A 72,089-nucleotide genomic window follows, 5' to 3' on the forward strand; every position below is an offset into this window, starting at 1 on the left:
ACCAAGGGATGATCCAAAGACAAGTCAGGATGTAGTCCAAAGTCTGGCAACAGGTAAACAATTCCAAGCAAAGGTACAAAGGGTATTCGAAGGAGTCCGAGGTAGAGTTCCGTGATCAAGGTAACAGTGGAGCAATACGTAACGCCAAACAGAGTCTGAAGACAGCTGAGAAGCAATGAGTGTTCTGTCTCTCAGACCTTTATACTGTGCGTTTCTGGGTCATGTGATGTCTCTGGGTCATGTGACGTCCACCAAGGTCACGTGAGGAACGCCACTCTGGATCACGTGATCGGCGTGGAGACGAAACACCGCCCCTTCTGCTATACGTTCTCCAAGGCAATTGCCAATGCAGAAAGGGTTGCAATCGAGCCCGTACACCATAGCTGGTACGGAGTTTCCGGTCCTTCACCGAATCACTTGAGCCTCGAACCGTGGGAGGAGATGTTGGGGAAATGTGAGCAGTGTCCTGGTGTGTAGCGGACTGGTGTGCAGAGGATCGTCTAACAAGTATTAACAATGAAGATAAACTTATTTTTTTGAAAGAAACTCATTCAGTTTTATATTACAGATGGATGGGAGAAACCTATACACCAGGAGATTGGTGGAAACCGATTCTGCAAGCAAAGAGAAAAAAATCGAGGGACCCAGCCAGATGCCCAGTTGTGGTTACTTCTTTTCATAGGTTTTCTTACAAAACTCCCCCATCCTTGTGTTCCAAGAAAGAATATAACGCCCCCATTGACTATCTGATTTCAAATGAACAAACTAAGAGTCTGAGCACTCTATAATGAAATGCATGACAAAGATTGAAAGGACTGGCCTAAGAATCAAAGGGCCCATAAAACTTGCTGCAAAGCAGCCTAAAGGAAAAAATAAAGTATGGACTAAATTGAGGAAGTCTGTGGACTTGGAATAAGGAGAATAAAGTATTGGGTTGAAGATGTATCCATAGGAGACAAATGGAAAAAAAGGGAAGAATTAAGAATTTGCATGGGGAAGAGAACGGGAAACATGGAAGTGTCATGGGGTGGGAGGAAGGAACAAGTATGCAGTAAAAATCACATGTGGAAAAATTAAGAAATGGGCTGGTGGGTTCCCTCAAGGAATGATTTCTCTCGATTCTCATAGTGGTGGCCAAAATTGCTGGTTGTGTATAATTAGCTTATACTTAATTGAGTAATAGAGGTGGGATTCAGATAGAAACACATAAAGGTATTCTTTAAGGATACACATATGATCAAAATTACTGTTGATATTGTAGAAATGTTTTTATAATACCTCCCATGTTGAGACAAATCACCACACTGATGGGGTCGACTGGGACAGGGATGCATAGGTACAATAAATATGGGGGAGGGTGGACATTGGGTGTAGTGGTCATGTATTGAATAGGTGTCTAAATACAGACCAGAGGGCGGAGTGTAGTGAAGGTCCTAGACCACCTTCAAACTGAATACAGTTAACATGCCTGGATGATCAATGGTTCCAGTATTGCAGGAATCAGAATTAGAGTGCTTTCTGAAGACAAAAGGTATATATAGGTCAACATATATTTGTTGGGGTCAGAATGTCCCACGCAGTGTAGGGTGTCTCAGGTATTACACACACATCATGAATATCTAAACATATAGTATGGAGACTGCATAGAAAAAGAGTTATGTACAAAAGTAGATTGGTTCGCCTTTTGGTAGCATGGCCGAGTCTCTAGGCTAAGCAAGTTCAGATACATTATAAGATGGATGCAGAATACAAAATGTTGTCTTGCAAGCAGGTGTTAGAAGGGCTGACTCATTTTGATCTGGAATATTCTTTGGCAGCAGTTCACTGTAGACAAGTATGTTGGTGGGGTATATTTAGAATTTCTTGACAGGAAATGTAGACAGTGATGGATGGTAGACGAGCTAAAAGCCTGGGAAAGCTACCAATTAGAGCAAGCAGCTGCTTAGTTGGCAACAAATAAGATTAACTCATGATGTTTCCCACAGTATAGCCTGCCAAGTGAAGATGGCAGGTCTCGGCAATCAGATATTGGCTGCTTTTATCAGGCGATAAAGGATTTATAATGAGTTTCAGCTGAAATGCAAGCATATCAGATTATGTGTCAGTCAAACTATGCATGCCAAAATGAGGTAATGTGGGCTTGGTGAGTGACAGTTAAGCTAACCAATCACAGGCACGTTGGGGTTTATTTCTGGTTGAAGAGATCAATCAGAGTTGTATTGTGCAATTATATGTAATGTTGCATCAGTGTGAAAGGTGTATTAAAAAATTATTTTGGGTGCTTGGTGCTGCTGTTTCTGATATCTTGTGAACATGCATTAAAGCTGACTTTTGAAGAAAGGCGTCCGTTTCCAGCCTCTGTCTCTGTTCTGTCTCCAATGCCTGGGTCCACAGGTGTCGAAGTTCATGGACGGAATGCAGAGGGTCCTCCTTTTCACATGGCAGAGGGGCTCACTTTCGAAATACATTAATTGTACCTTTGCCTTTCCCAGAGATAGCCTCTCCTCATGTGGCCAGGGAACAGCAGCCACTACCTGATCCTGACCCTTGGGGTGAATATTTGAATGAAGACCACATGAGGGGAGGCAACCCTCATGGGGGGAGGTTGGTGTCATCGGATGAGACATTGTATCTCACTTGCCCCCTTAGAGTCTACCCATCCATTGCTTGTACCTTAATGGCATATTGTGGTAAACCCTTTCCCCCCTTCAAAGGTGGGATGCCGGGGCACTTCACAGCACGTGCTGCACACTGTGGGGAAGGGCAGCAGACAAAGTAAAAGTGATTAAGAATGGTCACTGACTAACTGGACATCAGAAGCATGGCAGAGGCTGAAGCTTGAGATAAAATGTAAGTCAAAGACCCACAATTGTGAATCGTGAACTGTGTAAGAAATTCTTGAGAGGGGAGTATACCAGCTAAAGTCAGTTGTGTGAAAGGAATTGTGAGAAATAATTCATACCCTTGGGATTGTGAATCAAGTGAACTGTATGAGAAAGTCCTGGCAGGGGAGTATACCAGGCAAAAGAAACCTAAGGAGAACCCATACCCTTGGGATTGTGTATAAAGTGAACTGTGTGAGAAAATCCTGGCAGGGGAGTGTACCAGGCAAAGCCAATTGTGTGAAACACATGTTAAGGAAGACCCATACCTTTAGGATTGTGAATCAAGTGAACTGTTTGAGAAAGTTCTGTCCCCTTCCTTATTGGAGGGGACAGAACCCACGTGTCCAGCCAGGTTAAAACCTTGGGAGTGTATTTTGACTGCCACCTTGATTTTTAAGAGGCATGTCTCTTATGTGACCTCTAATTGCTCATATATGACACAGCTCTTATGGCAAATTAGGTCTTATTTGTCAGAAGACACAGGGCTCTGTTAGCTGCAGAAACCATTAATTCCAGGCTTGACGTTTGCAATGGCCTGCTGGCCGACACTACACGGTCAAATGTCAGGAAATTGCCAGTTGCCCAGAACAGGGACGTTAGAGCCATTTGTACCATCAGACGATGTGATCATGTCTCAGACACCCAGAGAAAACTTAATTGGCTGCCGATACAGCAAAGGATGCTTTTAAAAACATCCTGCATAGTCTACAAATGTCTTGCTGGGAATGCTTCTGGTTATCTCAAGTCCCGTATTAGCAGACTGCCACACAGTCTGGCACTGCAGTCTAATAATAGGGATTTACTCTTGCAACCTCAGACCAGACTTAATAGTTTGGGAGATCTGAGTTTCAACGCCTGGGGTCCAGGAGCCTGGAACATTCTACCCCTATCAATCAGACGACTGTTTTTGTTGGCATAGTTTAAAAAATCCCTCAAAACCCAACTGTTTGATGGTGAAGGTATCTAACGCCATCCCTACCTGCTTCTCACGTTGACACGGCCTCAACACCTCTTACTGCACCTTTTTATGTCTTTTATGTTTGTTTGTTATGTCAGCACCTTGAGGCCCGTGGGTGAGTCAGCGCTTTATAACAATTCAATACAATAGAATAGGAGAGTATAACAGGCAAAGCCAATTATGTGAAAAAATCTAAAGGAAGACGTATACCCTTTGATTACATTTTGGAACTAATGCTTTTGCTGGAAAGAAACCTGGGGAAGGAATACATTACCAGGACGTGTGAACACCATCCCAGTCGAAGTCTTCTTGTTGGAATCTTATATTATGTTGAACTTGAACATTTGTGCACTTTTCAAGCCAAAGACATTACCCTTAGCACCTTGAGTTACGTTTAGTATGTGAAGGCTAAAATAGAATTTCGGACAGAGAATGTTTTGCTTTGGACATCCTGACATTGGACAGACCCATAGTTTTTGTTGAGGTAGGGAAATACCTCTTAGAGCAGGGACAGCAAGGTATTTTCTAACCCTTATATTATTTGAATTATTTGTGAACTTTTACAAAGCAAAACTCATCCCCTCCTTAACATATGGAGTTGAACCAATTCCGACCATCCCAGACAAAATTTGTCCAAGACTCGAAGATTACTTCTGGCGACTAGTCTTGGGTGTTCCCACTTCAACACCAATAGCATCTGTTCACCGAGAACTGAGTTTGTGCTCACTTCAAGCAACGGTTCTGCGAAACATGTTGATGCTATATAGGAAGCTACTTTTACCAACTAGACCAGAAATCTTCAACATAATTAACGAGGAGCTCATGAGTGGAAATAACAGACTATTGATGACTTGGTCAAATAAAAATAAGGTGAAACTAAAGCAGATTGGCTGCTCTGAAGAGTACCTTGTATTGAATAAATCTAAAATCAGGTAAAAACTTGCAGAATGGGACTGGATTTGAACCATTGACACTGCATCTGCAAACAAACTGACAACTAGTCTACCGACAAACTCAAACAGGTTAAACCAGCTTCCAGAGTACATAATGAAATTTCCAAGTCGGACACATAGAACTACCTTCTTGAGAGGTGCCTCAACTTACTTACGACAAATGAAATTATGGCAATCAGAGGGAAATCGACTTCAAATAAATGTCGATATTGTGATAAACTGGACCAGGTGGAAACGCTGAAACACATACTACTATTGTGCTCAGGTCTTAATGAAACGAGAATCATATACTTGGGCCACCATTTTTCAGAATTTCGGGTCTATGATGAAGATTTTTGGTGGAACCGCTTAATGCGTGGAGATAAAACCTCACTTGTCATAGCAGTGGCATCCTTCTTTCAAAACATCTCCCTTGGACAGAGTGATGAGTGCAAAAAACAACATTGAAGTATGGAACCAAAGAGCTGGTCAAACGACAATAAGACAGACATAAAATCGAAAGTTAGATTAGATTAGATTAGATATTTTAACCAAGCTTTTGAAAGAATAGAATGTAGGATTTTCTTGTGTTGTTTTTATCTAGTAAAAAATGTAAAACAATTGAAACAAGTAAATTAAAAAATAATAATAATAATAAAGTCTGTAACAATCAACATGACTCCTATGTGTCATCATCACATTCCTGGTTCATCACAAAGCACACGATTATTCCACTGATGTACTAGATTCACCATTACCGTTTCTGACCACAGCAACCATTGTTTCTAATCTGCAAGTTGCTCCTCCCCTTCAACCCCGCCTACGTAAGGAGGTGTGATAAATACAATAATAGGATATGTTGTTTTTTGGAACCCTAAGAATATTAACACATTTAACAGAATAGATATGGACGAGTTTGATAACATGGATGCCTTAAAAAGAAATGTGTTATTCTCCACTTCAATTATTAGCTTTTTCATAAGGGGCAAACGTGATGGCACTCAGAGGAGGCAGGCAATGGATAGGGCAATACATACTCATGTGTTTGATTGTATGGTACAAGCTATGAAAAGAGATATGACGAGAGCTATCAGACATATAAAAACTTGTTAGAAATCTCCATTGACGGAAGTCCAGTTAATCAAAATCACTCCACAAAGATATAAACATTGGTTAGAACAATGTATATGCACTGTGATGTGCTGTTAAAGATTCAGATTGCAAAACAAGATGGGAACATCTGGACACTAATTAACAACCTGGAGCACCTGCAGTTGACATTACAGATTAATCACATTCTGGAAGCCACTTGGGTGCAGCTCTTTATTAAGCTGCATGCAGGGATTCATTCATCCCACAGTTCAGAGTATATAAATATTGGCACTCAGTGGGCTCTTGATATTGATTATGAAGATCTACTCTCTACAATCAAGAGGGCCAGTAACTCATGAGCTCCAGGTCTAAACAATGGGCCTCATTACGAGGCTTGCGCTCCCGTAATGAAGGGTGCCGGTATGGGACCGGCACCGTTCATTACGGAATGCGCTATTACGAGGTTCCCTTGAGGGACCCGGAACAGTCGTCTGGTAAAACCAGACGTCCTTTCCGGGTCCCGCGAGGGGACCAAGGAGCTAATAATGGGCCTGTTATTAACAGGCCTGTTATTAGTTCAATCCCCATTCCCATTGAGCCCTATGGGGGCTCAAATGGGGATGGGTTTTTCCAATGAGGACTTACCGGGTCCTCCATGGTTGGAATAGCCCGGTAAGTCCTCATTGGAGGAACCCAGTACTGGAACCCGGTATGGAGTTCCTCCATACTCGTAATGAGGCCCAATGTATTGAACTAAATTTTAATATAAGGTCCTCAACTATGGGCTACTATATTACAAATTGTATTCACAAATATCAATGAACTTAGAGAGACACCTGTCTCTTGGAAATCGTCCCATGTGGTCCCAATTTTTAAAAAGGGAAACCATGCTGACCCGCTCATCTATAGGCCCATAACATTATTTGATGTGGATAGTTATATCTTCACGTCACTGCTCCTAAGAGAGTTAGAGGAGTGGGCAATTTCATTAGGACATCAAAATAAATACAAGTCAGGGTTTAGTAGACATATTGTCCCTACACTAAATGGGAGAATCTTGAACCTTTTGCAGTACAAGCCCTCCGATAATAATTATCCTACAAATTCTTGTGAATTTCAGAGACTTTAGTTCGGATGCCAACTTGGTGAATCAGAAATGGCATTGGGAAAAGCTCTCAAACTAGTGTACACCCACTAGTTTATTAAGCGTACTTGTTGATTTACACTCAGATACTAGTATTAGAGTGTAACTGAATTTTCAGGGGATTCTAATCGATAGTAGCAGCAGACTAAGGGGTATCTGGCTTGGCTGTATATGATCGCCCTGCTTATTTAACATCTATGTTTGACATAGGGGAACATCTAGAAACTTTCTCTCTCTCTCCTTCTCGTCTAGGTAAACAGTGCCTATGCTAGCTTGCAGACACTGACAATGGCCTCTTAATGGACCATAGAGAAATTGATTTACAGAGATTACTTGATGTTCTTAATGATTATGCCATAATGAATGATCTAAACATAAACAAACCTAAAACCAAGATAACAAGGCTGTTTTATATTTGGAAGACTATTGACATCCACTGGATTCTTGATAAAAACCATCTTAGAAGTAACAGACAGCTTTATTTATCTTGGTATACTGATTTTTAGCTGCCCAAATACAATGATCTTGGAATACTGATTTTTAGCTGTGCAAATAAAATGGCTTTGTCTGCTTTTCTTTGAGCCAAAAATGATATTGTAGGGATTTAAATGAGGAAAGGCCATGTTAGTTACGGAAGATATTTTATTTTTCCTGCTATTTAATATTATAAAGCAAAGGCAATGCGAAAGATACTCTACAGTCTAGAGAACTTCTTTTGGCTGGATTGGAATAATATGGATTTGTTGGAAGCCAGCTCATGACGAGTTGTACTACAATTCCGCAATAGGCGGCCCTTAGCTGCTGTATGATACAAGCTCAGGCGATTCTCCTCGATTAATATGTATTTCCCCAAATAAATGTATCCCCTCATTGCGATTTCTTATTAGTGGACTGGCAGGATTTGTACTTTAAAAACAGGAGTGAGTATTCAAATAGATGGTGCATGGAGTGTGATGCACTATTGAGAAGCCTGGAATGCTTCAAGGAACATTTAGTGCAGACACCTGATAAAGATAAGCAACAAGTCTGGGAGTCAGATTGGCTAAACACGTATGTTGTGCTATCTAAATGTAATCTTTTCTGGGATTTTGCCCAGAAAGATCAAAAGTGGGGCATACTACTGTTTGTGCCCTCCCCATCTTTCTCATGCAAAAGAGTAAAACCGACACACTCCAGACGGGGAATGAGGCAAAGAGAGCAGGCTGCGAGAGTTCAAGGCAAGGTTTATATAAGTAAATGGCATTCAAAGATCTCTGTTGCCTCTGAGAGCGCTCTGGTCAAAATTAATGTTACAATACATTTCATAGAACAAATGACGCAACTAACATAGGGTACTACGTTGGTCTCGGATTGGACAGTCCACATAGTGCCCATGGTGTGGGTGGCATCTCTTCCTCCGGGTTGGTTGCTTGGTTGGCGGGAGGATGGACATCAGGCATCTGTGCTCTGAATGGGTGAAGGTCAGGTCACTGTGAAGCAGGGTGGTCACTAGCTAAGCTATCATAACATATTCTCAAAAATGTATACACTAAATAACAATTGTTCAAAGTCTTTGAATAACTCATCATGTCTCTATAAAAGTCACACGTATATCTATACTATCAATTACATCGGATTATAAAAGCTTTAGGTTAAGGGTCTTGACCACCATAATAACACTGGTTGTAGTTAGGGCCTGCGTTCATAAGAATCTCTGGTATGTGACATTTGTAAGTGGTAGACAATGACATAATGCAGCAGGGGTATAATGTTAGTTGGGGATCTGTTGGGTGGGCATCATGGCTTGGTCAGTGGTCTGGCACATGAAAGGAATAACTTGCAGGGGCACAGGGTCACAATGACAGTATGTTTCCACTGGTGAGGGTGCGGGGGCAAGGACACGTTTGTGGAGATGAACGAGCTATGTGCTTAGCTCATGCTGGTTCACATGCAGGACAGTGATTTCAGAGGAAGAGTGATGTGTTACATTTATTATGTGTTGCAAGTACCTCCGGCTTCGGCGTGAGAATGGAGCCGCAGAGTTTTCCAATTACAGTGGGAAAGATGGTGGGGGCCATGTGTCCTGCGTGTCTGGCCGTTGCAAGAAAGGGAAGTGAAGCATTTTGTACTATCGCAGTGAGGCCTAGTCACCAAGATGGAGTCGAAAGGCGGGTACAAAAATGGATGCCCAGTGTCCTGCACAGTGGTCCCATCTACGCAAATGTTAACCAAAGTCAACATCGCATAAGGGCGATGGGCGAACCCATCACTGGAGGCACTTGGTCCGAGTCTTGGACTGAGGAGTAAAGGATGCGAGGGGCCTGATGGCCCCTTGCTCCCACACATTCCCCCCTTTCATTACATCTAAAGTAATGAATTATGACACTTTATTACTTTCATTCTCCCTTCGGTAGTACTCAGCTTCAGCAACTTCTTCTTCCCAGGTTGGGGTACCCTTTATTGGCATCCATGCTCTGCATATACTTCTCAAGCTATTCCCTCTTCTTGCATATTCGTCTGGAGTGCATGTTAAGTATATGCCACCATCCCCATCCAGATCTACCCATGCCTCCTTATACCATTGCAATTCTGTTGGTTCCTTGATTGTGGTGTGGTATAAATTATCAACCCTGTCCCCATATTGCCTTTAGATGGTAGTCATCCTGTATTTTGGAGTGTTCTGTTCCCCTGTTTGTATTTGTGCATCTATTATAGTTGCTAACATTGTCGGTCGGCCCATTGTTACCATCATCATAGTTGAGGTTGGCATACTTTTTGCACAGTACCGGAGGACTAATTGGCACACGCAAAAGAATAGTAACACAAAGACAATGACCGGAACGAGTATTTTCATCATCATATTTACCCATGATGGTATCCAGCTGAACATGTTGTCGAACCATGTACTTGCTTATGCTCCGCCCTCTGTTCTCATCCTCTCTCCTAAGTTGTGAGCTGCTGTTATCACATGTGAGAGTGTCCCGTTATCTGCATCTTCAGATGGCACGAATGTGCAACAAACTCCCCCAATTTTTCGGCAAACACCACCGTCCATCGCCGTGAGGAGGTCTAGAAAATATTGGTTTTGCATTGTCATTAGGCGTAAGGCACGGAGCTCTATTTTTATAACGTTGAATCCTTCTTTAGTGTCGTTGGCCAGTTGGATTAGCTCCCAGTGCACTATTTGTAACCATTTGGCATTTGCTCGTGCTTGGAGCCCCAGCGTTAGGAGCGATGCAAAAAATGTCTCTGCAGATGAGAACAGCTTGTACTTTTGGGGGATCTCAGCAAGCAGTTTTGATGATTCAGACGAAATATAGTTGGATGATAATTTTGTTTGCATCTCGTGTTCTGACAACAGTTCGTAAAATGGAGGTTCTGTTTTTACTTGTTGGTGTGCTGCTGATGGCTCAGCCGATTGCCCTGCTGCCGATTTGCCAGCCGACTCTCCTGCTGCTCCTTGGATATGACTTTCAGGTATTACCATCAGGGCCGTATGGAGGGTGGCTAAGGTGCAAGTACCCTTCCAGGATGCAGGTAGAGGCAGGTAGACTTGTTTGCCGCAAATCCAGTACATGTCCATGAGGGTTGCGGTCCTTTCTTCATATCAGGTATTATTAGTGTCTTGTTGCATCTCCTTGCTTCACCTATGTTCACTTTTCCTTCCCCATGGAAGCATAGTTTGTGCTGTATTTCTTTTTGTATTTTTATAGGCTTTTCCAGTGCTGTGATCCATGTTAGCTTAGTGACGTGCTGTGACCAGATAGGGCCGCACACTTCCTTTATCCATTGGAACGTGTCCTCAGATAGTCCCCGGAGTGCTTCTGCTTTGCATTCGATAGTTTCATTGTGCCATTTGTTTTCTGCATACCTCGTCCCTTTTATGACAAGAAATGGCTCTCTGAGGCAAATCATTCCTTGACGCCGGCTTGTGCATGTTCTCTCACTCTCCAACCTCTCTATAGATACCGTGTGTGCCTGGAAGGTGCTTTTTATCCGACACATAACTAAGTGAATCAAACATTGAGCCTCCGACAAGGGCACTTCCTCTGGTACCAACATTTTGGGTGTCCGTGATGCATGTGGTATGAGTGAACAGACATAGCAGCTTTCATTTGTTGCTTGCTTTGCCGTAGCACTCATGTCCGAGTACCATTTGTTAGATTGATCAGGGTGGTGGGGGTCTTCTATTTCATCTAACCCCAGGTCATGATAAATGTCGTATCTCTTCCTTCCTGCCCCCCTTTTTTCTCTCCTTTTCCTCCCTCCTTATAGCTTCTCACTTTTTGGTAATGTATTGGGAACATTCTAGCCCAGGCAGTATCATTGCTGTTGAATATGGCATGTGTATATTCGTTAGTAGCAGCAGCGTAATATGAGGTAGGTTGTATGGTTGTCTGTGCATGCATACTTGTGTTGGCTAAGTTACTCGGCCAATAATAGTCGCCATCATATTCATTTGATTCATAATCATCACTCATATTTATTCCAGGATGTAACAAGGAGACAATTGTTGGATCAGCAGGGGCGTGCTCTGAAGGTTATGTTACATTTATATCGTTAATACTAATGATATATGTTTCTCCCCATATTGTCTTTACTCCAGTACATATTAGGCTTGAACCTTCTTGTATCAGCTTAGCCCCGCTCCCCCCCTTGTGCATGTCATTAACCAGAGACAAGAGACTGTAGTACCAAGCCATGAAGAACAACATCACAGAAAGCAAAACAGCAGCGTATTTCAAGACACATTCAACGTTGCTAAACTTATTAGCCCTAATGTCATCCCTATTGCTATCTAACATTAATGTGTTCTCCTCGAATGTACTTCGTTGGGCCATTTTGCCACCTGGAGGGACGATACAAATTTGTTAAGTCACCAGAATATGTGTATTATTTATATATCTACACTTCATATTTACTCATTGCTTTTGTCACAGTTGCTGCACTTATTATTATGCATTTTTCTGTCATCCGCTTCACTTATATCCTCTCTTTTTTTTATTGTGCATTCTTGTAGCAAGAAAAAGATATAGTGATGAAAAGAGGATGAAAGGAAAAAAGATAGAGACGTAGGGTGAGGCAAATCAGAGGACACATCATTTTCTTTGCTCCTTACAACTTTCTTTTTATTTGATCAGTTTGTCATTGCTGCTCAACCTAACTTGTAGTACCACTTGCGCGTTCCTGTTCGCTCTGAGGGAGTGTACTATCGCGTGCCCTCCTCACATCTGAGAGCTGCACCCAATATTTCAGTCCCTTTACCTTCACTGCAGTGGGCGCACTATAAATCACTTCATAGGGGCCATGAAACCTTGGTGAATTCCATCTCGTGATAAAAAATCCTCACATATACCTGTGCTCCTGGCATCAGTGGCCCAGTTGGGCTGTCTGTAGCTGGTGTGGTAGTATCAGTTGCCACATTTTCAGTAAAAGGCTGTGCTATTTGTCGCGCTATGCTGCGTACTGCGCACGTCAGCTGGGTCAAGTATTCCTTAAATTCTTCCCCCAGCACTGTGGCAGCTCTGTGTGCATCTGATACTCTCCTAATTGGGGAGAGTGGTCTGTGTATTCGCCTCCGAGTTACTATTTCATGGGGGCTCAAATGGTGGTCCTTACATGGTTGCGTTCTGAGTTGGAACAGTGCTAGGGGTAAGCAATATACCCAGTTTTTCTTCAATGTATTGCACAATTTCGATAACTTACTCTTGAGCAGGCCGTTGATCTTTTCCACCACTCCATTAGCCATCATATGATAAATGGAACACAGTTTGTGCTTCACCCCCAAGAGTGACATCACTTCCTTGAAGAGGTCATTCACAAAGTGTGTGCCATTGTCTGACCATATCACATCACATATTCCCCACCAGGAAAACACTTCTTGTACTAGAAACTTCGCCGCACACTTGGCGTCTGGGTGGGGGCATGGACCCGCCTCCACCCACCTTGAAAAAGGACATACTACCACAATTAGATACCTTACCCGATTACATCTCTCTCCGATATCTGCATAGTCTATATGGAGTTCCCTGAATGGCCCTGCCGGTTGTGGCAAGGTACCTCGCAATGTCCTCAATGTCATTCCTGAATTGTATGTTTGATATGTTGTACAATCTATGATAAATTTGGACAAATGTTCCTGTAGGTTGGGGACAAAACAATGTTCCTGGATGTCTTCGGCGATGTGTTGTTTCACTACATGGGCTGGAAAGTGCAGCTGTTGGAATGCTAGCTCTAGTAATTCTACCAGCATCACTACCTTCCCCGTTGTCTCCTGTCTCCAAATGAGGTCTGTGGCCGATTGTTTACATCCCTGCTTGCTCCATAATTCTTGCTCCTCCGGAGGTGCTCTCCTCTGAAGCTCTATTAGCTGTGCTATGGGCATGTTACTATAGGCTTCTTCTAGTGGCTCTGCAGTAGCTGCTTTTACAATGCATTCGGTCGCTGCTGTTATATTGAAATACGAGGCCTCCTTCGCTGCTCCGTCGGCTGCTGCGTTTCCCAATGAGATTGCATCTGTGTTGTTGGTATGGGCTTGGCATTTCACCACTGCCACCACTGATGGCTCTGCCAACGCCTCTATTAATTCATTCAATAGTGTGGCGTGCTGTACTGGTGAGCCATCTGCTTGTCTGAACCCTCTTTTTTGCCAGCATGATAGTCCTGAATGGACGGTGGTGGTTGCATATGCCGAATCTGAATTTATAGTCACTGTGCATACTTTGGCTGTACTTAATGCTTCAATTAATGCAGTTAGTTCAGCCGCTTGTGCGGAGTGATGGGACGGGAGACGCTTTTGGACTATTGTTTAATAGCTATCTTACTCCATTCGTACTACTGCCATCCCTACATGCTTCTTTCCTGTTTCTGGATTTATTGATGCTGAACCATCTATGAAATATATTTCTCCTTCCTTCACAGTGTTTTCACTCGCTTTGGGAATATCATCACCCTCCCCCTCATAAGTTGCACAGTCGTGTTCCTGCATGTCCTCCATTGTACATGGCTCTGTAATGAATGTTGCTGGGTTTACTGTTTTACACCTGACAACATGCACGTTGGGACTTGAAATTATTATCTCATATGCGGTTGCTCTCTTTGTTGTCAGTGTTGATTTTGACCGCTCAAGAATCGTGAACAATGAATGCTCTGCATACAATGTTACTGAACATCCCATTACAATCGTGGCACTTTTTTCAATGGCGAAGGCCGCAGCTGCGAGGGCCTGTTCGCATGCAAAGTGGCCTTGCATCACTGCATCCAGTGTTCCACTGTAGTAGGCCAATGGTTTATGGCCTAATGATGTTATTTGTGTCAACACTGCCGTCATCAATGTTCCATTGCAGTGTGAGAACAAGAAAAATTCCCTCTCATAATCTGGGTTCACGAGGACTGGAGCCTCAGCGATAAGGTCTTTCAATCTGAAATACTGAGCCATCATGTCATGTGTCCATTTTATTGGGGCTCTACTTTTTTGTGCTTCTTTTAATGCTCGCAATAATGGACGTGTGTATGCTGCATAATCAAGGATCCATGCTCGGCAATAGTTACATATGCCAAGAAATGTGTGCATGTCCTTCACGGTCTTTGGTATTATTATGTTACGTATAGCAGCTGCCCTATCAGGGAGTGTTTGTTTGCCAACTTTCGATATCAACTGTCCGAGGTATACAACTTCGGCAAGGCAATATTGCAGCTTCCCTTTATCAACCTTGTATCCTTTGGTGGCTAACACGTTTAACAGTGTTATAGAATCTTCTCTACACTTTTCTTCTGTCTTGCTACAGACGAGTAGATCATCTACGTATTGTATAATGGTGCTCTCTACATCTATATTTCCAATGTCTTCATGTAGTACCCTGTTAAAAATACTTGGGCTTTCGCAGTATCCCTGTGGGAGTCTGCGATGTTTGTATCTGTTATTTCCCAGTGTGAATGCTGTGATGTACTGCGATCCTGGGTCAAGTGGTATGGAGAAGAAGGCATTCTTCAAGTCAAACACAGTAAAACTTGTAGATTCTTTGGGTATGCTGCACAGCATTGATGCGGTGTTAGGCACTAGCGGGAACTCTTTTTGAATGACGTCATTAAGTGGGCAGAGATCTTGGATCAACCTCCACGCCCCTCCTTTCGCTTTTTTGATCGGGAAGATGGCTGTGTTACACGGGGAGTTTGATGGTACTATGATACCTTGGTTCAGGAGTGCATTTATTGTCTCTCTAATCCCTTCCTCTGCCTCTCTGGATATTGGGTACTGTTTCACTCTTGGCGGTATGGCACCTGGTTTAAGTTTTATCTTTATTGGTGTTACTTCATGTAATCACCCTACATCATGGGGGTCTGTAGTCCAAATCTCTGATACTACTTTTGCCATGTCTTCCTCAAATATTGTTGGTGGGGCATTAACACTAGCCATAAGTGGGTTGTGTACCTCTCTGTACTGGATCATGATGTCACATGGTATGCTTATTTCCATTATTATCTCTCCATCATCTTCATTGTCAGTGAATAATTATTCATTAGTTAGGTCTCTTAACATTACGTTTGGATCTATGCATAACACAGTTTTCCAGTCGCACCCATGCGTGTCCAAGCCTTTGACCACAATACGTTTGCTGATGTTACCTGAACTGCCTCGATGTCTATGGACATTATTGTGCCTGGCACGACATCCATATTTACAATTGGGCGGAATATAAAGTCTAATGTTGTCCTCCATTCTTTTCTCGTTATCTCAAGTACTACTCGGGATAACACTTTGATGCCATAGATAAACATGTCTATGTCAATGGGTATCCTTCACACTACAACTTCATTCATCATCGTACTAATCATTAACATTGCTCTCACTGGGCATACTCCTGGGGTGGAACACACTATTCCCCGCTCGGTAAACGAAATGGTCATGTTCAATTTACAAATCTCTACCCAGCAAGTTGATTGGCACGTCTTCGTGGTACAGTAAGGGTGCGCGCACTGTTTTTCCCCCCACCGTTATATCAAGATCTTTTGTGTAAGGAACTTTTAAATAGCCCCAGAGGACACCTTTCCTGCCTGAGAGCGGAAACCGCCCTTCCATAAGACATGATTTTTCTGCTCCTGAGTCTACCATAAAGATAAACTGCTTGTTTCCTATCTCTGTCCCCACTAGTAGTTCCTCTTCTGCACGTAGGGTGGTGGATAGGACTGGATACGCAAGTGCTCCCTGTGGGCTGTCCTAATCTGCGTACCTTTCTTGACCTGGCACTGAGAAAACATTATCTCCAACTACTGTTGCGCCACAGAATGGTGCAGGTGCACCATGTGCGGCTGTTCCAAAACTGTTGCTGCTGGCATTTCCTACATTGTTTTGTCTTGCCATGAGCTGTGATGCACTGTGATGTGGTTGTGAGGGTGGTTGTCTTTGTTGCATTTGGGGTTCTTTATAACACTGGTCCTGTGGTCTTCCCCCTCCCATTGGTAATCCATAGGGGCTACCTGGGTGTGGGCATCCCCATACCTGTTCATTGTCCATGGGTGGTTGCCCTTGGAACTACTCTGAGGGCTGCATTTTGCAATGCCTTGAATAGTCTCCCCATCACCCACAGTTCCAACATGACCCTTGTTGTCCTCCTCTCATCCCTTGGCCAACAAATCCCCTATTCCCCATGCCTCCGAACCCCCCTCTCTGGCCATGGTATACACCTCGTCCTCTTGCTGGCTTTTCTTGCCACTGTGGTCCTCTGTGTTGCTCTTCTCCATTCCACGGTCCTTGTTCTCCTGCTGCCCACAGTGCTGCTATTCCGACTGGCCTGTTTCCCGCACTTTCATCCCCCTCGTTGTCCCTATCTGCTGTTACGCTGACGTTTATGGCGGCGACCTTCACTAATTTATTCTGTACCAGTTTCGCTTCGTCTGCCAGCCTTTTTTGTGCTATCTCCTTTTCTCTTTCTTTGATCCTCCTACAGTGGTGCACAATTATACTCTGAATTTCAGGCCATCCCTTGGCTTCTATCCCAGCTATCTTGTCCAAGGCTTTCTGCACCTCCTTCGGGAGCCCTTTCTTGATTATAAAATAGAACAAGGTGGTGGATTGGTTCCATGCCATAAAAGTTTTGCTTCTTCATAAGTCTTGTACCTGCAGTATGAATTGCGTAGGATCCTCGTTCTCCTCCATCGTACATTGCATTACTAAATGTAGATCTGGAATATCTGGAAATGTGCGCCGTAATGAGTCTAATACTTGTGCTCGAACATTGTTGAAGGATGATCCATCGTGGCGATCACAACTCATTGTTACTCCCGGAAATCCCGCCTTTTCCCACACAGCGCCTGCGTGATCACTGACGGCGGACACTAGCAAACTTTTGACATCACCTATCGCTAATGGTACCCCTGCCGTGTTCTTCTCGAATGCATGTATCCATTTACCCACCCCTCCCGCAAGTGGGGGGAGGAGTTTCAAAAAAGTTGTTTTTGTCCATCTGGGCCCACGGGATACAGTGTGGCCTACCTGTTCCGTTGTGTATTAACAGCATCTGCAACTTATGCTTCCTTCCTGTTTTACTTACCGTCCCTCTCTTTGTCTTACTTACCAGCATATTCCCCACTCGCTCCCTTAATCTACCCTGCCATCGTGGGGGTGATCGTGGATCTAAGTCATCAAAATGATGTGGCAGTGGTGATCCTACAGCCACCACTCCTTCCTCGTATTAGTCGAGATCACTCCACACCTCCTCTACTTCTTCTTCTTGCTCACCATTCTCCTCTTGTCCTTCTCCTCACTGGCTTTCCGGGGTGGCTGGGCGTATGATTCTCACTTGTTTATCATTCAGATGGAACAGGAATTCTCCCGATTGCCATTTTTTGTCTCGCCCTTGTGATGTGGGTGTTCCCTGAGACAATACGGATTGCGCTGGCTCTGACGTCGCTGGGGCTAACTCCCCTGTTGCACTTAGCGGGGGTGTGAGATCTGCTACGGACAATGGTCGTACTTCCCCTCCCCCCGGTAGCATTTGGCCCCTGTCACACAGTGCTCTTAGCCGTGTTATTTACATTTGTGCATGCGCTAACTGGTGGTCTAAATCTCTGGTTAATCACGCTAAATTTACATGGGGTATACTTTGTCGTATGGCGGTGGCGCTGTAGCTACCACTCCTTTTGATGGAGTAGGGGTGGGGCACGCTGGTATATACAGAGGCTAGCTGTATCCTACTGCCGGTCTGATCATTAAGGGGTATATTTTGGTTGTATCGTTCTCAACTGTGGTCGTTGTACATTCACCCTTTGGTGTTCCGCTTACTTCTCCCTATGTTTTCTGTTTTTCGATTGTTTTTTCTGTATTTACCTCTGCTGTAGGGGTAACTTCCTCGAACATTCGCCACAGATCCAATACTTCTCTTCTGTTCTGCAACTGTTTTCCTTTATATTTTGCCAACAAGTATGTGGCTACTAAATCCAACACCCTTTTGTCAAATGACACTCCCTCTGGCCAAATTGGTGTCACGCTGTCCCCTTTTATCTCTGTCACCCATTGATCGTGGTATTTTTGTATCCTGTCACTATATAGTGGGAGGTGTTAGCAAATGTGAGCTAATGGTTTTATTCCCCCCATGATGGTGTTTCTCCCCTCAATTGTGTGTGCACTTGCACCCGAGCCTCCCTCTAATCGCACCTTTCAACCACCCGTCCCTTTGTTATAGATCAACAATATATTAAGCGTTTCTCAATTATTGGCAGTTATTGTGCATCAATATTCAACGTTATCTTTGTAATCATTGCATTTTCAATTTCAACAGTTCACTTTCACATATATAACCCCTTACCAACAAATCACTTAAAACATTTTGACATACGCGACAATAATGGACAAAAAGAAAAAGACATATAACACATAACATGCACATGCACTACCTGCGCACTTTTATCTCCCCCTTGTTCCCATTACTGAACACTTTTTACCCTTCCCCATTTTACCTGCTCTTCTCATTCACTCCCCACATTTTACACCCTCTTACTCTTTCCCAAGAATTCTTACTTACACAGAAAAAGAATATTCTAAATAACTACTCTGAGTCTACTCAATATACGAGACTCCAACTATTTTCTCTTTATCTCCACTTATTTATCTGCACTGGATGAGACAATACTACGCGGCACCACCTTCTACCCCGTTCAGGCTAGGATACCTCTTTTCTTCTTCTTCTTACTTCTTACCTAATGGCCATATAAAGGATAGATCAGAAAAGCCTCAGCATCACCAACACAGTCCCTACTCTTCGCTTTAACCCACTACCACCTGTTCCCCTGTTCCCTTATTTTCCCTGTTACCTTTCCTTGGGAAATTTCGCAACCAGCACTCACGTGTTCAGTCAAGTAATCCGAGGGTCACCGTTCACGGTCTGACCCCAGCCAGGTCCGCACCCCAACCAAGCCGTGGCCCGCCTCAGTGAGCAGCTTTTTCAGTTGGGTATTTGTCAAACGGGAACCCTTGACCCTTTCTCGTGGTGCGCACAGGCTGGTCGGCCGCAGAGGCAATGGTTTTGCTGGGGGGCATCCCGGATCTCGCCGCACGGTGCAGGCCTCGAGGCACCACTCCAAATCACGTCGGGGTCACCAAATGTTTGTGCCCTCCCCGTCTTTCTTATGCAAAAGAATAAAACCGACACACCCCAGACGGGGAATGAGGCAAAGAGAGCAGGCTGCGAGAGTTCAAGGCAAGGTTTATATAAGTAAATGGCATTCAAAGATCTCTGTTACCTCTGAGAGCGCTCTGGTCAAAATTAATGTTACAATACATTTTATAGGACAAATGACGCAACTAACATAGGGTATGCGTTGGTCTCGGATTGGACAGTCCACATGATGCCCATGGTGTGGGCGGCATCTCTTCCTCCGGGTTGGTTGCTTGGTTGGCGGGAGGATGGACGTCAGGCATCTGTGCTCCGAATGGGTGAAGGTCAGGTCGCTGTGAAGCAGGGTGGTCACTAGCTAAGCTATCATACCATATTCTCAAAAATGTATGCACTAAATAACAATTGTTCAAAGTCTTTGAATAACTCATCATGTCTCTATAAAAGTCACACGTATATCTATACTATCAATTACATTGGATTGTAAAGGCTTTAGGTTACGGGTCTTGACCACCCTAATAACTCTGGTTGAAGTTGGGGTCTGCGTTCATAAGAATCTCTGGTATGTGACATTTGTTAGTGGTAGACAACGATATACTGCAGCAGGGGTCTAATGTTAGTTGGGGATCTGTTGGGTGGGCATCATGGCTTGGTCAGTGGTCTAGCACATGAAACGAATACCTTGCAGGGGCACAGGGTCACAATGGCAGTAAGTTTCCACTGGTGACGGTGCGGGGGCAAGGACACGTTTGTGGAGATCAACGAGCTATGTGCTTAGCTCATGCTGGTTCACATGCAGGACAGTGATCTCAGAGGAAGAGTGATGTGTTACATTTATTATTTGTTGCAAGTACCTCCGGCTTCAGCGTGACAATGGAGCCGCAGAGTTTTCCAGTTACAGTGGGAAAGATGGTGGGGGCCATGTGTCCTGTGCATCTGGCCGTTGCAAGAAAGGGAAGCAAAGCGTTTGGTACTATCGCAGTGAGGCCTAGTCACCAAGATGGAGTTGAAAGTGGGGTACAAAAATGGATGCCCTGTGTCCTGCACAGTGGTCCCATCTACGCGAATGTTAACCAAAGTCGACATTCCATAAGGGCGAGGGGCGAACCCATCACTGGAGACACTTGGTCCGAGTCTTGTACTGAGGAGTAAAGGACGCGAGGGGCCTGATCGCCCCTTGCTTCCACACACTACCTTCCTATTAAAAACAATTGCCTAATAGGAATTGGAGGCAGCAATTTATTAGAGTTAGGTTAAATCTGATACTAACAAGAGACATTTTGAGCATTAGGAGTTGACCTCCTAGCTCCTCATATAATTTTTGTAAACAAACTTTATAAACTTTTGAGCCATAGGGCTCAAGGGGAATGGGGAAGTGTAACACTCACCTGGTATCCACAGGGACGTCACTCAGCATGTTCTGACCTCTTACGACCTCAAACCCTTCCCTGAAGGCTATTCGAGTGGAGACTGGGCCTGAAACACAGGATTGGTAGAGTTTAACTCCCTATTGTCTCTGTGTGCTTGAACCCCTTCTTCCCCGGGGTCCAACCCTTCCCTTTGATCCACAGCTTGCCTTGTTTTCTTAGATAGTGTGCTCTCTGTCCTGCAGGGGCGCGTTGATTCATGCGGGCTTGTTGCTGCCTAGTTACGTCACTGGCAAGAGTCCGACAGGTAAGTATAATGAGTCTTTTGAACAGTTCTCTAACTTTTTTCCTTTCCTTCCTTAGATGATTGCCGATGTCCGGGGATGGCGGCGTGCTGCTGAGATGAGTAGCGCTGAAGGTGAGTGAGAGTGCGATGCGCGATGCACCCCTTTCGTATTTGCATTGAACTGAGTTCTTTTTCTGTGTCTTTTAGGTGCTGCAACGTTTTCAGCGTGGATGCCGGTTATGAAGAACAAATGCGGTGGGTAAGCGCGGTATGCAGTACCTCTAGATGTTTCCACACTAGCCTGGAGTGTATTTTCCCTCTTGTAGATGGATGAGAAGTTCCGGAGACAGAGTTCCCCCAGAGCGGCGGGGATTCAGATAAGCATTTGAAACTCGTACAGTATTTAAAAATAAGCAAAGATTTGCAGAATGCTTACTAATGCCTTTTTTCTGTTCTTTTCCCTTTTCCTTAGGAAGCGGCGTGCCGGGATGGGAATGACACCGCCGAAGATGCCCGCAGAACAGAAGGAGCAATGACTGATGGGCAGAAGCGCTGCAAGGTAAGGCTGTTCCTAGCAATGTTGTTGTTCTTGCAGGAGCTGAGCGCAGAAGAAAGATGCAGGCCTACTGGAGACCGATCCGAACACGGTGAGTGTCACGCTGCAGGTGCAGAAAACGCAAAGCATGATTCTCAGCCTGGGTGTGGCTTAAATATAGTCTCTGGGTATCCCAGGTGCCTCTGGGCTGAACCACACCCAAAAGACTAGATTGCACATGAAGTTCTGGGAACCGAAATATGTGGGGGTATCCATCTTGTCCCCAAGCAATGCACTACAAGTCCAATCCCCAATGTTATCCTATGGGAGTGAGTGAGTCTGGTGCCACAAGTGCAAAGCCTGAATCCAAGTGTGTCTTTGGAGGGATGGAGAGGCCCTAGAGGGCCATGTAGGTGATCGTGGCCTGGCTCCAGCCTGACATCTTGGAGGGCTGAGGACATGAGGGGCAGGAATCATGACAGGAAGGCGCAATTAGCGGGCCCGTTATTAGACCAGCCGTTCCTGCTTGGACCCGCTAAGGGACCTTGGAATATGGCGGTAGGGGCTTAACGGCACCGCCATCCTTAACGGTGCCGTTAAGCCCCTACCGCCATATTTGTAATGACCACCTATGTTGTCTAATTCTTAAAACTACACTAAGACACAGTTGCAGAGGCCAGGAAGTCAGCATATCAGGAACCAGCATCAGATGGAGTAACACCTCTAGACTTAAGTACCCCTTTTGAACCCCTCTTGTGATATTGAAGAATTTTGTAAATTCACCTCCCAGGCCGCAACACACAGAGGCCTCTGTCTGGTAGAGAAGTAAACTGAGTATCACTGGGAGAGGGATGGAATATGCAGCTGTTTTAGGGCCTCCATAACTGAGATCTGTTTATTAAGGCAAAGGAGATGCCCATTAATGCCATTTAAATTGGTGCATCGTACCGGTAGTGATATTTAGCAACTGAAACATAAAGATTAAGAGACTGCTCCTTTGTGCCCAATCCTGATCTAAATCCACCCTTCGGATCATGCCAGAATATTCTCACAGTTTAAAATACCGGTCTGTTTAATATGTTCCTCTTATCAACTAGCATTGATATTGGACAGAATGATTTTTGGGATCCACGGTTGCCCTTCTTGACGTTTGGGACAATAAGTGCCCTTTTCCAGCTTTGTAATACTTATCCTGTGGCAGAGATAATATTCAACACTTTATTTACGAGAAGTGCCCTAAGAGGAATATTGGCCTTTATCAAATTGACAGCAATTGCATTCAGAGGTCGAGGGGGTGCTTTTTAGTGGAGCTTGTGCCATGATCATTTCCTTAACTTTGTTAAGTGAGAGTTTGTCAATGATATCACCTTGGCATACATATATATATATACGGTTGATGAAGCAACATGTGTTTGCCGTTCTGCTCATGTCATGTCTCGGGAGTATAGCATTGGAAGCAAGACGACATGGAGCAACACAGGTTTGATCCCCGGATCCGCGCTCACAAGCGTCTGGGTATTAAGCGGGTTATAAATAACCTATCATATCATGTGTTCTAACGATCAGTGTCCAAAATTCTTGATTTGTAGCCATTTACCTTGCTTGCAATCCCTTTTGGTATCTAGGCATATTCTTGTATAAACTGGGACACATTTAAAGTGTGTATAAAAGAACACATTTCGCGGGATTATAGCTATTTGAGATCCATCCTACAGCTTGTTATGCTCACTTTCACCCTAGAAGCAGGTACTTGAAAATGATGTCTGGCAATCTCAATAAGTTACTAGAAACTATGAACAATGCACAGCTGAGTTTGTCCTGTTGCTTCCTGTACACTTCTGCACAATTGCAGTGGATACTGCCTCTGGAAAGAAAGATGTACACTTCTCTGATAATTGTCAACTACATAATCCTCAGGCAGTCCCACATTTTGAGGAGATTCTATGGGCCATATACTGTCCCACGTTAGAGAAAGAAGTAGCATGTTCTGATCCCTGTCATATCTCACTCTCCAATTCACTGATCATAAGCCCCATTCATAAAACGAGTTTCAGAATCTTCAGCCGAGGATGTATCTGAGGGGGGTCCGTTACATCTATAATTGGGATTTTCCAGACATGTTCTTGTTCCACATCAACAAGGCCAACCGGAGGGTCATTTGCCTTTTTAAGACTGAAGTCCTCACTGAGGACCAAAGTATCAGAGCCCTGTGATTGGCTGTAGCCTGATCAAGTGCATCTAAGCTGTTAATATCTGTCTCTGTAAAAATTTAACAACAAAAGCTTCTTGTTCCTTGGGATAGTATGTCTGACTCATAACACAGTGCTGTCTCCTAGCATCTCTGCCTTGTACATCCCCACTTTACTTGATCACGTTGTTAAACGGGAAATCATATCGTGCCTCCTTTCTATTTATATTGGCCTAAGCCTAGTCGCTTTGCGAAGAAAACCGCGTTGCAAAGTTCTGATTTTAGATCGACTTTGCCGCCATTTTAGAATCATCCGCTATTTTGATTTCTGTTCATATGCGATTCTCTTTTCTAAAATGGTGGACTGTGTTTCTAACTTGCAACCAAGCCTTCCCGACCTTCGAGTTCTGTTAATGGTTAGACTAGGTAATGAGACCTTGCACTAAGCACGACTTGTTGTCCTAGGATTGTCTGCACTAACAAGCCTCATCCACGAATACACATTGAGGACAATGTTATGTAAATGTCAAGCGTGGACACTGGCAGAACTACATTGTGAAGGGATATGTACTGAGGCTCACTGCTAAACCCAGGAATACACTTCACCATTGTAACTTGTTGGAAACACAAACCTATGTAATACATGTGCACATTATTCTATGAGCTAAATGTGAACTTGGCACAAACTCTAGATAGCAGATTATTAACCGGTAGAGGGGCTGGACAATATTGTAGGAAACGTATAAAAATGCAAATGTATTAGATGTCCAGCACTCTCCCTCCTCACTCTGACGGGCTGGTACCCATTGCGGGGTGTCGAGAGCCAGATAGCTATCTGTATCAGATCTGTGTTTCTTTGTAACTGCGCAGTATTAAAGATCTGTGAATTTTTACAGCCCGTGTTTGGTGTATTTCCTTTTGTGGTACTCAGCCTCAATATTTCCTTGCTTTTACAACGTGTATCATTTCACATACACATATTCTTGCTCCATCTAGTCACATGATATGAGGCCTTCTGCGCTCCTGTCCCAGCAGTGCCTCATGCATTCTGCAGGTTTCCATTCACAATGACTTGTGGTCTTTCCCAATTGCCCTGTGCCAAGAATCATAGCTACCCTTGTAAAGCCTTATTTCATGGTAGTTACTTTGTACATTTTACTTCTACAGTTTCTTACACCCTTATGTAAAGTAGTTTCCAGCCAGACCTGTAGATGTCCTCCAACCTCCATTTCTCCATCCAAATGGGTGATGCTAGGAGCGAGGAGCCTTTTGTTGCCGAGAGGAGAATGTGGTTCACCTGTTGAATGCAGTGCAGGTATGCCTCTATCTAGTCCTCTTTATCAAATACACTTGGCCTAGATTGTTTGTGAGTCAGCTACAGAAAAGCACCTGTCTGTATGATGGAGGGAAAAGCTTAGGCTTGCAATGCAGGGTAAGGATGTGCGTTCATCCTTGCAAATGTTGTACTCCTTGCAAAGGAATCCTTAGGTGTGACTTGTTCTTGGCTGCATATGTGTGTTATTTCCAGTCATTTCTCCTGACCACAATATTAGCTCCTGACAGTGAGTGCCGATGCCATAACCCAATCAATGACAGAAAATGACCCTCTGCCAGGAACTATGCCTGCATCAGCATGCTCTCCAGGAGCTCCAACCACTCTGTGGCTTTCCTTATCACGAGGAATAGGGCATGATAATCAGTAGGTGTTGTGAGGTGTAACCTGCATGTGCATTGGCACCAAACAATAAATGTGGTCAAAGTCGGAATTTCCTAGCAGAGACTGCACACGCATAGTCGCAGGAACTCTCACAGTGGAATTCTGTGCTGCCCTTGACACATGACTTTACAGACCTAGCGGCAGAGAAGCAATCTGGAGTCTAAAACCTGTCAGCCTGTCACTAATAATAGGTATCATTTTGCCATATATGTTGGAAGTAAAATCTGAAAATTCTCCCATTCCTAAAAGATCACATCCTGCTGTTCTGAATGAAGAAGGTGCCCCTTCTTCCTGGGCCGACAGTAACGGCAACGTCTACTGCCACTGTAAGGACCTAATCTCTCTGCAGGCAGAAGTCACATATTTTCTTGTACTCAGTGTGAGTCCCCACTCTCACCTCGGTAATGGACTCACTGTCCTCAAGTTTCTCTTTACGCTCTGTGGAAGGGGAGAGACAGTGGGATACGTTTACTTCCTTTCAGGTACAACCAACATCATAACATCCTCAACAATCTTCTTGTTGTTTATCTGACTTTTGCATGGTCATTCAGAAGAGGTGCTTGGGGACTCCTTGGCCTCTTCCCAGCACTGGCAGTGACTGCACATTTTAACCTGCTTAATTATTTTTCACAAGATCGTAGCACAATGAAGAACCCACGTTCTTAACTGTTCCCTTTGTGCTGCATATACATTCAATGAGGGACTTGCTTTAAGACAATTAGGCCTGTGCAGATCCATCTGTCTTCCCCCATGCACACTTGTACTTATGATTCAAAAGAAGAAACACACTTCCACAGTTACTGACTGTGTAGGTAGAGGTTTGTGCCTATTTGTGGGCACAACATAGCTCATCTCTTCATGCCCCTGTCCCACTGAGTGAAATGGGTTCTCCAGCATGGGGTCTGGCATGGATTCACATGCTCATGAATATTACCCGTCATCATGCTGGGAATCCTTGGTAAAAGAAAAAAACAGTTTCAGTTTAGTTTCTGAACTGTCTTTCTACTAATAACCAATCACTGGTCTCTGGGTCATACTGCCCCCAGCCAATGACTTCCCTCTACCTAAGCCCTTCCTCTAGCAGCCACCTTCAGATTTTTACTGCACATTCAAGTGTTGGGAGTCCTCATGCTTTAGCTCTTGAGCTTTTACTGCGTTTTGCTTTTTTTCCAAAGAATGTACTCTTTATTTTTCGGTCAAATCGAGCCTGAAGCTCCACCGTTTCCTCTTCCGATTAACGGGGACCCATTTCGGAAATTTCTACCGCCCTCAAGGGCGATTTTTTGTTGAATTTCACTTCTTGGAGGATTCCAGAGGATCTTTGAGGCCTACATCGTGTGGACATGGCCCAGGACAAAGGAGACTCGACGCCAACTGGATCCAAGCTGTTTAGGATCTGCCCAGGATGTGGACTACAGAACGTCTTCAAGGAAGATGAGCACTCCCGGTGCCTCTATTGCCTTCCCGCCACCAAGTAGCACATGGAGGAGGACTGCGAATTCTTCAAGAACATGTACGTCTGGACCATGAAGGACCATCATACTTGACTCGCTAACTGGCTGGAGGCGAAGAGCCCAGCAGCAGGTGAGAAGAAGAAGTCAGAGCGGTCTTCTAAGATCTTTGAGGGCGCTCTGGCGATGGGGCCCAACAGAAGGCAAAGCACTGCGAGTCTGCGGGCACCAGGAGCGCCGTTGGTTTGGGCTCCCAGGCTGCCAGGCAAGACACGATGTCACTGACGCCGTCAACCACGAGCCAACGCTCCGGCTCGGTGAAAAGGAAGTCCCGGGTAAGCTTTGGGAGAAGCCCCGACAGGTCCCGATGGAGAAAGCCAAGGGGGAACTAGGCAGTGACCCTCCCCCCCAGGGAGAAGGCCTCAGATGCGCCCAAGGTCATGAACGCCCAGATTCACCTAGCTAAGGCCTCGATTGAGGGAGTCGTGGCAGCCCTGGCTCCCTAAAGCCTGCGGAGGCGACCCCATTGGAGACTACCTCTAGACCTAGAGTTTCCCTGTCATCCTGTAGGGAATCATCTTTCCAGCCTATCGAAAAGCCCCCCGTGAAACCACGGGATGAGAAAGAGGGGGGGCGAGGTAGTCCTAACAGACTCAGATACCTCTTCCGAGGACGAGCTGTCTGTCATCAAGGCAAACATGGAAAAGAGGTTCAAGGAGAGGGCCCACGGGAAGCATCCCAACGAGGCAGACGTGGAGAGCGAGGGGGGAGCTGATGAAGAGCAGCACATCAGCGAGGGACCGGACACCACGCCGCTGCCGGTGCTCCCGTCACAACCAATGCCACCTCCTACGGACAGGCAGAATGACATTTTGCTGGCACTGCAAACCCTGTGCACCAAGATAAGGACGAGGCTACCCTTGCCTCCGGTGGACGATCCAGTGAACTTGGACCATCAGGGAGTCCTCCATCCAAGTGGAAGTGTGTCCATCCTCCCTCACCCTTCCATCCTTCACCTCCATCCCCTCCACCAAGTGATGAGACGGAGACAGCGACGAAAGGGACAGACGACGGTGGTGATGATGGAACGGATCTCCCATTACCCCCTCCCGGGCTTCCCCTCCCGAGAAAATTGGCTCCTTTCACACCATGATCGCCAGGGCATCAGAGCTGTTCCAGCTATGCCCCGAAGAGCAGAAGAAGAACAGAAGAAGGAGGGGTTCCTCTACCAATGAAGGGAGGCCAAGAGGAAGACCGTCCTCTCAGTTCCGTTCCGTTACTACGTGACATCTGGGACGAAGGACTGTCCCTTCTGAAGAACCTCTCCACGGCCCCTGCAAAGAGGGACCGGTAGGAGAAGAAGTACCGGGTCCCAGACTCCGTGCCTATGTGCCTCAGGGCACAGCTGTCTCCAGATTCGGTGGTCTCCGCGGCAGCCAAGAAGAAATTGGCAGGGGCTGTTGTTCTCCAGCATGGGTCTGGCATGGATTCACATGCGAACCCTCCCTCTGACGCCTTCGCGGCTCTTCTCTTGGTCCTACGGCCATTTTACGTGCTACCAAATCTGAAGATGGCTGCCATAGGAGGGGCTTGGGTAGAGGGCAGTCATTGGCTGGGGGCAGTATGACCCAGAGACCAGTGATTGGTTATTAGTAGAAAGACACTTCAGAAACGAAACTGAAACTGATTTTTCCTTTTACTGAGGATTCCCAGCCTGACAACGGGGAATATTCATGAGCATGTGAATCCATGCCAGACCCTTGCTGCAGATCAACAGTTACAGGTAAGTAACTTGTTCCATCTCCACGTTGCATGAAAACTACCAGCATGATCTTCAGTGTCACAGACCTCATCGCCATTCCACTTGCCTTGGTCGCCAATACAGGAGTATTGGCATGTTCACAAGCACATTTGGAAAATCCAAATCGAGCCCGAAGTATAGCCTCAGCATGTAGCAGTGCATACTTGCACCAGTGACATGTTTGCCAGGGTGAAAAGGCTGTGCGACAATTCACTTGCACTGTAATTTAGCCACTTAATGTTACCGTTTGCCAGGTCAATAGATACAGGTACGTCTTTCTTTGTTAGCACTTTATTTCTATATAAGCAACATAACTGCGCTCAAAATCTTCATAGCAATTGCACAGCTTTGTGAATACCCCCGGTTTTTCAGGAGTGCACATCTCACAGATAGCTGAACTCACAGACCATGGTTTAAAAGGCATTTTTCAAAAGGATTTTCCAATAGGAGTTTACTTGGAGTTTACTTACTTATTAGGAGTTTACTTGGCTGATAATCAACCTAGTCCAAGGTGATACATCCAAGGGAAGAGAGGCCCATAATCAAGGGCATTGGGCAGTTGCATGCCCTTGCTGCCCGTGTGGAGGGCTATAATGTGATTAGCACCACGGCATAATGTCTGGAGTACTAATGATGTGTAAAAAAAAGTTTCGCTTCCTGAAAGGAAGTTCCTGAATGAGTGTCCAATCAGGGACGGTAGCTGAACCTGTCCAAAGATGGCAGCCTTCCGCCATCTCGTTATAAAAGCCATTAATACCAGAAACAGCCTGCTATCTGAGCGAGCTGATTGTTTGAACCCCCGGGTGCTGATGTCTAATTTTCGAAAATGCACAGGTGGTCTTTGTTAAAAACGATCTACCAAAGATTAATGAAAGAGTGGAGACCAAGCAATGTAAATTAAGATCAAGGCCTTGTTTGTTCACCCTACGTTGTGTACATGGGAAAGAGAAAGTTTGAAGATCTGCACAAATAACACTTTTTTAAATCCAGAAATGTGTTTGATTTGTTTTAAATCAATCTCTTTTTAATGACTAGTTGAAATCCTAAAAACAATAAAATGTTCACTTGAACCAACCTCCAACAAAAATAAAAATGTTTTGTAATTTTCAAAAGTTTAGAAATTTAGAAAAACATGTTTTGTGGTTGTTGGCATTAGAAAAATGAATCTACACAATTTTGTAGTGGCATTTTTTAGAAAAACAAAATCTTCACTCTCCCTCGCTTTATTTGTTAGAAACAGAACAAAAAAGTATCCCAATTCTTGCACACCATTACAACCCCCATCGCGTGTAAAGGCATGGCCCATATTGTAGTTGACTTGGACATAACCTGTGCCAAAAAAAGTTACAAGAGTTTCACAGCAAACATGCTAGCACGCCAAAATGGTTTAGGCATGGCAAGGCGCTAACACGGTCAGTCTTAAGGGGTTAGTCATAGTGTTAACGAACAGAGAAATCCTGACCTGCCCCACCTTCCAAGTCTACCCCACCACATACTCCTACTGAGCTCAACCTTAAACCCCCTGAAGGTTAGTGCTCTTGCTGCTTTGCATAATTTCGACTTGGCTTTCTCCCGCCTCCCCAGAACAATAAACCTTTCATATTCAAATATTGTCCTTTATCAGTGCATTTATTTCTGCTTCATCACTGTTAGCGGCCCACCATAAGTCACCAGGGCGGGCCGCACCAGATGTTGGGATCACCCAACTCAGCAAAAAAGGCTGCAGACATGCAGCTGATGAGCTGCAGGGAACACCCTGCCCAGTCCGGATCACCGGACGGCTCACAGCAGCTGGTGGCACCCCGCATGTGGCAGCCTCGGCTCTGGGGGCACCCAGGCCGGGGCTGCGGGACCAGGCTGTGGCCACATGACAGACAACGGACACTAAAGGACACAAACACGAGTTGCCACTTCCTGGGGCTCTGCTGCAGTGCCTCTCACGTGCCAGCAGAGCCCCTTTTATTGAGGTGCGTCAGTACATAGTCATGACGATTTTTCTTAAAGGGGCAATGGGCCCACACTTAAATGGGCCACACACCACATCCCTCCTTTATTATAACAAAAAACAAAGCACATATAAAACAACGACCCTACATAGGATGCAAGATAAATTGCTGGGAATAAGAACAGGGATGCTTGAAAGAAAGAAACTGTTAACATCTAAAGCACCAACGCCACAGCAATGTTCTTTGAAATCACTCCAACTCATCATTGAAAAGCTAAAACCCTCTAGCTGCAAAGGGGGCTCATGTGCCTCATTAATCATAAAAACGTGTCCCCGCAGCTCATTAAACCCATTTGTACGTTTATCAACACATCTCTAAGAGAAGGTAAGGTCCCTGATGTCCTGAAGCATACAATGGTAACACCTATTCTTAAAAAAGTAGGTTTGGATATGGATAATCCTTTGAACTACCGTCCCATCTCCAATACAACTTTTTAATTAAAGATTCTGGATAGGGTGGCCTACACACAGATTTCGGAACATCTCATTAAATATCCTATTCTGACTGCACACCAATCCGGTTTTAGACGAAGCTTTGGAACAGAGACCTCCCTCCTTGACCTTAAATCAAAACTCTTAGATCGTTCAGATACAATTTCTCTTTTTCTTATATTATCTCTGGATCAATCTGCGGCATTCGACTTGGTCGACCACCGCATATTGAAATCTAGATTATCTGAGATAGTCAATTTCTCACCTTTGGCAGTCATGGGGAAAATGTCATTCTTGGAGAACAGACATAGTAGAGTCTGCTCAGATATAGCAGAAGCCACTCCCATACCGGTTCTGTTTGGGGTGCCACAGGGGGCTAGTACATCTCTGAGCATATACAATCTTTTTATGGTATAATTTTTCATGGAATTAGAGGCAGAGGGGATCTTATTCTCTAACTATGTGGACGACACTCAATGTGTCGTCCCGCTCTCAGGCTGCCACTCGCAAGACGAAGCAGAGTTAAATAGAATTTTCAATTTAATTGAAACCTGGATGCTTAATAATAACCTGGCATTGAACAAAAGCAAAACGGAACTAATGATTATTGGAAGCTCTGTTGCTATTAGTAAGCTGGAAATCAAATATCAATCCTTTAAGCTTGGATCAGACCATAATAAGCCAGTTTCAAAACTTAAGATTCTAGGAGTTACATTAGATCAATCATTGTTCATGTCACACCACGTCTCTAGTGTAATCTCAGCATCAGCATATTACATCAAGCTATTACTAAACCTTAGACCGCTCATTAAACAGGCAAACTCAGAAACCATTGCCAGAGCCATCATAGGGGCAATAGTAGATTACTGTGGCAGTCTACGAGTAGGTCTCAAAAAGGGAGACACCCAAAGATCATAGACAATGCAGAACAGGGCACTCAGAGTGGTTTTGGGGTTGTCTCAAAGAGACCATGTAAAGGAGGCAAGGCGCTCACTTCATTGGCTCCTAGTAGAAGCACGCGTTAAATATAGAATTCTAACAATCACCTTCAAATGCAGACAGGGCATTATGCCATCGTATTTCCAGAATGTCATTAATGAAAAAACGGGGGGCAGAGAACTAAGATCCTCGGGGCAAAATCAGCTTAAGATTCCTATGAGCAGAACCTCAGAGGCTGAGAAAGGATCTTTCCATTTTGTAGCCCCAAAAGTTTGGAATCAGCTTCCCCTCGCGCTGAGACTCCAAAGCTCATTGCAGATTTTTAAAAAAGATTTGAAAACTCTCCTCTTTGCCTGAAGCCCCTTAGCCGTATATAGCATCCCTATAGTGAGAACCTCACCATACTGTCTGTACGTTGTTTTGTAATCCCTAGGTAACAATGTCAGCGCCTTCATGCCCCAGGGTTTACAGCACGCTATATAAATATTGTAAAGTAAAGTAAAGTAAACAGGGGTCTACTACTGTGGTGCAATCCTGTCTGCACACCACTCTGCTAAATTGTTCAATCACTGCAAACTATGGTGCGTGCCAGTCTGCGCACCCACGGGGTGCCCGGTGTCCAACGTTGGGGATCAGACAATGCCTGGATCAAACTGCTACTCATCCCCTTCCTCAGCATAGTCGTACAGTCCCTTCCTTTGCTCCTCTGCCACCTGTACCACTGCCACACTGGGGGGCTTTCTCCCTGCGACCTCCTTTGACATGCTTCCTGCTGATTGCCCAACCATGCTGGCCGGCGTTGGGGCAGGACACACCCGTGCAAAGTGATCCACTTTTTCCGCACTGCCCACACGTGTGACCTCTGGCAAGGCACTTCTCTGCGTGCCAGAGATCCTATCCACACTGATGGCATATTGTGGCACCTGGCTCTCTCCGTGGCCAATCCCCTCTTCTCGTTGGCCTACCTCCTTGCCATTTGCTCAGGGCCGACACCTCCTCCAACTTTCCCCATTGCATAGGGGCTTACAGCCTGAGCTGCTGCCTGGAGAGGTCCATAGCCGAGGTACACACATCTGCCAACTCCTGGGCACAGCCTAGTTCCAGGATTCGGTCAAGGTCCTGTCCTGGCTCCCTGAGGACTTATTTACGCAACTTTACTGAGCTACAGCTTAGATTATCTGAGCCCTGATCTCGTCATCCTTGAAGTTGCCCAGGGTGCAGGACAGCGCGATTCCATGAAGTTTGCCAGGAAATGAGTTGAGGCTCTCCCCTTCCTCTTGCCTCACGCATCTCATCCTGAACTGTTCATAAACCCGCTTGATCAGAGGCATGAAGCACACGTTCAGGGCTGCAATGGCTGCGCCATATGACTGGGTTATGGGCCGCAGGGTCTTAAACAGCCTCTGGACAGCTGCCCCGCTGAGTACAGAAGCGTTGGGCATTTAGTGCTGTCCTTGATCTCCACTGCCTCAAAAAACTGTTCTAGGTTTTCCACCCACGCCGTCCACTCGGCTCCAAGACTGGCTGGAGCCTCTACCACCTCAAACAGACACAAAGGTGCAAGCTGTACATTCTGCCAGTATGCCACTTCATTTTCTCTTTTCTGCATCCCCCATGATGGTGAGTGGGCTGGTCACAGTCTGTGCTCACTGTTGACGGGCCCCTGGCTGGGGCTGCACCCTTTTCAGGTCACGGAGGGTGCACAAGCTCTCCCTGTGGAGGCACTACCCTTCGGGGGTTCCTGTTGGTGCTGGAAATGTCACAAAGGTTTGATAGCTTTTCTGAGCCTCAGGGCCACTCTTCACGCATGTCAGCAAAATTCAGGCCCCCGCCCCTTGGCAAACCTCCTGTTTGTGTTCCCCTCCTCCTGGGGATAACTGGGCACTCCAGCACCAGCCCCAGTACATCTGCTCCCACCGCACTGGGCACTTGCACAGCAGTGCCTTTCGGGGGGATCCGGTTGCTCACTGGCCCCAGCTTCCTTTGTTCTCCCTTTGATTTCACTGCAGCAGGCCCAGGTGATAGTAGGCCATGCCCCCTTTTCGGGTATGTCACAGGCCTGTAGCTCCTTTGTTGCAGCTTGAGTGTTTATACTTTATTCACCCTTGTTGTGGCTGAAATGATGTCTCATGATTCACTGCTGCGGCCTGGTGTCAGATGGCCACGCCCTCTTTTCTTGGGGCTGCTGCGGGCCTCATACGTTCCTTTGTTCAGGCCCAGAACGGAAAACCAGTCGCTTTCCTCTTTTTTTTTTCACCACCGCCGGCCCGTTGTTCGTGGGTCACTCCCATTCTCCTCTGTTGCGGCTCACACAATGTTCATTGCGTAGGATGGATCCTTCCTCATCGCCATGGCCCGATGGTCATGGGCCATGGCCACCGCTTCCAACACGCGACCTTTGTTTTCCCAGTGTGGGCGCACCCTCCAATTGGCTCTGCGCACTTCTTGTGTGCTTTGTGCGTGGCCGACGCTTGTAGTCGGGTCCGCCTTAGCTGTTGTTCTTTTGTTGGGCGCCCCCCCCCGCAACTTGCCCACTCCTGCGGGCACCAGGTGGCCCATGCAGACACACAGCACAGGGCACTGGGCCACCCACACGGACGCCGCTTCTGGATCAACCCACGGGCTCCAGCAGCCCGCACGCACTCGCATGCAAGGCCCAGACAGCCCTTGTTGCCAATGTTAGCGGCCTGCTATATAGGTCACCAGGGTGGGCAGCACCAGATGTCGGGATCACCCGACTCAGCAACAAATGCTGCGGACACGCAGCACATGAGCTGCAGGGAGCACCCTGCCCAGTCCGGATCACCGGACGGATCACAGCAGCTGGGGTCACCCCGCATGTGGCAGCCCCTGTTCTGGGGGCACCCAGGCTAGGGGCTGCAGAACCAGGCCATGGTCACACAGCACATAACAAACAGCAAACGAGACAGACACAAGTTGCCACTTCCTGGGGCTCTGCTGCACTGCCTCTCACGTGCAAACAGCAGAGCCCCTTTTATTGAGGAGAGTCATGATAAAATAATGACGCTTTTTCTTAAAGGGGCAATGGGCCCACAATTAAATGGGCCACACACCGAAATCACATCATGACTGACAACATCTGGTCCCATTGACCTCAGGTAGGGGGTGTTGGTCAGCCACCCCATTGCTTATTTCTGCTGGTGCGCGAGGCTTCATTGTTAGCGCTGGTTGCAACCGGTACAATCCAAACATAGCGGCTGGGTGTCCTTAGCCCACTGCCCCTATATTCCTGAAAACTGACGATCTTCACATTCTATACTGCGCATGTCCCTAAACCTGCATTGACATCAGCAAATAGAATTTGAAAAAATGTCCCGATGGTAAATGTCCACTGCACTTTGGATGGAAAATAATAACACTAGGTTTCAACGAGAAAACAGCCATCCTTATTCTATCATTAAACGTAGCTCCTACTTCCATGTTTATATAGACACACGGAAATTACGTCATATTCCTAAATTACCATGACCCGCGATCGCCACAAACTGCCAAAAGTGGTAGCATTTTTTGGGGTGGTTTTTGTTACTAGTTTTATGAAATATATTATTGTATCCTGTGTAAAGAGGTCAGCTTCATGGAGACATACGTTTTGGAGTTGTAATGCTGCATTGCCCATGCGATTCCGAAGAAAATAAGACCTTGTTTCACATTTGCACAATGTATATTTTTTAATTCCCTTGCCCTCTATGCATTTCAGTTGCACAGCACGCATTGCTTTATTGGAATATGTCTGATAACCAGCTTCACTGAGATTTAGCTAGGATGCGACACGTGTTAGCCACACATCATGCAGGGCAGAATGGCTCGCTATCTGCTAATTGGAAGCCTTTCAAAAGTGACTCATCGCGGAACGGAAAGACAATGCATAAAACACACCAGGGAAACTCGTGACTAGCACGCTGTTTATGGGCTTGCCAGTGGCACTGCAAGGTACACACGTAATTACATTAGCCGTCTTTGCTCTTAATGTTTTATAGATGAGAATCTTCAGAAAGGGCTAATGAACTCCTATGCGGCGCTATGCGCAGCAGAGCTGTAAAACAGTAGTGTGACAAATACAATAAAACTCGTTAACAGGCTTTTCACAAGTCGTTGCTAGACATTTGATATATACTGGGATTGGAGGTCCTTCCTCAGTCTCCTGGCTCAAATAGCTCTACTCTAAAATAATATATATCATCCAGCATATTATTTTACTGTTAAAGGATATTGAAATACAGGGTCTCCATAAATGTGTATGCTATGTGTAGTTATTGCTAATGGAACGATTTTCATCAGGGAGCACTGTCCAAAGGCCATAGTGATCGCAGGAGCAGTCACGTGGTTAGGTCCTTTCCACAGCTGTGCAAGGCCATTACATATAGTTAATGCATAAAATCGACTGATGGTGGGGAAGGAGCAGGACACAGTAAATGGTGATAGCACGAGAAAGACTTTACATAGACCTTCGGTAATGACAGATTGATACAGATGTTCAATCCCTTGGTGAGAGTGGTTGGGGATTCTTGGATGGGAGAAATGTTGATGAAAGTCACTGTTAACATGTGCTTAATTTTAGGGGTAGGTTTTTCCAGTACTGGGGAGCCAGGAGGGTGAAGGAGCGAAATCACAGTGTGACGGAATATTTAGGATGATGATGAGTTTGGAAGTGTAGGTGAAGAGGCCTGCATATCGGCCTTTAACAGGTTGAAGGGTGGTGGGGTGGCAAGGGTTGGGGTTTGGTCAATAAACACGATTCATTATTTATGGAGCGTGCCATGGATTTAATTGCCAATTGTGCATTTACCAATTGATACTGGCAGCTAGCCTGTTTCAAAGCACACAGATTAATGGCAGAGAAGGGAACTGGCGTATAGATACAGTATTTCATTTACCTAGAAGTCAATCTGGCATCTGATCCAAAGTCCACAGGCAGACAGCTAGACCACATCTCCTGTCAGCTAGAGACACATTTCGTCTTATGAATCCCACTTTCTGACAGGTTCGATCCTTTCCCCCTAACTTTGGGCATTACCTTATAACCTGGGTGACATATGTCAACCATTTTGTTTTATTTGGTACTACCAAGGTTGACAAAGATGATTAGATGCTCCAGATGCATATTCTACTCTTAATGGGCTGGAAGTTAATTGCACCCAATAATAGAAATATGTGTATTCCAGTTAATAAGAAACATAAAAAATATCATTCGAAATTGGTCTGTAAGGCGGAAGAAGTGGTAACAATAAAAAACTCGAGAGATCGCGACTGCACCAAATGTAACGAGGCATCTAATTTGATGACAGTCTTACGATAATTTGATTTTCGGCATGGGAGATATCCACTGGTTCCCTTAATAAATAATTATAAACAAAAAAGCCTAGCCCTGTCATGATTTGGGGCAAACATCTGGGACTGTGGGAAAAAAACAATCCATGTCTAGATGAGCTAGAAGGCGGACTCTGGAAATCGGCTCTTGGTTCACCTCAGGGTGTACAAATCCAGTTCATAAGAGCTGAGGAAGGTAACCTTTCTTCATCTACCTTTGCCAAAAGTAAAGGTGCATTTTGTTTAGCCTGACATTTTAAACACCACTGTCAATGCGCTAATTTGTACGATGCCATTAAGGGTTAACTATATCCTGAACCAGCACCATTTGCCTTATAAAGACATAAAAGCTAAATTTAGAAAATGTAGATAGGGATTCCGTGTCATAACATCATCCCGATAACAACCTGCCCAAGGTGAACATTATAAATGAAGTTGCCATGACTAAATGTGCCATTGTCATTATGCAAGCAACGAACATTTTACTAAAGTTTCCTGAAAGCACCAATAGCTTGAATCATTCACATTTTGCATCTCGACACGACATCTGGCAACATCTGGACGCTCCATTTGCCTGCTACCACCTAACAGCAGCTGTTCATTTTCATGCTATTGCAGGAGCTGGATGAAGCTCTAGCCCACATCTTTGCTTAAATTCACTTGAGGACCTGAGGTTGGTCAATACCACTGGTGCTTCTACGAGCCCTGCACCCCCTCCTCACAGAGGAAGCCACAGTTCTTGGTCACTGCATGTGGTCGCTCTCTCATTCTTTTCAAAACACACGTGTCTAATTGTCCGTGTCTAATTGTCCGTAGCATAGCCATTTAGATCCCAAGCATGTACTCCTCGTTTGCATGCATGTGGACCTACAATGTAAAAGCGATCAAATTCTCCCAACAGACCCTACTCCGACTGAAACCCTAAGAACATGTCTGACCATCAGACCAATTAAGGTGAGGCCTGTGCACATAGACCTTTCCCAAAATTCTATTGCTAATACATTTTGATTTGCTGGACAGATCTTGAAGAGATTTTCCATAAAAAGATTTGAGCCGGGCACGCCAAACTGGAAACATGTGATAATTGTTTGACCTATGACCCATAAATGTTAAGAGGTGAAAACGCTATTAACAAAATAAATAAATGCTATTTCTGTCCTACTACCACTGATTTTCCGATAGAGAAAAAAGTTAATTGATTGAACACCCCTGGCTCACAACTCACTGCAGGGATTTGGATGAAATAAGAAACAACTTGGGCACGGCAGATGTGCATTTTGTTGGTTTGTGGGTAAATCCGTCCAATAGTTTTCAAATTAAAATATTTGATGGAGAAGGGGGGTGGTCCCTGCTTCCCAAACACTTTTAAATATCTCCCATAGTGCTTTGCAGATGAGAATATATTATAGCTTTTAAGAAATGAAAAGTTTTTTGATGTGAGTGATTCCTGCAGTGCCTAAAATGGTATTTGGAAGAATTTAGGGGTGTTTCAAGGTGTGTTTGGAATTGAAAATGTGTAACATGGATGGAAGAGTAAAAAAGGGTAATCGGTGTGGGTTCAAGGTGGGAAAATATAATGGACGGCGGTGTGGGGTGCACTAAATTAAGAGGTTTAGTAATAAAGGGTTTCACAGAGGATGGGTACAAGTTTAAAATCTTGGACCCTTTTTACATTACCACGCTAATGAAAGAAATAGCACACGAGAATCCTGTGGCACATTTTCTGGGGGATATTTCAGTGGGAAAGATACCAGGAAGTAAATAACTAGGACTTTATTACGTAAATTGCATAAAGGGATCATGTATGTTATATGAATAAATGTTTGCAATTTGTGGCTTACTTTTCTTCTTTTTATAATACATTTGGTGGTGGTTCTGAGATGAACTGTTTGGGGCGTGTAGGGGGGAAGGATGTGGCAACTTGGAAGGGTATAACATTATGGTTGAAACATTTAATATGGTAGACAATTCAACAACATACAACATAGTTTTTGGCTGCTTAGTCTGTGTGTCACTGGACTCTAATTGTAATTTGGGATGTGTTTTACAAATTTGTTTTAGAAATGCTAGCTTCCATGGGAATATCATGTAAATTTAAATCTCACAGAGATAACTGCGAGGCGTCAGCCAATGAGTCTTAATTCCTGTGGAAATGAGACAATTACTTTAAAATATGGAAAATAGATTTCATAAAGCATAAACCAACCACCATGACCCAGTAAAACAACACACCCTCAAGCCTAAACCTTGCACACCCTGGTACACTCAAGGAATCAACTTCAACAAACAAACCATCCGAAAGCAAGAGAAGACTTGGTGAAAATCCTGCAGCACATTTGACCTTATCCTGCTCAAAGAACTATATGCTGCACGCGGAAGACTGATTACCACTCCCAAACTGAAGGGGCCCCTAGGGGACCCTCGCGTATGGAAACAAGGCACAATCACCACACACAAACTGATACGACAGACACAAGGTTGTATTTCCAAAAGCTAGGGTTTAATGCAAAGCAAAAAGTCACAGTTGGCCAACTGGGTCCCACGCCCCGCGACGTGTCTTTCCAGACCACGGGGGACGCAAGAGAGTGAGAATCGTACAACAGTTACATATATACAAAGCAAGCATCTCACAATCAGTGGTGACACATTCAATACTGCCCATAATGTATTTCCTTTGAATTGGGTTCGATAATTGACAACTGTGACGAGTATGACACCTTCAGGCATTTATTTAGCAACAGTTTGCAATTTCATGAGCCTGCAGACACAATTCTTTGTTATAAGAACACACTGCTTCTGTTCTCTGCAAGCAAGCTGCGTGCAGGGGAGAGACACATTCCAGGCCTCACTATCTCCTAGTGTCTATTCGTGTACTGGGGGTCAACTCGCTCTCCAGGGCTCAGGGAAGGGGGGCCATAAAGGAGAGCATAATACAAGCCACTAAATGTTTGTTTCTAACATTTCTACTGTATTAGCGAGACTGGCTGGCACCTGTGTAATGATTAAATGCCTTGCTGCTTACTTCCAAGGACTTGTGAGGGAGGAGACCGGGCATTTCTGTCTGGGTCGTTGGTTATGATTTCAACAAGTCTCTCGCGGCCTTGCCCTATGCATGAACAATAATGTACTAGTGAAGTAGATTAAGTTTTCAGCAAAGCAGTTTTAACAGAAGGCAAGAGGCAAACGTTAGAAAACAAAATGGCGATTTCAATGGCCCTCATTACAACCTTGGCGGAGGACCATGGTGCTATTAGCACCATGGTCAATGGCGCTAAGGTTACGATTCCGCCATGGTGGATGACGGAATTACCGCCCCATTACAAGGTGAGTGGGGCGGTAATTCCCCATTCACCAATGGCGCCTTCCCCATTCCCATTTTTGCCCCATAGGGTGTAATGGGAATGGGGAAGGAGATGATTACGGCACCGTAAATTACAGAATTGCAAAAAGCAGGCGTTAAAGTCACCATCCCGCTAAGGGACCTTGTAATCAGGCCGTAAGTGTTTAACAGCGCCAACGCTCTTTACGGCGCCGTTAAAAACTTACCGCCTGGGTTGTAATGAGGGCCAATCACTTCAAAATGGCCACACTTTAGTCAAGCTTATGGCTATGTATTTCTTCGGCCAACATAATACATTACCTCTATCATTGAGGGGTGTCTACTTTTTCTGGACTGACAAACCCTCCTTTTGGCCATATGCCAAATGCCTCATCCGTACATTGCATCCTCTTCCGACCAAGGATCTGATTCTGAATCTTACATACTACTAGTCTCCTCCTCGTCGTTATTGTCATCAATATTGATTGACATGAATTCTTTCACTGTCTTCAATTCATTATTTTCCTGAGTACTTGACTTAGTAGTACTCTTTTTTTCTACCAACTGTACACACTATAGGTAAGCAGTGTATACAACAATATACATGTCATTAATATTCCTAGCACTGCTACTAGGATCGCAAATAATTTCCATCCCCATGAGCGTAATACGTCCCAGAACCAAGAGCTTATGTTCAATTCCCAACTTCCTTCAGGGGGGTGTAGGTCAGAGCTTAAAACATGCAACTTTCTTATTGCTTCGAAAATCGTAGGGGAGGAGTCGCTTACAAATACGCAACACGCTGATCCCACGATTTTACAAACTCCCCCACGACCAACCAAGATTACATCAAGAGCCATTCTATTTTGGAGTGTCATTAATCTAATTCCTTTTTCCTCTAATGTCATATTGTATAATATATCTGTCGTTCCATTTATTGTCTTCTCTAATATTCTGGACAGTTGTCTTATATTATAGTAGTTTATTGCTTGGCCCCAAAATGGTATTCCTCATTTCGCCGTGGTCTTGACCTGGCCAATTTTGCTATATCTGCTGTTCTTGAAAGGAATACCCCCGGGAACAAAAATCCCAAGTAACAAGTAACTCCCCAGTTTCTAGGTAACCAGGGGTACGCTTTTTCTCCACATATAAAATAAACAGGTTCACCTGCATAAACTGGCTCTACCTCCTTATCAAGGAATGCTATATTCATGCATCTAGTGAATGTCCCCACCGAATAGGAACCCTTTTTTCTCAGGCAAAAGGGGTCAGAGCGTGGAGTGTAATTTACTGTATAGGACGGGGGCACTGTATCTTTATTTCCTTCTGGGCTCATATGAAACATGATTACAGATGATTTATAAGGCACAAATAATCTGTCTTGTGGCATCACTACTGGTGTGACCAGTCATGCTTTGTGAAATATAGAACAACCTACAGGTTTCATAATAATCTCTTCAAATTCATTCATATTTGTTCTATCTAATTGACCAGTTTCACTTTCGTTCCATTTCCCATAATATAATGCACTCAAGGATGCATAACATGCAGAACTCAATGGCAACGGCTGCACTTACCAACCAATTCCCTTACCACCATGCTGCGGCAAGTGGGCACATACCCAGCAATTATTCTTTCTCAATATTGAGTGAGTCATATTCATTATTAGTAGTAATGTGTTATTCCCATAACCTTTCCTGTGTCTCTCTTCCTTTGGGGACAGAGTGTAAGTAATTACATGGACCGGGCTTTCAGTAGTGGAGAAGTTTCCAACAGGCAAGAGTACTTCCAAGGGGTGTATTTCTTCTAAGTACCATAATACCAGTGCTGTCATTATTGGGGCTAATATACTCATTACACACATGACTATCGTTAAGATCAGCAAACAATTTTTCCGGAAATTACTTTTTTGTAACCTTCCAGTCTCTATAGTTAACTCATTATCAGCAGTGGTGCAGGAGGGCACAAAAGTTGGTTCCGGCATTTTTCTCTCGCTGTTCTTCTTCTTCAACAAAGTTTGTCGTGAATGTCTCTTATCGTTGCACTCGTTCGAATGTCAATACGTTCGGTAAATGTCAACAGTCTGTTCTGCCAGTTCTTAGCAGCCTGGATTTCTATACATTGGGCAAGATTTCTGTGCATCTGCACATTGCTCAAAGAACTCCAGAGCAGTTAGCTCCGCTTGTCCGTAAGGGGTGATCTGCACATGGATTTTTTTTTTTTAGCATAGAGGAGCCTCGCTCTTGGGTTGTCCGATTTGCACAACCCTCACGCCGCTCTCCCCTAGGCCTCCGGTCCCTATTTCATCCGTGATAGAAAACAGAGGCAACAAAGATCAAAAAGAAATGTAGATTTGATCACTCCTTCTTTCGCAGCTGTAAATTATGCCGCCTTGCTCCTGGTGTCGTGTGATCAATGAATAGTGCGGGCGCACTTCCAGACTCATGTTCAGAGTCAGCTTGCAGCGCAATGAGAGATGATGGTGGGCGCCAAAGTGATGATGCAGGTTTCATTTCAGGTTGCGGCGCAATGAAAGATGGTGGGCGCCAACAGATAAAGACAGAGTATACACTGCTAACACCGCTTAGACAGTAGTATACCGGGTTTCCTCTTTTTGTAAGTAGTTCACAGTGGCTTTTTGTCACAGGAAACCTTTTTCAGTGGGTTGTTATTTGTGCTCACATACAGCAGAATTTGAGAATTTGAGACTACCTCTGTTTTTAAAAAATGATCGAAGACAGAACCCTAGCCGATAGCGATGACTATGCAGCAGCTCTGATGAAAGCGATTTCAATCCTAAATCATGAGGATATTGTTGACATCACGCAAGACAAAGATGAATGGAATGAACTTACACAACTTAGAAAAAGACTTACACGTACTGAACTTCATGGGGCAATCATGCTTGCATACCTGAAGAATAAAGCATCACCCCAAGGACTGGCTGTCCTTAATGAACCTAGACTGTTTCTGGATAATGAAACATTTCGAGTACAATGGAGCTTCATAGCGAATCGCTGTGGTCGTGATTGGCTTATTCTGATTATTGATGCAGCAAAAGAAACATCAACTAAAATTGAAATCGAATTACAAAAAATTGAATAAAACCTAAAAAAACGATTACCACTTGATAATTACAAAAAAAGACTAGAAGAGATTGAAAAGGAAATGAAAGAATTCAAAATAACGAATTCCAACAAACGTATCCAATGGATGAAAGAAGATCTGGCACGTTTTGCTCATGATAAAGCTTTCCCTTATGTGAAAGATGACTATGTCAATAAGGGGGTAATTCATATAATTCAGCGCACAAGTGGCGCACGCGGCTGGCGCACAGTGTGCGCGTGCGAATCCCTGCGCCAGCCGCGTGCGCTAAAATCCATTTCCGCGCACTGCATATTCATGGATTCCAGCCACCAAAACCAGCCGTGGCGCACAGTGGCACAGCGACCCTGCAGCAGCGCCAGTTACGCCCCCAAGAACGCCTCTCGCGCAGGGAAAAGCCATCAATATACCCAATCCAGCGCAAAGGGCTGCGCTAACCCTGTACCAGCACAGCAAGCGGGCTACGTGTATCACTGGGGTGCGCGGGAAGTACTTCACGCGATTGGCCCCGTGCGAGCAGGGTACACGTATTTCAGGGGTGCGCGGGAAGTTCCACACGCGATTACATCATGGTACGCGTATTTCAGGGGTGCGTGGGAAGTTCCACACGCGATTCCATCAGGGTACGTGTATCTCGGGGCGCGGGGGAAGTTTCACACGCGAAATCAGCAGGGTACGTGTATTCCAGGGGTGCGCGGGAAGTTCCACACGCGATTGGGCCAGTGCGAGCAGGGTACGCGTATTTCAAGGGTGCGCGGGAAGTTCCACACGCAATTTCATCATGGTACGTGTATTTCAGGGGTGCGCCGAAGTTCCACACGCGATTCCCTCAGGGTACGTGTATTACAGGGGTGCGCGGGAAGTTCCACACGCGATTGGGCCCTTGCGAGCAGGGTACGCGTATTTCAGGGGTGCGCGGGAAGGCCCACACGCGATTCCATCAGGGTACGTGTATTTTGGGGCGCGGGGGAAGTTTCACACGCGAAATCAGCAGGGTACGTGTATTCCAGGGGTACGCGGGAAGTTCCACACGCGATTCCATCAGGGTACGTGTATTACAGGGGTGCGCGGGAAGTTCCACACGCGATTCCATCAGGGTACGTGTATTTCGGGGTGCGGGGGAAGTTTCACACGCAAAATCAGCAGGGTACGTGTATTCCAGGGGTGCGCGGGAAGTTCCACACGCGATTCCATCAGGGTACGTGTATTACAGGGGTACGCGGGAATTTCCACACACGATTGGGGCCCTGCGAGCAGGGTACGCGTATTTCAGGGGTGCGCGGGAAGTTCCACACGCGATTCCATCAGGGTACGTGTATTACAGGGGTGCGCGGGGAGCACCACACGTGAATTGCACGTGTGGGTCCTCCCAGGTGTTCCCTCTACACCCTCCACGGCCCCTGCAGGTGGCTCACACCACAGGGGCCTACCCTGCACATGTCCTGCAGGCACCCCATCCACCATGGCCATGCCCCCCAGCCAACCCACATGTCAACTTGCACTACTGCCCACCAACGCATGTCCCCCTGCACCCCCAGCCACCAGGGGCAGCCTCCACCAGGCCCCCACCCATGTCTCCCAGCACCCTCACCCCCCAGCAGTGCAGGGGCACCCACCACCAGGCCCCCACCCATGTCTCCCAGCACCCCCACCCCCCAGCAGTGCAGGGGCACCCACCACCAGGCCCCCACCCATGTCTCCCACCACCCCACCCCTCAGCAGTGCAGGGGCACCCACCACCAGGCCCCCACCCATGTCTCCCAGCACCCCCACCCCCCAGCAGTGCAGGGGCACCCACCACCAGGCCCTCACCCATGTCTCCCACCACCCCCACCCCCCAGCCACCAGGGGCAGCCTCCACCAGGCCCCCACCCATGTCTCCCAGCACCCCCACCCCCCAGCATTGCAGGGGCACCCACCACCAGGCCCCCACCCATGTCTCCCACCACCCCCACCCCCCAGCAGTGCAGGGGCACCCACCACCAGGCCCCCACCCATGTCTCCCAGCACCCCCACCCCCTAGCAGTGCAGGGGCACCCACCACCAGGCCCCCACCCATGTCTCCCAGCACCCCCATCCCCCAGCAGTGCAGGGTCACCCACCACCAGGCCCCCACCCATGTCTACCACCATCCCCACCCCCCCAGCCACCAGGGGCAGCCTCCACCAGGCCCCCACCCATGTCTCCCACCACCCCCACCCCGAAAGCCACCAGGGGCAGCCTCCACCAGACCCCCACCCATGTCCAACTCATGTCTCCCACCCCCCCCACCCCCCAGCACTGTGGGGCACCTGCCAGCAGGCCCCCACCCATGTCCAACTCATGTCTCCCAACACCCCCACCCCCCAGCACTGTGGGGCACCTGCCAGCAGGCCCCCACCCATGTCCAACTCATGTCTCCCAGCACCCCCACCCCCCAGCACTGTGGGGCACCTGCCAGCAGGCCCCCACCCATGTCCAACTCATGTGCCCCACCCCCCCACCCCCCAGCACTGTGGGGCACCTGCCAGCAGGCCCCCACCCATGTCCAACTCATGTCTCCCAGCACCCCCACCCCCCAGCACTGTGGGGCACCTGCCAGCAGGCCCCCACCCATGTCCAACTCATGTCTCCCACCACCCCCACCCCCCAGCACTGTGGGGCACCTGCCAGCAGGCCCCCACCCATGTCCAACTCATGTTCCCCACCCCCCCCCCACCCCCCAGCACTGTGGGGCACCTGCCAGCAGGCCCCCACCCATGTCCCATCCATGCCCCCCTGCACCTGGGTCCCACCAATCCCCAATCATGTCCGTAATGGCCATCCTCCCCTGCCAAAAGGCCCAACCAACTATCACATCCACCCACATATCAAAGGCAATGACATGTTACACACCCAATGTAAATAATGCAAATGAACACATGTCTGTCACACACAATGGCTGCAAGTGAATGTTAAGACACCCAACATGACATGCATGAAAGCAATGAGATGATACGACACATTGAAGGATGAAAATAAAAATGTATTTAAAATCAACTTGAATGGAAATGAAATGAGAAAAACCACAAAGCAAAACAACCAAAAGAAGAAGAATGTCCATGAAAAAAATCAAAAACACACAGCACAATCCAAAAAAATGGTGTCCAAAGTCACAGTCAGAAAAGTAATCCAAGTGTAAATGATAAACAAAAACCATTGCTCCATGGCGATGAAAAAAATCCAAAAAATAGACAAATCCATTGAAGAACTATTTACAAGATAATCCCGGGTCCATGAGCCCAACCAAATGAAACCTAACTATGACAACTAACTAAAAACTGAACTACATACAAAAATGTGGCGCATTGTCCAATCGCAACCAAATAAAAAAATAAAATAAAGGAAACCTAACACTAACTATATAACTATATACAAAGGCGGCGGGCAAGTCCAGCGGCTCACTCCGTGGTGTTCCAGGCCAGGGCATCATCGAACTCCTGTTCGATGTCCCGGAGGCGGTCCTGTTCCATGGCCCCGAGGGTCCGCAGGGACAACGCCGTCTCCTCCTCCAACCCCCTGCGGATTGCCTCGAGGCACTCGGCCCGCCTCAGGGCCTCCGCATGGAGTTCTCCACCCTGACCATTGTGAGCTGCGCCTATTCCGCCCGCCGCCGCTCTGCACCTATCTGCTGGCCCAACCGCTGCCACACGGAAGACACTTCCCGTCCTGGGTCCTCCTGCCCTCCGGCCGATGCCTGCCCCTCCGATGTTGATGGCCCCGAGCCATGATGCCTCCACGTTGACTCCGCTGCTGCCTCCGACGCCACTGCCTCTGCCAGCACGACGGCATCCAGGCTGATGGAATCCACCGACGCCGTCGTGCACGTGCCCTGCCTGATGATGCCAGAACATCCTCCATCTGCTGGGGTACAGTTGCTGTGGTGTCCACCCCTGCTGGACCTCTGACTCCCGACTGTGGCAGGGATGGGATCCCCACCGAGCTGGCTGCATTGGTCAGGGCAGGTCCACAGGGGGCCCTGGTGACATCTGGGCCGGAAGACGGCAAGGAGAACGACTGGCGTATAGTCTCCACAGAGGAGGAGAGGGCCGCCAGATTGGCTGACACATGCAGGAAACCCCCGAACATGGACGATCCCAATTGGGCCACGTCGGCACGGTGCTCTTCGTGATGACGTGCGTGCTCCTCCTGGGAAGCACGCACGGCATCATGAATCACAGCCGTGCGCATCGCGACCCCAATCAGGACCTTCTCCATACGGCCAGGGGTCCCCTCGTCCGCAGGTGGAGGGGAGTCAGATGACATGGACATCCCCTCTACCTGCAGACGGGCCTGGGACGGGGCATCCCTGCTGGTGCATGGTGGTGCACCCACAGGGTCAGGGACAGCGACATGCACAGGCCCCTCCACAGTGACCTGTGCTGCCTCCTGCCCCTGCCCCTGGACTGCACCACTTGCACCAGCAGGGATGCCCCCACCAGGCCCCATGTGCGCCTCAGTGGCGGCCTCCTCCTCCTCTGTGGAAACCACCAACCTGGATGGCTCCTCACCGTCTTCCGCCATAGCAGGCCCCTGTGGGGGCTCACCACCCCTTCCGCTGCAGCCGTGGGGGCATCCCCGCCACCTTGCTCCACAGCGCAGTCTCCGCCCTCTTCTTCACTAGCCGCTGCGTAGAGGGAGACATAGAACACAAGCATCAGGGTACTGTACAATGGTCCCCTAGACAGGAAGCAATAGAAGATGAGTGCCATTGTCAAAGTACACTTCCATCATGTCCCTCCACGACACATGTGTCAGTCCAGGCAAAACACACACAGTGACAGTCATGGTGCATGCCATGGACATTTCCATACATGTCCAATGGACTCTCGAAACATACAATGTAATGGAACTCACATGCATCATGGGTCATGCCTATCACATGCACACACTTCACCTCAGTCACATCCATCTGGCCCCGTACACCCCAATCACAGTGGATACAAGGATGACTAGGCTGCATCAGTGAATCTGTACATTGTCACAGACATGTGTCATGCATCCATGGCATTCACAAGTCACAGACACGCAGGTCAGGCACACAGACATGGATACCATATATGTACCTGGCATCAGCACCCATCCCTCACCCCCACCCATGTCCAGGAACAGAGACTGCCATGCTCTCATGTGTACAATCTGCATAGGGCTCCCCATGTCGCATTTAAACACATGCAACAACCGTGCGGTTCACACATTACTGGTCGCACATGCATTACCATGATGTCCCTGCACACATACATGCGTACATGGCCTATGTCACACATACAGGCAAGTATCAGACAACCCTGTCTCACACAGCAATGCTTGGCCACTTACTGCTCAACTCCAGACGGGTCTCCCTCTCAAGGACCTGGGGGTGGAGCGCTGGGTGTACGCGTTCCAGGACCCTCATCTGGATGAAACTCATGCGGCCCCGGCCCCCCTCCACGAGGTGCCGGGCCTTTATGGGGGTCCTGGACCTCAAGTCCTCCCAGCGCTTCTTGACCTTCTGGATGGTGCGGGTTGCCACCCCCTCCGCGTTGATGGCAACCACACAATTGGCCCAGATCCTCTCCCGTCCTTCCTTGTTGGCGCGGGACGATCCGAAGAGGGCATCATACTGCCCCAGGACTTGCTCCACCAGGACACCAACTTCGGTGGCAGTGAAGCTGGTGCCCCTCTGCCCCTCTGGCCGGGGGTTGCCACTGGTGCCAGATGTGGATGTGCCTGACATGGCAACCCCAGGGGCAGGAGTGGGTGGGCAACTGGGTCCTGGGGCTGGGCTGTGGAGCGATGTTATCCGAGTCGGGAGTCTTCTGTTCCAGCAGGGGTGGACACAGCAACTGGACCCCTGCAGATGGCTGATGTGCAGGCACCAAATGGCAGGGCATGGTGGCAGCAGGCAGGCAGGCAGGCAGGCAGCAGCAGATGGCACGTGGGAGGCTGCTCGGGGCACTGGGGGCAGTAATTCGGCCTTCTGGGCAGGAGCGTGGTCTTCTGTGTGTTTTCGCGTGGCCAGCTTGATACGGAGTGATTTGGCACATGAAAATCCTGCACGTCAGTGTGAAAATCGAGGAAAGGCCCTTAGCGCGTAAGCGCGTCAGCACGCGTACGCGATTTCATTGGACCAAAGGCCCTTACAGCGTAAGCGCGTCTGTGATGTTTTGCGCACGGGCGTTGCCCTGGCAGGGCTTGGAGATCCCGCGTGCCTTTACACTGTTCTGTACGTGCTTTTCGTGCGGTGCGTGTGTTTTCCATCCGTTGGGGTTCACACGCTATTACTTCACAGCGGGTGTTGGCTACGCGTTCTTCTACACGCAAGGCAGACGGTGAGTGGTACCCCGCTCCCCCAGGCCCGATCGCGTGAAATACACGTAGCCCGCTCCCCCAGGCCCGATCGCGTGAAAAACTTCACGCGAACCCCTGAAATACACGTAGCCCGCTCCCCCAGGCCCGATCGCGTGAAAAACTTCACGCGAACCCCTGAAATACACGTAGCCCGCACCCCCAGGCCCGATCGCGTGAAAAAGTTCACGCGAACCCCTGAAATACACGTAGCCCGCTCCCCCAGGCCCTATCGTGTGAAACACTTCACGCGAACCCCTGAAATACACGTAGCCCGCTCCCCCAGGCCCGATCACGTGAACAACTTCACGCGAACCCCCGATATACACGTGCCCCGCTCGCACAGGCCCAATTGCTGTATGTTGCCACTTTTGTAATGCGCAGGGACGCTACCGCCTGCCTTCGTGTGGCGGACGTGTTTCGGCTTGTGCGTGTCTTTGGCTGTGCGTGGCTTTGCCCTATTCCATTCCATGAATATGTGTGGTTCGAGTGCGTGTGGGCGTTCCGTCTGCTTCCCTGCAGTACAACCCCAGTTACGCCCTTATTTTTGCGCGTTGTTCCCCATTCTGCGTGTTACGCCCCGTGTCCCGCCCACTTTCTGGTGTATGCGCTGAGGTTGTGCGCTTTCACTGTGCGTGTCGCGCACGCCTTTCGGGATGTTGCAGTGACTTGTGCGCCATGCACGGGTTTGGCACACATCCCGGGGTGTACACGCGCAGGGTCTTCCATGAATCGCACGCGTGCGCCTGTTTTTTTCCGCTTGCGCCTGCTTGCGCGAAGATTTTCGGCGCACGTTTGTTCCATGAATCGGCCCCTAAATCTTTCCAAACCAACGGACCTACAAGATACAACAGACGAATCAGGTTCCGCAATACTTCCTACAGCACAAGCAATGATAGTAGTGACCCTGACGATGCAGGAGAAGGCACATCCTCCGGGAACAAAACAGCGAATAAAAGGGGTAGAGGACAATCTACAAGACAGCAAAGAAACAAACTAGAAGCGGGAATCGCTTCTGATCAACCTATCTGACTACATACCTACCGAAACGGAACAACAAGTCCTGAACTAAGGACTAGGATATGTCATGACTAAGGAACACGATCCTTTCGAATTTCAAATAGAATTTAAGAAGTTGATGAGAAAAACCCACCTTAAAGAATTCTTCTCACTAGAAACCGACACCACTGGAAGTGGACCCATTAACTGTACAGGATTACGTAATCCTTCGACCTTCTACCCACCCCCCCAGAGCTTCACTGCGGAATCATTAGTCTTTGAAAAGAAAGTCATTTCGGAAGTTATCGCCCTTGAAGATATTCACTGGATGACATTTCATAACATATCCAATTTGGAAGGTAATGGAAGGTAATGCCCTTGACTCTCTTTCTACTAATGCCTCGATCATCATCAAGAAGGCGGATAACGGGGGAGGGATTGTGATTCTTAATCGAATTGACTACATTAATGAATGCGAGAGACAATTAAGCAATACTCTGTACTACTGCTTACTCACGCAGGACCCCACATCAGAACTCCAACGACTCATTGCTGACAAGATTGCCAAGGCTAAAGATCGCGAATGGATCTCTAAACAAGAAGCGGACTTCCTTATCAACAAGAAACCTAGTATTCGGGGGGCGTGGCCAGCGTGCTCGGCATGCAGACATGATCTCTGCGAGCTCCCGGACCGCCAGCAAAATCCTACATTATCCTGTTGAGAAACACAATGGAATGAGCATACCCCTGCCTTAAATCGAAGTGTATGATCCCAGCCGAAAACCAGGCGTGTTTTTTCGAGACATAGCCGTGACCGGAATACGAAGAAATCTGCTACGAGAAAGTAAGGAGTTTGGCGCCGGAGCAGATCCAAGATGGCCGGAGGGCACTGAAACGGAGGAGCTGCCGCACATAGTAGTGACTCTGTGGGCGGACGGCACTGTAACGGAGAACGACGTGAAAGGCCGAGCGGAGAGGGTGTGGCGTGACTTCCCTGCACCGCTCCACTCTTCCCCTGTGAGAGAGACCACCACGAAACTGCCGAGTGGCCCGGCGTTGAGGAGACGAGCAGCGCAGGAAACAGGCATTGGTCTCCGACCGTGGACCCAAGGACTCTGAGACCCAAGACAGAGGTGGGGTCCAGTGCACACCCGCAGGAGAAGGAACGAGAAGGAGAAGGACCGAAAGGCGGAACGACTCGGGAGAAGCGGGAACGCTGCTGAGGGCGCGGGAGGACCCAGACTGCTGGTCCCCTGCTCGGGAGCAAGCCACCGCGGGCTCCCTGTCTAACGTAGAGCGCCTGCCGAAGACCCGTGGGCTGTGATGGTGCGGATTTCCATCCGACACAGTGGAGAAAAAGCCCGGTAAGGAGGGGGAGGAACGGGGTGCACGCAACACGAACAGAACGGAAAGGGGAGAAAACGGCCGCATCCCACCCCAAACGCCACGACTCGGAAACATCTCATATTTGCAATCCCCAAATTCACAGATCCTCGCATCGCACCTACGAGCCCCCTCTCTAAAAAACCCATTGGAGCGCAAGACATTCCGGGTCTGTCACGATACTGATCCAGCATGGGAAAGGATAGACCAAGAAAGATATCCACACAGAGCAGGATAGAGCAATACGCAACGACACCCATAGCCCGCTCACCGGAACCTCCGGCATCAATGGATCCCGACAACATGGAGAATGACATTTCCATTAGGGATGTGATGAGTGCTATCGCCAGCTCCAGAGCGTCCATGGAGAAGAAGATGGACAGTATTGGGGCTGATGTGTCCCTGCTGAGACACGACTTTCAAAAACTGACCTCCCGCACTGGAGAGGCTGAGGCCCGCATCTCAGAAACAGAAGACAGCCTTCGAGGGGTTAATAGATGTATGTCTGGAATGTTGGACCGAATAAAAACTCTGGAGGTGAGAATCGACGACAATGAAGGGAGATCCAGGCGCAACAATGTTCGCATACTCGGCCTCCCTGAATAGGCCGAAGGGGAAAGCATGGAGCTGTTCCTCGAGGAATGGCTCACGGATATATACGATGCAAAATCCTTTTCCAAGTTCTTCTCCATAGAACGGGCACACCGTATCCCAACTGGCAGGATAACACCGGGGGCACCCGCACGAGCGATTATCGCAAGATTCCTAAACTATAGGGACAGGGATGCTGTGCTTCAGATGGCGAGGTCGAAAGGGACCATCACCTACAATGGATCGAAAATCGCTTTCTTCCCGGACTTCACCAGGGAAGTGCAAAAAGCGCGCCAATCATTTGAGCCGCTCAAAAAACGGCTGCAGGCATTAGGAACGAAGTATGGTCTAATCTTTCCCGCCCAACTCAAGATATTCCACAACAGAACCACGGTTCATTTCACAGATCCAAAGAAGCGTGGAACTGGGCCGAGAGACACATAGCAGGCGACTGGTCCGTTAAAAAGAAAACAGGAGGCGAAGGGAATGAGCTGCATCCTAAGAGATGACCAGGGGACAGACCCCAGCAACAGCAGGAAGAAATACCGCCATAATGCACACGCAATAACCATCTGTTGTCAACCAGAGCTGGCCATATCACTGCACAATGAGATGAAAAGAAGCTCATACCACAAACAGTAAATAAGTAGCCATGAACACGCAACGGCTGGCGGCCACACCAGAGCCAATAAAGAAGAAACCGCAGAATAGCCAACCAGTTCAGTTTGGACTAAGTTACTAAGTTATAAAAGGGCGACAGATACTTCAGTTGGGGACGAAGTGTGGGGAGGGGGGCGTTGGGTGTAAACTTAGAAGATGGGAAAGCTCAACAGAATACCAAAGCATACAGATATTAGAAAATAATCAAATATCGGCTGATGATTCTCTGTCGTCAAATGGATATAGGCGACACCATTATCCCAGGAAGACGTGATGGCACCCAGGATCGCAAGCACTGAAATACCGCTGCAGGTTGACAAAATCGCACTCTAAAACTTACCTGGAATGTGAATGGTCTAGGTAGCCTAAAAAGGCGACTGGTGCGGCAGCTGCTGAAAAGGCATGGCCCAGACATAGTCTTCCTAACAGAAACCCACCTAGCAAGCACTTCCAACGCACTGTTTGATCGCTCAAACTACTGTACAGCAGCACAGGCAGGATTCACGATGGGGGCCAGAGGAGTACTGATACTTGTACATAAAAGATTGCCACTCACCCTTACAAAAATAACGCAGGATACCGGGGGCAGATTCGCACACGCCACAGGCACATTATGGAACAAATCGCTATCCCTACTGGCGATCTATGCCCCGCCCGCACTGCAGACAATCCTGCTTGAGGACATAACGCCTCTGATGTCCGACGATGCCTCGGATGTCCTGATCCTTGGAGGGGACTTTACCGATGTCATAAATTACACAGAGGATCGCACACACCTTTGCAGCAGGGACCCCACCCAGCGAACCAACCTCGCTTCATTTGTGGAGGCACTTGGCGTCAGAGATGTGTGGCGTGACCTGCATCCTGGGGAGAGGCAGTACTCCTATCACTCCGGGGTACATGCATCGTTATCGCGCCTAGACTATTTCTTTGTACCCGCAGCGATAATACACACAGCAACACAAGCGGAATACCTCCCAAGAGGGATTTTGGACCACTCCCCTCTACTCATATCAATAACAACATGCAAACCAAAACCCCCGCCTGTGTGGAGACTGAACAATTACCACCTAGGCTCTCCTGAATTGTTAGAATGCCTGCAAGAAGCTAGCACAACATACTTTGAGCTAAATGAAAGATCGGTAGACTGCCCTTTCACACTATGGGAGGCATATAAACCAGTGATACAAGGAGAAATTATCTCCTCGACTACAGCACAAAAGAAACAATATCTAGAGTCAATAAAGGAGGCGGAAGCAAACGTAGAGCAAGCAGAGGCAGAGCATCTACGCCAAGATTGTGCTGACACGAACAGGGCACTAACCCTGGCACAGAAAATACTTCAAAACATTGCACTGGACAATGCAAAACAAGCACATAATGCAATGAAGGCCAGAATCTACGAAACGGGTGACAAAGCAGGGAAGATGCTTGCCTAGCACAAACGGAGAGATGAAGGATGCAGCCAAGTGAGAATGATCACAACCCAACAAGCGGAACCTTGCCTAACAGATGCAGAGATAGCCGAAGAGTTCGCAAGGTAATACGAGGACCTATATAAAGCACTAGCGCCTGCCCCTGAGACCTCCATTTTGGAACAGATCTCTCTCACCTCCTTAAATGCTGAACAAACTGCTGCCCTAGAAACAGAAATTACTGAAGATGAAATCATAACTGCCATGATGCAACTCCAATCCGGGAAAGCACCCGGGCCGAATGGTTTTCCCATTGAAACATGGAAGAAGATAGGAGGTAATGAACTGGCTCCTCATCTACTCAAAATGTACCAGCAAGCCCGAACCACAGGCAGCCTACCAGCAGACCTCCGAAAGGCCACCATAATTGTAATAGCCAAAGCAAATAAGCCACCAGATAAGTGCAGTTCATACAGACCAATCTCCCTTATAAACACTGTGGCGAAAATACTGGCCAAACTGTTAGCTACACGCCTGCAACGGGTCATAACATCTCTGATTCACCCAGACCAGTGTGGCTTTATGCCTGGCAAATCTACAAGAATGAATATCCGAAGATTGCACTTAGCCATTGAACGCGCCCAGACCCTGAACATGCCCCCAAGAGTTCTTGCAATTGACTTCGAAAAAGCATTCGACTCTATCCGCTGGGAGTCACTCTGGGAGATCATGCGCAAAATGGGGTTCGGGGAACAATTCCTATCCTGGGTCCAACTACTATACAACGCACCGATGGTGGAGGTCCGAGTGAATGGTTGGACATCTCGCTCCTTCCCCTTGGGAACAGGGAAGTGACAAGGCTACCCCCTATCGGCCCTCCTCTTTGCACTGGCCATGGAACCACTTGCCCAACTCCTGAGGGATGCACCCACATGGAGAGGGATCCCGGGCGGACTAGACTGGGAAGATAGGGAGTCATTATACGCAGATGACCTGTTGATATATATGCATGATCCCAGGTCGTCATGCGCAGTGGTGACGCAACTACTCCAGAAATATGGGGCCTTCAGTGGCCTGAGGGTAAACTGGTCCAAATCTACAATATTTGCATTAAACCAGCTAGGCATGGAACCCCCAGAGCCCTGCCCATATAGAATGCCCCCGGATCACTTTCAGTACCTGGGTATCAAGATCACAAGGAACCTTAAGGAATACACGTCCAATAATTTACAACCCATTACAGATCGGTTTGAGGGGGATGTGCAACATTGGAAGTCTCTGCCACTGACCCTGCTAGGTCGCGCAGCACTATTTAAAATGCTAACACTCTCTCAATACCTATATGTCCTCCAAAACACCCCACTCTACATACCAGGGAAAACGTTCCAGAAAATAGAGTGTATGCTCAGAACACTTCTATGGGGAAGTGGACAACCAAGAATAGCGCTCCAGACACTGCAGAGATCGATATGGGAGGGTGACATTGGCCTACCGAGGCTGCAATCCTACTACTGGGCCAGCCAAATGTTGGTGATTAACAACGCACTGCATGAGGAACCCACGCTAACACACGTGAGAGCATCACCCCCCCTGAGGCTATATGCTGCAACACCCAGAGTAGATCCCGGAGACATGGCTACGCAGGCACCTCGCATCTGGAGGGAGGCACACGCTTTTATGAGATGGGATGACAAGGTCACACCGTTACAGCCCCTATGGTACAATAGGAACCTCCCCGAGATAACCAAACTGCCAGAATGGCCCACATGGATAAGATGTGAGATAGGAAAAGTGGGAGACATTGTAGAAAACGACAACATTAGACCTTATGAAGACCTGGCCTTGTCCTTCAGCCTCCCAGAGTCAGAAAGATATCACTATACACAGCTGCGACATGCACTACAACAACATCTCCCTGCCCTTTCCAACATGCCAGATAGTACCCCACTAGTACGCAATATAATTGAAGATCGAATCCAAGCAAAGGTCACAACAGTAATGTACAATGTTATAACCTCCTTTGCCACACCAGAATTGACATAGCTGAAAACAAGGTGGGAAGAGGACGTTGGGGAGATAATGCCAGAAGACTGGGTCCAAATTCTCATGCACCCCCTTGAAACCACCATCTCTACTAGGCTAAGATTGGTACAGCTTAAAATACTCCACAGAGTCTACTACCCGAGAGTAGCACTGTACAGTTGGGGCAAAATCACGGAACCTAACTGCCTGTGCTGTCGCGAAGAAGTAGAAACTTTCTTTCACATACTGTTGGAATGCCCACATATTAGTCACTACTGGCAACAGTGCTGCGATATCCTTACGAAGGTACTGCACCAAACAATCCCCAGAGATCCTAAACTGATGCTACTAGGAGCAGACAGCGAAATAGATCTACCCAGATATGAGAAACTATGTTTTATGACCACGACTGCAATAATCAAAAGAAATATAGCCCAGCTCTGGGGTGCTGCACAGACACCACAGGTGAACCAGTGGATCACAGACGCAAAAATCTGCATAGCCAATGAAAAAAGAGTATATAGAGCCAGGGGATGTCCCGAGAAGGCAGAAAAGATCTGGCAACTCTGGGAGGACAATGTATGGACCCTTGAACCACACAACCTGTTAACAGGAGCTAAGAAGACAGGTAGCGGAGATCTCAGCATGTGAAATAATATGCAATGGCCCTCATTCCGAGTTAGGACTACACCATGGAGTAAATAGCTCCATGGTTGGCAACCATGGCGCTATTTACTCCATGGAATACCGGCATGGTGAATGGAGTAATTTCCGGTCCATTCAAAGGTTGGATGGACCGGTAATTCCCCATATTCCATAGCCCCTCCCCATCCCCATTTCTGCCCCCATAGGGCTCAATGGGAATGGGGAAGGAGGTAATTACGGCACCGTAAATTACGGTGCCGTAATTTACTCCAAGGTCACTTTGCGGGTCCCGTAATTTACTCCTGCTAAAAGCAGGAGGTAAAGAGGGACCCGCAAAGGGAACTCGGAATACAGAGGTAAGGGATTACCACCATCGGTGCCCTTACAGGCGCCGGTAATCCCTTACCTCCAACCTCGGAATGACCCCAATGTATGCAACCAATATGAGCACATATACCATTGAATGTTAATGTTGTTGTAATGTTATGTGTTGGCCTGACTAGGACCAGCGGTTTTTGTGTTGAAAAACCAATAAAATATGTTATAAAAAAAAAGAAACCTAGTATTCCTACGTTCTACACCCTACTCAAAGTGCATAAAACCCTTATCAATCCGCCTAGACGGCCGATTGTAGCAGGTATTAACTCAGTACTTGAACCTCTCTCTACTTTCACTGACCATTACTTGAAAATACACGTTCAGAAAATACAATCTTACCTGAAGGATTCCAGAGATGTTATCAACAGCCATGAAAACCTCGATTTTGACCCCACCACCAACCGTCTACTAGGCCTAGATATTGTTTCTTTATATACTAACATACCTCAACAAGCCTCAGTGGATACCATAGAAGAAATACTTCTAGCACAAGAAGATAATGATCCTCTGCCCACCTCTTTTATTCTGTGGTGCGTTGAATTAGCACTGAAACGTAACTACTTCGAGTTCAATGGTAAATTCTACCCACAAATCGAAGGTACTGCCATGGGGGCCACTATGACTCCTAGTGTGGCAAATCTCTATGTTGAGACATTTGAAAAATCCCATATCTACAACAACATGAATCCTTTTAGTAACATCACTAAATGGAGTCGCTACATTGATGACATCCTGGTATTATGGAAAGGGACACTTGAGGAGGCTAATAATTTCTTTACTTGGTTAAATAGTCTGAACCCCCACCTGCAGTTTACGATGACTTCTAGCAACGAGTTTACTAACTTCTTGGACCTTACCATTTTTCCCCTCAATGGAGTTTTGAAAATAAAACCTTACCATAAACCCACCAATAAAAACTCCCTGTTGGACTATTCGAGTCATTACATTAAACATCTGCGCGATAACCTTCCCTTTGGCTAATTTTTACGCCTCAAGAGGAACAGCTCTGATAAAGAAATATTCGAAACTGAAGCTACCGCTCTCAGTAAAAAACTCAGAAAGAGAGGCTACCCCAAAAAGTTAGTGAAAAAATCAGCCAAAAGGGCATTTAACAATAATTGGGAAGCCTTACTTGAACCCAAACCCAAAAAACCTAAAGATGATCGCACCAGAGTTTTGAAATTACCAACATCATCAAGAAAAATTGGAAAATCTTTAAAACCGCGACTCAAGTCATGCCAGTGCCCATATTCGCTTATAAAAGAAGCACCACCATAGGCAATGTAGTTAGTAACAGCAAACTCAAGTGTTTTAATACACCTGACCCAAGACTGACCACCCTTTGGGGTCTCCCAGAAGCCACCGGACATTACTCGTGTGGCTCATTTGGTGTGTGTAAACTAACTTCCAAAACTAAAGATGTTGATGTTGGCCTTTCAAAACGCTGGACCCAAAAGAACCTCACTAACTGCAATACTGAATTTGTGGTATATTTGATCACTTGTATATGTGGACTGCATTATGTGGGAAAGACCATCCGTAAAGTAAAAACCTGCATCATGGAACATCGTAGCTGCTTGAAGAACAGAACTGAAAATGCTCCTCTGGTGAAACATTTTAACCTTCAGAAGCACAAGCATGAGGATTTCACATGGACTGTACTTCTAGCCCTTAAAGAACTAATTGTGCAGCACGTGAAAAGAAATTGCTGAAGATGGAACAAAAAATGATTTTTACCTTACATAGTGATGTCACTGGGCTCAATGAATCGATTGAATGGCATAATATCTACTCTCCCTCATAGGCGTCCCACATTGCTCCTGAGCTACTGCCTAGGCTCCAATAGGCTTTGGTGTGACCTTCTTCCACTGGTATTCCAGTGCTGTCCCTTAGTTACTTTGGGGTAGTTACTACCCTCTTCTTTACAATTACTATCACTTTGTAGTCCACTCTGGACACCCTCCTGCCCATGGGTTCACTTCGTTTTAATTTGTCTCCTTACTCACATACTTTGCTCCTTTGCGTTGCCTCTTTTTTGGCACTTCTCCACACTTGTCAAAGATGGCTGCCACTTTTTCGCTCTCCTAGGCACTCTTTTCCCTTCTACTAAACATAGTAGAAGGAATGCTAGAGTTTCCATGACTACTGGCTATCATCGGCCGCTCCACGCTTTCATTTGACTTACGGAGCCGCACTAACAGGTGCCGAGCACTTTTCGCCGCGGACACTCCATTAACGGTAAGCTACACTTTCGGTTGCTGGCTGGAGTGACCTTTTGCTCTTGTTAATTGGTTGCCATCCAGCGATATTGTTGAACGTATTGCTCCCTTTGATCGATTTTCCATACCTGTTTCCTTTCCTCTTTTTAGGGCGGAACGAAGGGATTTTCCTCCCTATTCCAACCACCTTTGCAGACAGCCAGGTGTTGACGTTCTCCTTTAGGTAAACATCCTACACGGCCTGCATTCACTACTTTGGCTCCCACTGAGGGGTTACCAGACCCGAGGGATCCCCCTTACACACCCATGCACTGCCGACTTGGTCGATCGGCACCCCGCTCTCTATGCTTTCGCCCATCAGTTTGCGAGACTCCTTCCCCTATTTACCGCCACACACGACTTCTGTACTACTGATCTGATATGATCTTCACGGCGCTCCTGGCCCACATCAGTGTTTTTGCCGGGCGTAGGTTTTCGCAATTGGCACTTCTGCATCTCCCACCTCTGGACTCCCCCTATTTGGGGTGTGTTCTACTTACCATTTCTCTCTAGCACTGCACAGCCTATTTAATCTTCCTGCAACTGGTCTTTTTATTCTGTTTACTCTGCTGTGAGCACATGTATTGCTTTCTTCCTAGCATTTCGTTATGCTTAAGAGATATTTCTATCTGTTGTAGGACCGACCTGGTCAACTACCAATACCTACTAGTGACAGTAGAAAGCCCCCACCGGTACCATGTTAGGTAATTATGTCCCCTGATATGGTTCCTATGTTCATTAATTTGAATTTGGCAAAGTATCTAGCTATTCATGAGCTGACCCTTTGTTTTATGTTGTTTTTATTTTGCAGATGCTATGAAACTTTTGTTGGTATAATTATCACACCGATTGTAAACTAGGCTACGTTGTTAAAGTTTTGCCTCCTGATGAATGTTCCATACTAATGCCCGGAGGAACAGAAACATGTTGAGACAATTCTCTGGATTGTAAACAGAGATTAAAATCTATGACACAATTATTCGAATTAGGTTGGGTACTACACTATTTGTTTTACAAGTACCCTATGTGTTTGTTTTTTCTCTGACACCGTTTTAACTGGCTATCTAAGCCTGCTACGTATTCCTTGTTGTTGTTTTATATAGTGGATGTTAAAGTATTGTACTGTGGACCACCCTATTTAATTTGATGTTTTAAACCTTATGAGTCATCATTAATAAAATTTGATATTTACCTTTTAACCGTGACTGGTCCCCATTTCGAACCACTTTAAGTATTTATGTTCTATATCTCTGGCATCTGCACTGCAGCTTTGTCTTCCTATATACTAAGGGCGCCAAAGTGGTACACGTTTTGTGTCAGCCAGCAATGATGCAGGTTCTGCTGGACAACGTTGGGGCACTCTTTGCCCTTCCTCTTTTATAGCAATCGTTCCAGGCTTTGTTCCAGGCTTTATTTCAGGATCAGACAAATTTTGTGGCAAAGAACTGGCAACAGTTTCTTTCGTTTCTGGGACAACTGTCTCTTTCTGGTCGTCTTGATCAGGCAGCTTTTCAGACGGTGATGGAACCTTTTTAGCGTGCGTTGCATGTATCCACGCCTTCCTTCCGTCTACGCGGATTGCAGTTTGTGTTGCTAAAAGTATATGGTAGGGTCCACGCCATCTGGGTGCAAATTATGTTTTTCTCTCAAAATTCTTGATCAGAACCCATTCTCCGGGTTTGAGTGAATGCCCCGGACCAGTGTATCTGCTGGGTAGAGCCTCCTGAACCTGCTAATGAATCAAACGCAATTTTTGAATTAACAGATTACAGTAAATGCTGAGCACAGGATATTCAATCTCCTTTAGCCGCTTTGGCTGCGGTGCACACAAAACATTTGCCGGCCTCCCCATCACTATCTCGTATGGGGAAAGCCCAGTTCTTGCCTGCACAGATGTGCGCATGCGCAGTAACGCTAGCGGTAATGCGTCTACCCAGCTCAACTTGTTTCCTGCACAAATATTACTTATTTTGGCCTTTAAAATGCTCTTGTGGTGTTCAATAAGACTGGCACTCATGGGGTGCCTAGAACAATGGAATCTCTTGTCAATCTGGAGACCTGCGCAAATCTGTTTTATCACTGTGCCCACAAAATTTGGGCCATCATCTGACCATATGACACGGGGCAGACCAAACCGGGAAAAATACACCTTTAACATTACTTTTGCAGTGCTCATCGCGGTGCAGTCTTTTAATGGATATGCTTCCACCCACTTGCTGAATACACATATAACCACTAAAACGTACTTCAAGTTTTGGCACCTCTACATATCTATGAAATCAAAATGGATTACCTCAAATGGCATAGAGGGAGGGCCGAAACTGCCTGTTGGAGTCACTGTTCCCTTCCCCACATTGCGCTGTAGTCACGTGATACAATTTTGGACCAGCCTCTCTGCATTTTTCTTTATGTGTGTGTTCTCCCATACTGTGGCTAGATGCTGAACTATCTTTCTGGCACAAATGTGTGTGGGGCTGTGGGCCATCGTGACCATTGCAGTTACATAGGAGTTGGGCAACATCCAATTTTTACTTTTCTTGTCCACCCAGCAACCTTCTAGATCTAATTCTGCAGAGCCCTCCGCCCACCCTTGTATCTCGTCAGCAGTGGCTTCTGCCAGCATCTCTTTGACAGTAGCAAAGAGATGCAGGGCACTTCCTCAGACTGTACTGTCAATATCTTGGTACTCAAATCAGTGGCAGTTTGCTTCACAATCCAGTCTGCAAATGCGTTTCCCTCTCCCACTTTACATGTTACTTTTTTATGCGCCTCGCATTTCACTATTGCTAGGCGCTTTGGACACGTAAGTGCAGACAGTAACCACACAAGCAAAGGGCCATGTTGGATTCTGGCCCCATGTGATGTCAAGAAACCCCTCTCAGCCCAGAGTCGGCCAAAGTTATGAACCACGCCAAAGGCGTATTGGCTGTCAGTATTTATGTTTACACTCAAATTCTCAGATATCTCACAGGCTCTGGTTAAAGCTATTATCTCTGCGGCTTGTGCAGAGTTGTAGGGGATTCTTTTACTCTCTACAATACTCTTCAATGTAGTGATAGCATAGGCAGCAGTTGATGTGCCATCAGGTAATTTAAAACAGGAGCCGTCACAAAACAGTTCTCCATCTGGCTCTCTTTGTGGGGTATCTGTTAAATCAATTCTTCCTTTCGTTTCTTCCTCAGTAACCATTAAACAATCATGGGGAGGTGATTCATTCTCACCTAGTTCTTCCGTGGGCAGTGGCATTAATTGTACAGGATTCAAAGCGCTACACCTCATAATTTGGATATGTAGCGCAAAGAGGGCAATTTCGTATCTAGTCAATCTGGCAGAGGTGAGGTGTTGCGTCTGCGTTCTATTTAATAAAACGTCTATGGCATGTGGCACCATCAAAATTAAGGTGTGCCCCAACACCATTCCTTCGGTTTGTTTCACTGATGCAGCAGCCGCTGCAACAGCTCGCAAGCAACGCGGTAGTGCGCACGCTACAGGTTCCAGCACGGAAGAAAAATAGCCGCATGGACTATTTCTTCCACCTTGTTTCTGTGTCAAAACAGCCAACACGCAGCCCTTACTTTGCAAACAATCTAGAAATCTTCTCATAATTTAGTGTGCCCAAAACTGGAGCAGAACACAATGCAGTTTTGAGCAGATCAAATGCTCTCTGACATTCTTCATTCCACTGCAAAGGCATCACAGCATCCTTTTTTGTCAATGCCACCATTGGCTTCACAATCAATGCAAAGTACACAATCCACTGCCGGCAATAGGAAGCCATGCCTATTATAGCTCTGACTCCTTTTTGTGTTTTTGGAATAGGCATACCAGAAATACTCTCTATCCTTTCAGGCATCAATCTTCTCCCCTCTCTCGAAAGTAGGTAACCCATATAAGCCACCTCTTTTTGACAATATTGGAATTTCTTTAAGCTTGCTTTATGGCCATGTGCTGCTAAATGTGTCAATAATAAAACAGTACTTTTTTTACAAATCTCCTCTGCATCAGCAGCGATTAATAGGTCATCTATATACTGTAACAATAGACAGCCTGACAGTAATTCTAGCATATCTAGGTGTTCTTTCAATGCTCTGCTGTAAATACTTGGACTCTCTGTGTAGCCCTGTGGAATGCGCATTAATGTAAATGATTGCCCTCCTAATTGTGTATTGGAATGCTAAAGAAATCATTTTTCAAGTCAATAACACTAAAGTACTCTGCTGAGGCGGCTATCATTGTCAAAATTGTGGTAACGTCTGGAACCAATGGGAATTGAGGATCTACTACTTTGTTTAATGCACGTAGATCAATTATGAAATGATACGGTATCTCATTACTGTCCTATACACCGGGAAAATGGGGCTGTTACATTTACTGGCTATAATCTCTTCAATCACCCCCAATTTTACCAAATCAGAAACAATACTTTTCAATCCTTTTTCTCCCTCTGCCGAAATATTATACTGTGGAATACGTGGCAATGTTACTCCCTCCTTTAGAGCAATTCTTACTGTCTCTATTTTCAAACATGCCACATCATTGTTATTCATCACCCATATGCAAGTTGGCACTTTACTCAATTCCCCTGGCAAAGATTTGGACAACAATTCAGACACTGGTACATTCTGTGGATACATTGTCAAAAACACTCCATCAGGAGTGCAATGGATAACTGCACTCAGGTTTTTTAATAGATTTAAACCCAAAAGGTTTTAGCCACAATTTTCTGTTAAGAGAAATTGACAATATTCAGTGAATGGACCTAATGTCACTGCTACTGGTTGGGACACTGGATTTATCACTGGGGTACCTGCAAACCCTACTGAAATATTTCTTTGCCCTGACAGTGGTATTTCCGGAACCAGGTGATGGTCTATGGAGCACTTTTGCGCTCCTGTATCTACGAGAAAGCTATGCTCTCTATTCCCGACTTTCATTTCTACGTAGGGTCCTTTTTGATTCACAGGAATAGACACTGGTTCCGACCCCTGTCTTGGGCTGTCCTATTGAGGAAATAACACATCATCCGATATGTAATAACTACTATTACTATAGTACGTATTTGGTTGCGTATCAAAAATGTTCCCACCCCTCCCTCTATTTCCATTTTGTGTGTTCTGTTGGCCCTGATTTTGGCTAAAAGCAGTCTGATTTTGAGCTTGGTTCTGATTCTGGGTAACATTGCCTTGATTGTTTTGGTGCTGCTGCATATTATTTCTATTCTGTCCATTTGTTCCTGGGTGTCCCCTATGCTGTCTTCTCTGTCCATACCCATTTCTATTTTGTAAATGTGGACATTGCGCTCACCAGTGGCCCTCCTCTCTGCAGTACGCACACTGATTTAATCCCAGAGGCCCTCCATGCATGTTCGAATTACTTCTGCCTTCTGCGTTTCCTCTCTCTCTATTGTGTCCCACCCCTTGCTGAAGTAGCACTCTTGTTTTCAAATTCACCCTATCCTTCACCTCTTTCTCTTTCTCTGAAGGAAAAGGAGTGATCAAATATTTAATGTATTTCCATTGTGGGAATACTAGGATCTGAAATCCACCTTAACGCTTCTCGTATACATACTTTTAGTTTATCCCCCGTTTGTCTTGGCAATGACAGAAATCGCCGCTGTACATATGGTATCACCGCTTCCCTCCTATCTCTCCTAATATCTTTATTCCTCTTCCCCGGCGTGGCAAACATCTCAGCATATTCATCATCAAGTTCATTCTTAAATTCAAAAAGTCTATCTACATGCTCCCTTATTTCTTCATCTCTCTCTCTACAACGTGCTAATGCATTCAAATCCAACAACTGTCGCGGTGGTAGCCTCCCAATTAACTGTTTCCATCTCCCCATTGAATATTCCCCCATGCATTCCAACAATACCTGTCTTTCTTTGCTCCTCCTGAAATCATACATCGAAGCTAGCGTTGACGTTTCATCATTCCCGTTTATATACATCTCCTCCTGTTCTTGCAACTCTCGTTTTCTCTCCTTGCTGATCGCACTACGGGTCACTCTAGCGCATTCACTTTGTCCAGTCCCCTCTCTCGTTTCAATGAGTTCAAGGGGCGGATGAGACAGAAACAATCTCTTGGGAGGGAGGTGCGGATGGGACAACGGGAACGGAAAGTGACTGTTGCGGCGCTGGCTGGCTAATGGGAGGCGCTGATTGTAGGATCTGTGGCTGTGCTGGGGTTTGATTAGTAGGGAAGGGCTGAACAACTGGAGGAGGCTGAGCAATAGTCACTGGAGTGGTCTTTTTAGTCTCTCTCCTTGGGCCTTGCCTTGTGGCAGTTAATATTTTGTTTATTAATTCATCTGATGAATGCAACTCTTGTTGTGGGTATATTTTATCTATATTCAACTGACCACGTCTATTTGATTTTCTCAAACTATCATCCCACTCCTCCTCCTGCTTTTCTCTCACTCTTTCTGCTTTCGACTTATGCCTGCGCGCGCTCTTCTCTCTACTTTTCCAACAAAGCGTAGCTTCCCTTCTCCAGTCTCTAAGGATGTCAAATGCCGCAGGAGGTGTTTTCTTTTTCAACAACACCTTCTCCAAGTAATCTATCCTCAAGATCTCGAAACTCCCGTGATTCGGCCATTGCAAATCTTCCTCTTTTCTGGTTTTCCTATGCCAAATCTCACAAAACATTAACGCCCCTATACCATACTTCACATACATCTCATATGCCAGTGAATCCTTGGGTGGCACGACCTGGCCATTTTCCAAAGTTTGTCTACCGCAGCGGAAAAATCCCGCTAAGGTGGACAATACCCCAGGCATGTTTTAACCTTACCCTCGGCTAATCAACCGTACACTGGGTGTTTGATTTTGCAAAATCAACTCTCAACCAATATCAGAGTTACTTTGAATCGGGGCACAACTCACCTGATCAATCAAATCGTCTCTCAAGACGCGATTTGTCCGTATACTGACGGAACCAATAATCATTGTGTCTGTGTATCTTGGCTCACTCTGCCTCATTTCGGGACCCTCACCTCCTTGTTCTCTGGTCAGGCACATCGATCAGGGATCAGTTGTGTGCAGATCTGCAAAGGAGTCTCTCATCACTTTTACAGGGGCGCCCCGAACACCTCTTGATCCCGGCTCGATCGTCCCGTCCTCGCCGTTCTCTCCGCCTTCCTTATTTTACAACGTACACAATGGACCAAGTGGGGGAGGGTCCCTATTCGGGCGCCATCTTGAAGGGGCCCCTAGAGGACCCTCATGTATGGAAACAAGTTACAATCACTACACACCAACTGATATGACAGACACGAGGTTGTATTCCCAAAAGCTAGGCTTTAATGCGAACCAAAAAGTCACAGTTGGCCAACTGCGCCCCACGGCCCGCGATGTGTGTTTCCAGACCCCGGGGAACGCAAGAGAGTGAGAATCGTACAACAGTTACATATATACAAAGCAAGTATCTCACAATCAGTGGTGACACATTCAATACCGCCCATAATGTATTTCCTTTAAATTGGGTTCGATGATTGACAATTGTGACGAGTATGACACCTTCAGACATTTATTTAGCAACAGTTTGCAATTTCATGAGCCTGCAGACACAATTCTTTGTTATAAGAACACTGCTTCTGTTCTCTGCAAGCAAGCTGCGTGCAGGGGAGAGACACATGCCAGGCCTCGCTATCTCCTAGTGTCTATTCGTGTACTGGGGGTCAACTCACTCTCCAGGGCTCAGGGAAGGGGGGGCCGTAAAGGAGAGCATAATTCAAGCCATTAAATGTTTGTTTCTAACATTTCTACTGTATTAGCGAGACTGGCTGGCACTTGTGCTATGATTAAATGCCTTGCTGCTTACTTCCAAGGACTTGTGAGGGAGGAGACCGGGCATTTCTGTCTGGGTCGCTGCGTTATGTTTCATCAAGTCTCTCGCGGCCTTGCCCTACGCATGAACAATAATGTACTAGTGGAGCAGAATATGTTTTCAGCAAAGCAGTTTTAAGAGAAGGCAAGAGGCAAAATGGCGATTTCAATCACTTCAAAAAGGCTGCACTTCAGTCAAGCTTATGGCTATGTATTTCTAATGCTAAACACATGAGGCGATTGGTCTTCAACAGAATACATTGCCTCTATCATTGAGGGGTGTCTACTTTTTCTGGACTGACAAGGCAAACTACTACCAGAACACCATAGCCAATGCCACCAATGAAAGCAGAGTCCTCTTCAAAGACATCAAGCACAGCATCAATCCCCTGACTAACTCACCTGTACCGCAATCCATCGGGAAATTCACCACCATCAACTCTTTCTTCATCGCTAAGATCAACGCGATCTGCAATCACATAGACTACAATGCTACAACTGACTGTACACTACATATCCATTTCGCAAAACAACAACCACCTGGACAACTTTCAAGACACTTACTATGGTAGAACTCCTTGCCATTCTAGCGTACCTCAAAGCCACATCGTATGTGGACGACATCCTCACTGCCTCCATACTCGAGACACTTCCGACTGAAGCACTCTTCCCTTACCTGGCAATCATCAGCAGTTCCCTAACTCAAGGCAATTTCCCCTTGACCCTCAATACTGGACAAGTCCTATACTTCTTATGAGACCAACACTGAACCCTGACGACTAGAGAAACTTCCACCCCATCACCCAACTTCCCTTCCTAGGTAAGATCTTTCTGAAACACATCGCAGCCAACAACCTCTTTCAGTTTTACCAATCTGGCTTTAGACCCAGATGCAGCACAGAAATGGAACGGCTACTATCAAGGTGATCGATGATGGCTTTAAAATCCCTGATGATGGCCATCCTTGCCTCCTGGTTCTCCTTGACCTCACAGCAGCATTTGACACAGTAGATGACCAGACACTCACCGACAATATACATTGACGCAAGATCATCCTCAGCTGGTTCTTATCTTACCTTGCTTATCACCACCAGTTTGTACGAATGGATTGCACCACATCACCAACTCTACTCATCACCTGTGGAGTTCTGCAAGGATCCAACCTCTTTTGCGTGATCTTAAATCTTTACATTGATTGGCTTGGAACCCTACTCACTCGATACAACATCCACACCCGCCAATACATAGATTATTAGCAGTTCTACCCGAAGGTGTCCTCCATTGAAGACATCCTAAGGCTCAAGGCCTGCCTATCATTGATGCAGTCCTGCGCATCCAGTGCTTAACCGAAGGTCAACCCCTCCAAGACTGAATTCCTACTGCCAACCAACAACAACAGACAACAAGACATCCAGACCTGGCTCTCTACTTTGCACCTCGAGGGTGTCCCATCCCTGCTGGCTACCTCTGCAAAGTTCCTTGTGTTCGACATCAACTGTCACTTCTCGTTCAAACAGCAAATAGCATGGTAGACACAAATGGCTTGGCACCAACTTTCTCACCTGCAGAAAATCATGCCCTTCATCCCAGAAAACAACTTCAGATGTGTTTGCCAAGCCTTGGCACTCTCACACATGGATGATGGCAACACCCTTTTGGAAGGCAGTTTGGGGACTCCTGCGACTCCCCTGAGATGTACCCTGCATGCTCCATCATGACTCATCAAAGCACTACACAAGTTTGAGCACATCATCCTGACCCTCACTGAACTGCACTAGTTCCAGCTGCAAACCTGTATCATCTTCAAATCCTGCTGCATCATCTACAAGGCTGTCACCCTGAAGTCTCCAACCTATCTCACTGAGAAACCCAGCATCTCCGCAGGCCTGCGACCCACCAGAAGTAAGGACATGTGTAGGCTTGAACTGTGCTGGTGCAGGAAGGAAAAAAAAGCAAAATACAGGCCATCTCTGTCTACGCCATCCGACTCACCTGCTCACTTCTACAGCTCAGCAACTCCTCTTTAAGGAATGTCTCCTCTACACATGGGCATGGGTGATCTGATCCCCACTGTTTCCTCCCCTAGTTACATGTAGATCCATTGCTGCCAATTGCCCTTTTTCTCCTGTTGTTAAATCCCCACTCCTTTGTTTCTCTGCTTCCAAACCTTGTTTTCCCCCTTATGATTGTAAAGCACTGTGTTGCTTCCCAAAGCTAGGTCAATAAATATCATAATAACAATAGCAATAATAAATAAGTTAGGACTGTTAGGGCGTATGTCACTGGACCTGAACTGTAATGTGGGATTTGTTTTACAACTGTATTTTAGAAATGCGTGTTGCAGCGAGAATCACGCGTAAATGTAAATCTTGTGGTGAAATTGGGCAAACCATCATCTAATGGGACTTTGTTTCTATGGAAACGAGAGGAATACCATAAACAAATTACTTTGAAATGCAGGAAAATGTTTTTCACATAGCGTGAATACATTCGGAATACTTATTTGTTTGTCACTGGATTTGAATTGTAATTTGGGCTGCGTTTCACAACTTTATTTTAGAAACGCGTATTGCTGTGAGAATCTCGCGTGAACGGGCAATCTTGCAGCCATAAAGACTGAGAAGGTAGCCAACGGGATGTTGTGTCATTTTGGCCAGGAAAACGTGGCCAACATGGCAAACAAAATGGTTTTAAACAATAGGTGCATTGATTTCTCATAGCATAAAAACGTCAGGAATGTTAGTGTGTGTCACAGGACTCTTATTATAATATGAGATGTGTTTGTAACTTTGATTTGAAATGCCAAGGGAATCTTGCATGAATGGACAATCTCACAGCAACAACGTGTAAAGTCACAGCCAATGAGACAAGGGCCTTAGTTCTCCCAAAAGTAATGAAAATAGGATGATTATACAAGTTGTCTGTGTAATACCTTACAGAGAACTTTATTGTGAAACCAATGAAACGTGGATGTTGTATAGATGAGGTAATTGGGTGGTATAAGGTATATTTTGAAAAAACCTGCTGATTGCAGGCAAGAGGAAAGATTGCGTTGGTTAACAAGAAATGGGTGTGTATTATTATTCCGGCAGAACCTCAAGACCTTCCTCTTTGCTTCCACCTTCGCTCCCCCTATCCCCCACTCCCCTGCTGATCTGCTCTCTCTTGGCACTGTGCACCTGGCCACCCTTTTGTCACCTGGGCCCAGGTACCTGCTCACCCTGCCACCCTCCTGCACTGCCTCCTGGCCACTCCTTGCACTGGGTACTGTATCTATACCCTTACAGCCCCCGCCATTTTTATTATTTTCCTGCACTTATCAGATGTAACCAGCACAGCACTTGCCACTTGCTGGCTGCACTACCATTGTTTATTGCCTCCATTTTCTATTTATTTTTATTTCTTATTATTTATCTGCTCTCCTCTGCTCCACACTTTCCACTCTCCCCCTTCCATGCACCTTTTCCCTTTTCCCATTCCCATGCATTTGCGTG

Source organism: Ambystoma mexicanum, chromosome 5q (assembly GCF_040938575.1).
Source record: "Ambystoma mexicanum isolate Mex_15411 chromosome 5q, UKY_AmexF1_1, whole genome shotgun sequence".
NCBI lineage: Eukaryota > Metazoa > Chordata > Amphibia > Caudata > Ambystomatidae > Ambystoma > Ambystoma mexicanum.